Source organism: Ornithorhynchus anatinus, chromosome 3 (assembly GCF_004115215.2).
Source record: "Ornithorhynchus anatinus isolate Pmale09 chromosome 3, mOrnAna1.pri.v4, whole genome shotgun sequence".
Classification (NCBI taxonomy): domain Eukaryota; kingdom Metazoa; phylum Chordata; class Mammalia; order Monotremata; family Ornithorhynchidae; genus Ornithorhynchus; species Ornithorhynchus anatinus.
In genome coordinates this window covers 7,170,676-7,234,268 of record NC_041730.1, presented here as the reverse complement: position 1 = coordinate 7,234,268, position 63,593 = coordinate 7,170,676, and the positions used below count along the sequence as shown (strand labels likewise).

The 63,593-nt window shown below is 59.1% G+C and overlaps 1 protein-coding gene and 2 non-coding genes across 5 annotated transcripts; all 3 read right to left on the bottom strand.

The window, feature by feature from the left end:
* Window positions 1-14,045: 14,045 nt before the first annotated feature.
* On the bottom strand, window positions 14,046-14,136 carry MIR192 (microRNA mir-192). The gene has a single exon (NR_034753.1). It is a non-coding gene; the product is annotated as a microRNA mir-192 (primary transcript).
* A 154-nt stretch (window positions 14,137-14,290) lies between these two features.
* MIR194-2 (microRNA mir-194-2) lies at window positions 14,291-14,382 on the bottom strand. The gene has a single exon (NR_034754.1). It is a non-coding gene; the product is annotated as a microRNA mir-194-2 (primary transcript).
* Window positions 14,383-20,400: 6,018 nt separating this feature from the next.
* Window positions 20,401-61,938, bottom strand: ATG2A (autophagy related 2A). 3 transcript variants are annotated; one of them, XM_029060498.1, is made up of 41 exons: window positions 61,669-61,938; window positions 55,559-55,721; window positions 54,638-54,790; window positions 54,189-54,291; window positions 53,612-53,750; window positions 52,460-52,612; window positions 51,464-51,560; window positions 51,205-51,360; window positions 50,929-51,087; window positions 46,304-46,547; window positions 45,262-45,409; window positions 45,002-45,094; window positions 44,631-44,786; window positions 42,942-43,185; window positions 42,680-42,776; window positions 42,384-42,546; window positions 42,093-42,235; window positions 41,823-41,974; window positions 41,552-41,712; window positions 40,777-40,927; window positions 39,859-40,052; window positions 39,460-39,540; window positions 39,186-39,292; window positions 37,582-37,674; window positions 36,823-36,893; window positions 35,991-36,067; window positions 35,495-35,665; window positions 31,440-31,566; window positions 30,994-31,220; window positions 29,893-30,101; window positions 28,935-29,070; window positions 28,427-28,615; window positions 25,543-25,644; window positions 24,357-24,441; window positions 24,100-24,262; window positions 23,658-23,730; window positions 22,997-23,079; window positions 22,417-22,538; window positions 22,030-22,184; window positions 21,232-21,384; window positions 20,401-21,151 (listed from the first exon to the last, which is right to left on the bottom strand). In XM_029060498.1, exons 1-41 carry the CDS (start codon window positions 61,837-61,839, stop codon window positions 20,915-20,917), a joined length of 5,901 nt encoding a protein of 1,966 aa, XP_028916331.1. In that variant the 5' UTR covers window positions 61,840-61,938; the 3' UTR covers window positions 20,401-20,914. The 3 variants fall into 3 exon arrangements, with proteins under 3 accessions (XP_028916331.1, XP_039767295.1, XP_028916332.1); XM_039911361.1 differs by having other exon boundaries at window positions 24,357-24,420; XM_029060499.1 differs by having other exon boundaries at window positions 30,994-31,169.
* Window positions 61,939-63,593: the final 1,655 nt, after the last annotated feature.

Sequence of the window (63,593 nt, the reverse complement as noted above, 5' to 3'; positions counted from 1 at the left end):
AGCACTGGACTGAGCGCGTGGAATGGACAATTCAGCAACAGGCGGGGGGAGACGGACGTCAATACCATTCATTCAGTCGTATTTACTGAGCGCTTACTGTGTGCAGAGCACTGGACTAAGCGCTTGGAATGGACAATTGGGCAACAGAGAGAGACCATCCCTGCCCAACAACGGGCTCACAGTCTAAAAGGGGGAAACAGCAAAACAGAACAAGGAGTCAGGCGTCAATACCATCAAAATAGATAAATAGAATCATAGATAAAAGACACATCATTAATAAAATGGAGAAATATATACAAATAGACACAAGTGCTGTGGGGAGGGGAAGGGGGTAGAACAGAGGGAGGGAGTAGGGGGAATGGGGAGGGGAGGAGCGGAGGGAAAGGGAGGGCTCAGTCTGGGAAGGCCTCCTGGAGGAGGGGAGCTCTCAGTAGGGCTTTGAAGAGGGAAAGAGAGTTAGTTCATTGGCGTTACCAATAAACAGACATCAGTAGAAATAAATTAAATTACAGATAGATACGAAAGTGCCGTGGGGTGAGGAGAGGGGGGACTTGTACCCCATGAATCCCATCCTCACCATTATCCCTGCCCCATACAGCCGGAAAGTATCCCTTTTCTCATCAATAACTCTTCCCTGATAGTCCCTCCAGGCACTCCCATGTATCAATCAGTGGTATTTATTGAGCACTTAACTGCATGCAGAGCACTGTACTAAGCTCTCAGAAAGTACAACAGAATCGGTAGACACATTCCCTGCCCACCGGAGTTTACAGACTAGAGTCTCCTCACAAATACTCCTTTCCCATCTTCCCTAAACTCTTGAGCATCAGAAGGTGCAAGGGGGTCTCAAAAGCCTAGATGATTACCCACTCTCCCTATCTCCCCCTAATCCTTTCATTCTTTTCCTACACACTCCCTTGTCCTGGCTTTCCTCAAACACCAATCTGGGAGAATGAAGAATGGGGTGAGGAAGCAGAGGTCAAAAAAGCTAGTGGTGGAGGCAAAAATGGAGGCTAAGTAGGTGTGAAAAGAAACAAATGAGCAGAAGACAGAGGAAGAAAGCGGGCACGATGGGGGCAAGAGAGGGAAATGAAGAGAGGATAACTTCCCAGCAGCCGGGGCTAAGGATTGGTGTCTAGACGGGAAAAGCAGAGAATCCTGCCTCTGGGGGAAGGCGGCAAATTGGACAAGGTCCAATTCACAGACAGTAGGAGAAACCCATGGAGAAGTGGAGGGGGTACAGCAAAGGAAGTGGTAGGCCCAGAGTCAGCCTCTCAAGTTTTGAGGAACCGGGATTGGAAATAACCTCGCTTGGGGAAGAAGGGCAGTGATGAAATGACAAACAATCTTCTCGGGGGGAACTCTGGGACTTAGGAAATTGAAGCAACTTCTGCTTTCCCCTCAGAGTTGCCTTCTTTACTCTCAGGTCTTGCCCTTACCCATGTCTTCTTGTTCCTTCCGGCTGGTCGTCGTCCCCGCCCCGCCCAACCCTCCCCGGCCCCCCATCACCCCTGCCCTTGGGCCTTTGCGAGTAGCAGCAGTGATGTAGGAACTTTGGGAATGGTCGTTGTTAGGTAACCTGCCTTGATGTTAGACGGCAGCTTCCCTGGAAGCGGTTGATGGGGGTGGAGGGAAGAGACAGGAGTAGGGCAGTAGGGCCGGAGGGCTAGCTCTTAGATGCATCCACTCTGGAAACTGTGAAATTACAGCTTTATGGGCTTTTTTTATGGTATTTAAGGGCTTATTCTCTGCCAAGCACTGGGGTAGATAAAAGATAATTGAGTTGGACACAGTCCCTGTCTCTCACAGGGCTCACGGCCTTAATCCCCATTTTACAGATGAGGGAACTGAGACCCAGGGAAGTGAACTGACCTGCCCTAGGTCACATAGCAGACGAGTGTTCTAATTCTCCTGCTTCAGGAAGGAGTATTGCTTGGCTGATCACGGCAGGGGCCTGAAAGGAGATTCAGGGAAGGGGGTGGACTCGGGGAATAAAAACTGGGGCAGGGTGGGAGGCTGGTCTCCCGAATTCCTCGAAGGGCCTAGGGTCCAGGTTTAAGCTAGGTCTGAAGGTTAGGATTTCTACTGGTAGTAATAGTTGTTAGTAGTAGTTATAATAGTCCTCCAAGAGGCCTTGCCCAACTAAGCCCTCATTTCCTCTTCTTCCACACCCTTCTGCATCACCCTGGAACCCTTAAACTTGGATTTACAACTTTTATTAACCTCTTCCTCAGCCCTACAGCATTTCGGAGTATATATATATATATGTATCTCCGTCATTTATTTATTTATATCGATGTCTGTGTCCCCCTCTCGAATGTAAGCTCCTGGGCAGGGAATATGTATACCAATTTTGTTATATCGTACTCTCCTAAGCGCTTAGTACAGTGCTCTCCACACAATAAGCACCCAATAAATCAATCGATGGATTGATTGATAGCAGTAGTAATAGTATTCATTCAATAGTATTAATTAATGGTGGTATTTGTTAAGCGCTTACTATATGCCAAGCACTGTTCTAAGCTCTGGGATAGATACAAGGCAATCAGGGTGTCCCACGTGGGGCTCATAGTCATAAGACCCATTTTACAGATGTGGTAACTGAGGCCCAGAGAAGTTAAGTGACTTGCCCAAAGTCACACAGCTGATAAGTGGCGAAGTTGGGATTAGAACTCATGACCTCTCTCAAGCTTGGGCTCTTTCCACTAAACCACACTGCCTCTCAATTATTAATTGAGAATTGCTTATTAATGAGCGCTTACTATGTGCAGAATACTGTAGGAAATGCTTGGGAGAGCACAATACAACAATAAACGTAAATTCCCTGCCCACAACAAGCTTACACTTTAGAGGGGGAGACAGACATTAATAAAAATAAATAAATGACAGATATGGACAGAAGTGCTGCGGGGCCGGGAGCGGGGAAGAACCAAGGGAGCAAAGTCAGGGAGTGGAAAAGAAAAAGAGGAGAAAAGGGGGCTGTGTCAAGGAAGGTAGGTATTTTGCAGAGATAACGGAGACTCCGAGACTCAGAGAGCGCAAGTGACTTGCCTCTACTCACATGGCGGGGAAGAGGCAGAGACAGATTTATCAATCAATCCATCAGTCGCCGAACTGTGTTTATTGAGCGCTTACTGTGTACAGAGCAATGTACGAAGCAAACGGGAGAGTACAGTATAACAGAACTGATAGACGTCTTCCTGGCCCACGAGCTTACAGTCTAGAGGGGGAGGTGGAAATTAATTAATTAGGGAACATGCCTACCCACTCAGTCCTTAGTACAGTGTTCTGCACAAAGTAAGCATTCAGTAAATTTGATTGATTGATTGAATATAAGCAGTTGAGCTAAAGTCCCTGTCACCCCTGAGATTTGCACGCCTAGGGAAAAGGAGAACCGGAATCCTTCCCCAATTAAACCCTCTTTCTCTGCACATAGTAAGCACTCGATAAATAATAATGACAGTATTTGTTAGGCACATACTGTGTGCCAGGCACTGAGCTACACTTTGGGGTGGATACAAGAAAATCAAGTTGGACACAGTCCCTATCCCTCGTGGGGCTCACAGTCTCAATCCCCATTTTACAGACGAGGTGACTGAGGCACCGAGATGTGAAGTGACTCACCTAACGTCCACAGCAGAAAAGAAGTGGTGGAGCCGGGATTGGGACCTATGACCTTCTGACTCCCAGAAGGACACCGATTGATTGATCGATCGATCGATTGAGAAGAATTCCTTCAACCCCTCCATCTGTTTATCAAGTGCTTTGTAAATGCCGCCGACGTCACCTTCCTTTTCCCTCAGAAAGGGGAACTGAAGGCGGTGGGTGAACTTTCCTAGATTCTGCGGTAGAATCTTTCTGCCGAGTCACCAAGACTCAAGTGCCTATCTCCCGAGAGGTGATTTTTTCTTCCGGAAGCAGGGAAGGCCCCGGAGCCCTTCAAGCGGCCGTGGTTTCAGGCAGAGGCAGAAGTCCCGGATCTGCTGGCGGCAATTTCATCGACGGGGCCAAAAGACCTGTCACTTGATTTTTTCAGACATCCCCAGAGCCCTGAGTGAATGGTGGGAAAACTCAACCCTCCCAAGTTTCAAGACAAAATGTTTCTGGGTTATTTATAAAAAGCTCTTGGCCTGTAGTCACGGAGTAACTTTCTCCACTGCAGCTCATCTACCCCACAGAGGCTGAAAGAGAGAGGAGAAATAATTCTCCCCCGACCACCGCTCTGACGGATCCGGAGAAGCAGCGTGGCTTAGTGGATAGAGCCCGGGCCTGGGAGTCAGAAGGACATGGGTTCTAATTCTGGCTCTGCCATGTGTCAGCTGTGGGATCTTAGGCAAATCACTTCACTCCTCCGTGCCTCAGTGGCCTCATCTGTAAAATGGGAATTAAGAGTGCGAGCCCCATGTGGAACAGGGACTGTGTCCAACCAGCTTAACTTATATCTACTCTAGCGTTCAGAACAGTGCTTGGCACAAAGTAAGCACTTAAAAAGTACCATAATTAATCTTACTATTATTATTATCCAGAAAACTGGGAGACAGATCTCTTCCGGGTGGAATATCAATGATGGTATTTTTTAAATACTTTTACCGTGGGCTGAACAGTGTGTCCCGTGATCAGGTGGGACATGATCCCTGCCGCACTGGGACTCACAGTCTGAGAATCAGTATCTGTCATTTATTTATTTCTATTAATGTTTACCTCCCCTAGACTCTTAAGCTCACTGTGGGCAGGGAATATGTCTGTTTTATTGTTGTACTGTACTCTCTGAGGCACAGAGAATTAAGTGACTTGCCCAGCAGGCAAGTGGTAGAGCAGGGACTAGAACCCAGGTCTCCCGACTCCCAGGCCCCTATTTCGCTCTCACCGTGTTTGGTTCAAACTGTTTCAGAATGGGCATCCTAACAGCTCCTTTCCCTCTTTGAATTGGAACAGTTTCACTTTTCAAGCTGTGTTTGCCCAGGGACTAGGGCGTGGGAGGGGTAAAATAAGAAAGAGTCAAACATTTGGCCTACTGTTTTCAGACATCTTGCCCTTTTTCTTCCCAAACATTTTCTCTGAAGCCAATCCAATTAAAAAAAAAAGCAAAGCTGATCCATGCGCATAGATTAATTTACCACAGAAAAAAGAAGGTCTCGGACATTTCATTCTGAATGGTGTTCCCCCCCAAGCAGGATCGCCCTGAAAGGCTCCATTCTAGCTGAAGAGAGAAGGGATTTCCTTTCCTCTTGTTTTCTCAAAAAGCTGGTGGGGAAGTGAGACTCAGCCTCATTGTTCCGTGCCTTTGGCCAAGAGATCGGGATCCCTTAGAATTGAAGCTCGTTTCAAACCAATTAAAGCCAAGCGTCTCTCCAGGATGGAGGATGGAGATGCAGGAATGTTTCTAAGGAGATGCCAAGGGCAACCGTTCTTTCCACCGGGGAAATTTGTTACATTCATCTTGAAAGTAAAACTCGGGCGAGGCGTGCCCCGAATGGGCTGGGGATGCAGGCCCCTTCCCGGTGGCTGCCCGGGATCTCGGAAAGGGTGTGGAATCTTCGGCTCGGTAGCCAACAGGAGGCCGGCCTGGTCCAACGTGACCTCAGCGAGAGGGGTCATCAGGGTCGCCCCCCCAACCCTGCTGGGAGAAGGGGGCACCACGGAGATGAGCGTTGAGCGGAGTGTGGCCGGCTCTGAGGTGGAGCCCCTGGGCCACGGCTCCGTAACACGATAACCCCGACTGGGCTGGGGAGGAGGAAGGAGACTATAGTACATTGTGGGGAGGGGTCGGGGGTGGGCTGGGGAACGAGAAGGGAAATGAAGAGATTTTCCGAGGGAGAAAGGTCCGGAAGATGCATTCCTCGGCAAAGCAGCCAGAACTTCTCCCTCCTGCGCTGCGTCCGATTGATGTCTTTTGCTATTTGAACCCCCTGTGGGGGCAAGGAGCGGCTGGGGGCCTGGAGGATTTATTTACAGAAAGTCAGCCAGCTTGCAGGAGAACCCTTCCTCCTGCTGAGATAAAGTCACTCGGGGCTTATCTATATGTATAAAATACACACACCCACACTCTTTCTCCCTCCCTCCCTCATCCTTCTCTTCCTCTGCTTCCCTTCTACTCCTCTTTCCCTCCCCCACTCTTTCTTTCTCCTCCCTCATCCTTCCCCTCCCCCTCCTCTTCCCTTCTCCCCCCTTTCCCGCTCCCCTTCTCTCTCTGTCCCTTTCCCTCCATCCCTCCCTCATTCTTTCCGGTCTCCTCCTCTTCCCTCTCCCCTTCTTTACTCTTTCCCTCCCTCCGTCCCTCATCTTTTTCCTCCCCCCTTCTCTTCTGCCCCTCTTTTCTTCTCCCCTTCTTTTTCCCCCCACCACTCTCTCTTTCACACACAAATACACAAACACTCATGTACATACAATCTCTCTCTTTTCTGAGCCTCTCTCCCCTTCTTATTGTCCTGGATGGAGCTCAAGTAAAACAAAATTCCTCAGGATGAGAAGAAAACATTTAATCCCTTCAGTCCCCTTCCCACCATGGGATTCACAAAATGTCACATACATGGCCCTCACAACAGCTCTTGGGAGAACACAGGAATTATTCACCTCCAAAGGGGAAACTGAGGCTGAGGAAGAGGGCCCAGCTCAGGGTCGTTTACTGGGTCAGAACCAGCCTCTGTGAGTGGGGATATGCCCTGTCTCTCTGCGGCCAAGCTTTTTTACATTTCCTTTGCCTGTCATCCTATTAGCTGTTTTTTTTAATGTTATTTGTTAAGGGCGTACTATATGCCAGGCACTCTACTAAGCTCTGGGGTAGATTTGAGATCATCAGGTTGGACACCATCCATGTCCCACATTCTGAATCCCCATTTTACAGATGAGGTAACTGAGGCGCAAAGAAATTAAGGGACTCGCCCAGGGTCACACTGCAGACAAGTGGCAGAGGTGGGATTAGAACCCAGATCTTCTGGTCCCAGTAGACCACGCTGCTTCACCTCAGGTGGATTGAGGCAATCGATCCGTCATATTTCTTGAACACTTACCTCCTGCCAAGTAAGCTTCTGAGGGTGGTGGAGATGCAAGAATTAGTGGGCCTCTGCCCTCCAGGAGTTTGCAATCGAGTTGGGGAAACAGGTGCTACCATAATCTATAGTTAGGAAAAAGAAGGAGCAGATCTTCCCTCCCAAAATTCAGGTCTTCTCCCACCTCCCCATCACCAATTCTCCTTCCTGGGTTTGATCTCCTCCCCCTTTACCTCCCCCCAATCCTCCCCAGACCCTGAGGACTCCCTTCCGGGCTCAACTCCCTTGTTCTATTAACTTTTCTAGACTATGAGCCCGTTATTGGGTAGGGATCGTCCCCATCTGTTGCCGAATTGTACTTTCCAAGCGCTCAGTACAGTGTTCTGCACACAGTAAGTGCTCAATAAATACGAATGGATGGATGAACTCCCCCCATGCAAGCTTTCCTAGCCTGCTCTCTCTCACTCTGCCCTTCCCCTTCCCCCATTTCACCTCATCATCAAGAATATTTATTGAGAGCTTACCGTGTACAGAGTAATGTGCTAAGCGCTTGGGATAGTACAATACAACAGAGGTGGGAGAGACACTCCCTGCCTACAGTGAGCTCACACTCTCCCACTGCCCACAGCTTATGTTCTGGAGACCTTTCCGCATCTTATCTCCCGCCGGGCATATCCGTGCCCTGGGCCGGTGTTCTTACCAGTGGGCAAGGGGAGGTGCCCGAGGAACAGGAAGGGCAGCGGGTGGAAGCTGGGAAGTAGGCCAGGCTGGGAAAACTGAGGAAGTATGCCTGTCAACAACCTATTAGTTGACCTTATACGGTATTTATTTCGCACTGGGGCCAAGAGCAATCAATCAGTGGTATTTATTGAGCGCTTACTGCGTGCAGAGCACTGTACTTTGTGTTTGGGAGAGCACGGTATAACACAGTGGGTAGACACGCTCCCTGTCCACGGTCTAGAAGGGGAGGCAGACATTATTAGAAATAAATACCGGGATCTGCACACCGTAAGAGTTCAATAAATACGATTGAATGAAAAATAAATAAATATTGGAGACGTACGTAAGTGGCGTGGGGCTGAGGGAGGGGTGAACAGCGGGGTTTCCATCTCAGGACCGAGGTTCAGCCAGCATTCTTGACAGGAGAAGAGTCCTTCATCCCTGGCTCGAATGCAATATGCCTCTGGAATGCGCATGTATTTGAAACGTGACTCTTCTCTGTTTGTACTTTCCCAACACTTGGCCCCGTGCCCTTCTTCCAGTAGGCACTCAATAAATACAGCCGTTCCGACTAGCGCCGCCCTACTAGCCAGATTCAACGGCCAGTCGGGACCCGCCTGCCAGCTAGGTTCTGGGGTCCGGCAAGGAAGGATGCCAGGGGAGTTGAAGGATGGGGCGGCTGGTTCCCCGATCATCCGCTGGGTGGGAAACTGAAAAGGAACGGTAGAGAAGCCGCAAGGCCTAGTGTAAAGAGAATAATAATAATAATAATAATTTTGGTATTTGTTAAGCGCTTAACTATGTGCCAGGCACTATACTAAGCGCTGGGGTGGATACAAGCAGATCGGGTTGGACACAGTCCCTGTCCCACGTGGGGCTCCCAGTCTCAATCCCCATTTTACAGATGAGGTCACTGGGGCCCAGAGAAGTGAAGTGACTGGCCCAAAGTCACACAGCCGACAAGTGGCGGAGGCGGAATTAGAACCCATGACCTCTGACTCCCAAGCCCGGGCCCTTTCCACTGAGCCACGCTGCTTCTCGAGTATGGGCCTGGGAGTCAGAGGACCTGGATTCTAATCTCCGCTTGTCCATTGGGTGACCTTGGGCAAGTCACTTCATTTCTCTGGGCGTCAGTTACCTTATATGTAAAATGGGGATTAAGATGATGAGTCCTATGTGGGACAGGGACTGTGTCCAACCTGATTACCTTGCATCTATCCCAGTGCTTAGTACAGTGCCTGGCGCACAGTAAGTGCTTAATAAATACCATTTTTAAAAAAGGAGCAACCAGAGACTGGGCAGGTTGGGCTGGAAAATACATTTTAAGGGTACATGGGACCCAGTTTCAAGCAGAGGCCTGGATACAGGCTACGGAGGAAGTTCCATGGGCCACAGACTGGTGGATGGGAGCAGGGGTCGTTTTTTAATAATAATAATGGTGGTATTTGTTAACCACCGACTCTGTGCTAAGCCTTGTACTAAGCTCTGGCATGGGAAAATGCCATAAGATCAGATCGTACATAGTCCCTGTTCCACGTGGGGCTCCCAGCTCAAGGTAGAGGGAGAACAGTGCGACCTTGATCAAGTCACTTAACTTTCCTGCGCCTCAGTGTCCTCAACTGTAAAATGGGGATTAAATAGCTGTTCTCCCTCTTTCTTAGACTGTGAGCCCTTTGAGGGGCGGGGACTGTGATCACCCTGATGAACTTGTATCTGCCCCAGCACTTAGAACTGTGTTTGGCATAAAGTCAAGTGCTTAACAAGTACCATTTTAAAAAAAGGTATTGAATCCCTATTTTACATATGGGGAAACTGAGACTCAGAGAAGATGTGACTTGCCCTAAAACACACAGCAGGCAAATGGTGGAGAGAAAATTAGAACCCAGATCTTCCGATTCCCAGCCCTCCAGGCCCGAGCTCTATCCATTAGGCGACATGGCTTAGTGGAAAGAGCCCAGGCTTGGGAGTCAGTGGACGTGGGTTCTAATCCCGTCTCTGCCACTCATCTGCTGTGTGACCTTGGGCAAGTCACTTCCCTTCTCTGGGCCTCAGTTACCTCATCTGGAAAATGGGGATTAAAAGTGTGAGCCCCACATGGGACAACCTGACTGCCGTATCTGCCCCAGTGCTTAGAACAGTGCTTGGCCCACAGTAGGCACTTAACAAACACCATTATTAATATTATTATTATTATTCTCAATGCAATCAGATCATCTATGCCGTTGGATCTGTACCCTTCAGGCCACCCTCAGCCCCACGGCACTTATGTACGCATTTATAAATTCTCTTTTTATACTAATGTCTGTCTCCTCCTCTAGACTGTAAGCTCACTGTGGGCAGGGAATGTGTCGACCAACTCTGTTGTACTGTACTCATTCATTCATTCAGTCGTATTTATTGAGCACTTGTGTGCAGAGCACTGTGCTAAGAGCCTGGGGGAGTGCAATATAACAATAAGCAGACACATTCCCTGGCCACAAGGAGCTTACAGTCTAGAGGAGGGAGACAGACGTCAGTACAAACAAATAAAAGATATTTACAGAAGTGCTGTGGGGTTGGAATAGGGAAAGAACAAAGAGAACAAGTCATGGTGACGCAAAAGGGGGTGGGAGAAGAGGAAAGTGCGGGGGCTTAGTCAGGGAAGGCCTCTCAGAAGAGATGTGCCTTCAATAAGGCTTTGGAGGAGGGGCGAGTAATTATCTGGCGGATTTGAGGGCGTTCCGGGCCAGAGGCAGGATGTGGGCCAGGGTTCCGCGGTGAGACCGGCGAGAGCGAGGCACAGTGAGAAGGTTCGCGGCATCAGAGGAGCAAAGTGCGTGGGCTGGGTTGTAGAAGGAGAAATGTGAGGTGAGGTAGGAGGGGCTAAGGTGGCAAACTGGTTTAAAGCCAATGGTGGGGAGTTTTTGTTTGATGCGGAGGTGAATGGACGACCACTGGAGTTGTTTGAGGAGGGGGGTGACAAATCCCAAGCATTTAGTACAGTGCTCTGCACAGAGTAAGGGCTCAGTACATACCAGTGATAGATTGACTGATCAAAAACAGTCCCTTGTCCCCCATGGGGCTCACAGTCCAAGACGGGAAGGGAGAGAAGATATTTAACCCCCATCTTACACCTAGGGAACTAAGGTACGGGGACGTTGGGTGGCTTGCCCAAAGTCACACAGCAGGCAAGCCGGCTGAGGGAGGAGAAGCCACATTCCGTTTTCCATCTTCTAGGCCACTCCTGTCCACCTTATTAGAGATCGAGGAGTATCTTTCTTTTTTTTTTTAAAAGGTATTTGTTAAGGACTTACTATGTACCAAACACTGTACTAAATGCTGAGCAGAGTAATGAGCACTGAATTTTTGAATGAAGGCCAGCTGGCGAATGGGGCTGTCAGTGGAGTGGGTAGGAGGTTGGGGGCTTCAACCAGGGCCTCATTTGGCCCCTGCCTGGCAGGAGTGGTGGTATTTAATAATAAATATAGCAGCTTACTATGTGCCAGGCACTGTTCTAAGCGCTGTGTTAGATACAAGTTAATCAGGTCGGACACAGTCCCTGTCCCACATGGGGCTCACAGTCTTAATCCCCATTTGATAGATGGGGGAACTGAGGCCCAGAGACTAATTATGGTATTTATTAAGCCCTTACTGTGTGCCAACCACTATTCTAGGCACTGGGGTGATTACAAGGTAATCAGGTTGTCCCCCATGGGATTCACAGTCTTAATCCCCATTTTACAGATGAGGGAAGTGAGGCCCAGAGAACTGAAGTGGCTTGCCCGAGGTCACCCAACAGACATGTGGCGGGGTCGGGATTCAAACCCAGGTCCTTCTGCCTCCCAGGCCCGGGCTCTATCCACCGAGCCACAATGCTGGCGGGGGCGGGAGTCGAACCCAGTCCTTGTCCGGCTGCTGCGGGCCTTGCAGCGGGCTGGAGGATGGGTGAGCTCGGGTTGCTCCCTGTTGGAGACGGAGGAGACCCGCCTGAGAAGGGCAGACCCCCCCCGCTCCCACCGGCCCGGGCTGACGGAAGTCGCTGTCGAGGATCCATGGTAAACGCCACCAGCTTGCTGATAATAATAATAATCATAATAATTATGATACTTGTTAAGCGCCTATTATGTGCCAAGCAAACGCTGGTGTAGATGGAAGTTAATCAGGTTGGACACCATTCATTCATTTGATTGTATTTATTGAGCGCTTACTATGTGCAGAGCACTGTAGTAAGCGCTCGGAGAAGCACAACAATAAGTAGTGATGTTCCCTGCCCCTGTCCGACATCCATTCGTTCGATCGTATTTATTGTGCGCTTACTTTACGCTAAGCTCTGTCCTAAGCGCTTGGGCGAGTCCAATACGAGTCCAACAAATAGACATATCCCACATGGGACTCACAGTCTTAATCCTCATTTTACAGATGAGGTAACTGGGGCCCAAAGAAGTGAGGTGACTTGACCAAGGTCACACAGCAGACAGGTGGCAGAGCCGGAATCGGAACCCAGGACCTTCTGACTTCCAGGCCCGCGGTCTATCCACTATGCCACGTGGCTGATCAGAGAGAGCGTTGGGAAGAGCCACGCTCAGGGTGAGGGATTGGCTAAGGGGCCCGGGAATTCACTGCCCTGATAATAATAATATAATAATTATGGCATTTGACATCAATCAATCGATCGTATTTATTGAGAGCTTACTGGGTGCAAAGCACCGTACTAAGCGCTTGGGAAAGTACAATATAACAGAGTGGTAGACACATTCCCTGCCCACAGTGAGCTTACGGTCCAGAGGGGGAGACAGACATTAATATGAATAAAAATGAATTACGGGTACATAGGAGCTGTGGGGCTGAGGGAGCGGTGAATAAAGGGAGCAAATCCAAGAGCAGGGGTGATGCAGGAGGGAGTAGGAGAAGAGGAAATGGAGGCTTAGTCAGGGAAGGTCTCCTGGAAACGTGCCCTTAATAAGACCGCGAAGATGGGGAGAGTCGTCGTCTGTCGGATGTGAGGAGGGGGAGGGTGTTCCAGGCCAGAGGCAGGACTTGGGCGAGGGGTCCGTGGAAAGATAGATGAGATGGAGGTTCAGTGATTAGTTTGTCATGAAATGGGCAAAGTGTGAGGGCTAGGTTACTGTAGGAGAGCAACGAGGTAAGATGGGGGGGGGGGGTTGGAGGGGGCACAGGGTGATGGGTGCTTTAAAGCCAAGGGTGAGGAGTTTCCATTTGATTTCATTCATTCTTTCAGTGGTATTTATTGAGCACTTACTGTATACAAAGCACTGTAGGAAGCATTTGGTAGAGTAAAATATAACAACAGACACATTCCTGCCCACAGTGAACTCACGGTCGTTAAGCACTTTCTATGTCCCTTGCCCTCTAATAATAATAATAATGATAATAATGGCATTGGTTAAGAGCTTACTACGTGCAAAGCACTGTTATAAGCGCTGAAGAGGATACAAGGTGATCCGGTTGTCCCACACGGGGCTCTCAGTCTTAATGCCCGTGTGACAGATGAGGTAACTGAGGCCCAGAGAAGTGAAGTGACTTTCCCAAAGCGGCGGAGCTGGGATTTGAACCCGTGACTTCTGACTCCCCAGCCCGGGCTCTTTCGCTGGGGTGACTACAAGGTAATCGAGTCGGACACAGTCCCCGTCTTACGTGGGTCTCACGGGCTAAGGGCGGAGGGAAGCACACGGAGGGGGAAGGGGCTGGGCTGGGGGCCGGGGTTGGGCGCTTGGGACTCTGCTCTTCCCTCCTGTCAGGGCCCGGCTCCTGTGGGAACGACGTAGCGTTGCAGCGGTCCGGGCAGAACTTGGGCACAGGACCCCCTCTGAGCAGCGCTTAGCAGCACGTGGGCTCGGGATGAGGGCTCCTGCTGGCCCCTGCTGACCACTGATGGCCCTCAAATGCAGTGGCCCTGCTCTAACAAGAAGCCATAGAGCACAGACCTGGGTTCTAATCCCGGTTCTACCACCTGGCTGCTCTATGACCTTGGGCAAATCACTTAACTTCTCTGGGCCTCATTTCCCTCATCTGTAAAACAGGGATTAAGACCGTGAGCCCCATGTGGGACAGGGGCTGTGTCCAACCCGATTTACTTGCTATCTACCCCGGCCCTCAGTACAGAGTCTGGCACATAGTAAGCGTTTAACAAATACCACTATTATCATTAAGTTCTCTAGGGTAACTTGGGCCGTCCATCTTGACCCCAGGAAGCGGAGAAGGGGTGGGGATGGAGGGCGTGCCATCCTTTTGGGGGTTGGGCTTTCCCCCTTTTGGCCCGCGGCTCCTTGCCCCCCACCCGATCCTCCCTCCCCCCACGTCGCTCCGCCAGCGTCCTCGTCCTCGCTGCTGGCTTTGAGGCGAACATACCTGTGACCTATGGAATTGGCAGCCAGAGGGGTCAGAGAGAACTGGCTGTCAATTCATAGGTCAGAGCCCTGTGCGCTCTCTCTCTCCGAGGGGCAGGGCCATCCTGGCCCAAGCAGAGGTGGGGAGCGCCTTTGTACGTCGGGGGGAGGTCCCCCGCCTTCGCCGCAGTTCTCTTGGGCCTGCTCTTCCGTCCCCCGGCTCCATCAGGTCGCCCCTTCCTCTTCCTCCGAGGATCCCGGATGACCCACCCAAGATAACAGCAGCTCCACTGGAACCAGGAGACCCTTCCACATGGAGTTGCTGTTACAAGGGGTGGGCTCCACAAGTGCGCCGTCGGAGGGTCCAACTGCTCCTCCTCTTCGAGCCCCCTCTGCCCGCAGCGTCACGCCAGGGTCACTGCGGGGTGGAGAGAGCCCTCCCGGCCACCCCCCTCCGCCCCGCCCACCCGTTTTCTTCCGCCCCGGTCTCCGCCGGGCCCGAGGTCCAGAGTCTCTTTATTCCAGCTTCTTATCAACTGGCCCTCGCGCTTGGCGCCCCATCTCCGATGCCAACCCGCCAACGCTCCCTCCCGCGGGCGAAGTCCGCTGCTCCGCCCAGGTCTGCCTCATAAATCCGATTTATGACCCCCTACACTGGTCCTCCCAACCTCCCCTGCCCCATCGATCGCTTCCTGCTCTCAACCGTTGGTCCCGGGCTGGAGGGCCGGCCCCGCCCCGAGGGTCGTCGGGCTCCCGAGGGAGGAGATGGCCTCCCCCCCCGACTTCTTGCGCTCCCCGCGCCGGGCGGCGACCCCCGACCCACGGGCCCGACGGCCTCGGCTGGCGGGGCGTTCCGAACCGGGGCTGGAGGGAGAGGGGAAGCCGGGAAAGGGAAAGGGAAGGGAGCTTGAGAGGAGGGAAATGGGAGCGGGGAAGGAGAAGGAAGACCAAGAAGACGACCAGCCCCCATCTCGCCTCCAAGGACGAAGCGAGGCCACGGAAATCACGGGGCCGTAGGGCCGCCCTCGTGGGCTGACGGGACGCAAGATTTAGAGAGGGACAGTCCGGGCCCACAGCATCCCGCTCTTCTCCCCGGCAACAGGTTCGACTTCCACCCGCGGCCACCTCCACCCCCACCTTGGGGGCCATCCCAGGGCCGAGGGACCCCCGAAGCCTGGTTCTGAGGCCTGCTCGGTGAGACTAGGGTGGACCCAGAGGCTCCCCGGGACCTTCGGGAGCTTGACCCCCACGTTTCCACCGGGGGTGGTTTCAGCCAAGTCGGCCCTCATGAGGTTCCTCGAGCCTGCCCTGTTCCTCCTCCCGGGCCCGAGCCCAGAGATGGCAGGAGGGTGGTGGTTCAAGGCCCAGCAGCCGTTCCTCTTGAGTATTAGCCTTCTCTGGCCGCCTCGGGCCCAGGGCGATCCCCGACCCCTCCCCCGGAGACCCCGCCTGCCCCCAGGGGAGCGGAAGCGTGGGGGCCTGGAAAAGTGCATCCAGGTCCCGTGAACGGCTACGTGAGCTCTCGCTGCCCATCACGCACCCGCCGGTCCACCCAGAGGTGCCCGCGCACGTCCCCTCTCGCGGACTGGCCTTCCCCCGCCTGAGCTGCCGGTCCCTCTTCCACCGAGGGAGTCCGGCCCCAAATCCCTCTCCGCCCCGTAGCCCGCTGCCCTCCCGGGACCCTGCTTCCAGCCCCCATCCCCGCCGCCCGGCCCAGAGACGCGGCAGCGGGGCCGGCCAGCTGCGGGCCGGAGAGGGATGGGGGCCGAGCTCGCCAGGGGACCCGTGGGGGGCACTTACCTCGACGTCTCTCCGGGGCGTCACCCGAACTGGACGTGGGGTACGCCGGGGAGCAGCAGGAGGAAGTGAGCCCATCGGGGCGGCCCGGGCCGGCTTTTGAGCGGTCGGCCAAGCCCAGCGCTCCCAGGGTTAATGATTAGCTCGGCCGTCAATATTGGATCCCCAGTGGGGTTCGAAGGGCAAGGAAACCTGAACTGTGCCCGGGAGGCGGTTGGGGGGGATGGTTCCAGGAACCCAGGTGATCTGCCCTCCAGATCCCAGGGCCTCTCCCGGAATTCAGGGTCCTTCCTGTCAGTCACTGGACGGATGGGCCGCGCCCATCCCCCTCCGGAATGGGGGTACCTACCTTCCGGAGCCTGCCCCCTCCCCCCATCTGTCTTCGCTTCCCTCACCCCAGCTCCACTGCAAGCGCTTCGAGGGCAGGGATCGGACAGTCCAACTCTACGGCCAATCGACCGATCGAATAATCCACGGTATTTACCGAGCGCTTCCTCCGGGCAGAGAATGGTATTAAGCGCTTACCACGCGCCAGGCATCGTACTGAGCACTGGGGTGGATACGAGCCGATCGGGGTAGATACGGAATCCCTGTGCCTCATGCAGCCTTAATCCCCGTTTTACAGATGAGGGAACTGAGGCCCAGAGAAGTGAAGTGACTTGCCCGAGGTCGCTCAGCAGTCAAGTGGCTGAGCTGGGATTTGAACCGCCGTCCTTCCGACTTCCAGATAGAGCACTAGGCCAGGCGGCCAAGGTGAGCACGTAGAGTCGGTGGCCCGAGTGCTCGGCGCAGTGCTCCACCTCCAAGGGGCACCGGGAAGTACCAGCAGCTTGCTTCTCTTTCTGTGCCTCAGTTTATCAGGTCCATTGCAGCCGGAGCCTTTTGTTGCCCCGTCTGGGGGGTCTGGCAGAGCAGGGCGGGCAGCCCCCTCCGGGATCCAGGCCCCAAGGTGGGCTACACCCCAACAAGCTGAGAGGGACTTGTTAAGAGCTCACTATGTGCCGAGCACTGTTCTAAGTTCTGGGATAGATACAGGTTAATCAGCTTGGACACATGAGGCTCGCACTCTTGATAATAATAATACTAATAATAGTATTTGTTAAGCACTTACTTCGTGCCAGGCACTGTTCTAAGTGCTGGGGTGAATACCAGCAAATCGGGTTGGACACAGTCCCTGTTCCCCATGGGGCCTCACAGGCTCAATCCCCTTTTACAGACGAGGTCACTGAAGCACCGAGAAGTGAAGTGACTTGCCCAAGGTCACACAGCAGACAAGTGGGGGAGCCGGGATTAGAACCCACGACCTTCTGACTCCAAGGCCCGTGATCGAGTCACTACGCCACGCTGCTTCTCTCTTTACAGATGAGGGAACTGAAGCCTAGAGGAGCGAAGTGACTTGCCCAGGTTCACCCAGTCGACACGTGGCAGAGCCGAGATTAGAACCCAGGTCCTTCTAACTTCCAGGCCCGGGCTCTATTCCCCAAACCACACTGCTTCTCTTTAACCACACTGCTTCTCTTTAACTCTCAGAGCCTGCTGGCCTGCCTGCCCTTCCCAAGCCTCTTCCCACATACTTCCCTCTTGAAGACCACATTCCGGGACCCCCACCCTCAAACAGAAAAGCGGCGCCCCCTCTTCTCCAGTTCAGTTTTTCGATGGAGGCGGGGGACCCTGGGACCCCCACGAGGTGCTGCCTGAATTCCCGATTGGTATTTTTTTTAATGGTATTTGTTAAGCGCTTACTATGTACCAGGCACTGTACTAAGCACAAAGTAGATACAAATTAATCAGGTTAATTTGTGAGTCCCTATCCCGCACGGGGCTCAGTCACAATCTCCATTTTACAGATGAGGTAAATGAGGCACAAATAATAATAATAACGATGGCATTTGTTAAACGCTTACTACGTGCCAAGCGCTGTTCTAAGCGCTGGGGGGATACAAGGTGATCAGGTTGTCCCACATGGGGTTCACAGTCTTCATCCCCATTTTCCAGATGAGGTCACTGAGGCCCCGAGAAGTGAATAATGTTAAGCACTTACTTTGTGCCGGGCACCGTTCTAAGTGCTGGGGTGAATACCAGCAAATCGGGTTGGACACAGTCCCTGTTCCACATGGAGCTCACAGACTCAATCCCCATTTTACAGATGAGGTCACTGAAGCACAGAGGAAGTGAAGTGACTTGCCCAAGATCACACAGCAGACAAGTGGGGGATCTGGGATTAGAACCCACGACCTTCTGACTCCCAGGCCGGTGATCTAGTCTCTACGCCTTGTGAAGTGACCTGCCCACAGTCACCCAGCTGACGAGCGGCGGAGCCGGGATTAGAACCCACGACCTCCCGGGCTCTTTCCACTGAGCCACCCTGCTTCTCCATTCTCTCACTCTTTCAATGTTGACCTAATATAATCATTATTATGGTACTTGGTAACCCCTCACTATACGTATTGGGGCGGGTTCAAGATAAGGCGAGCCGACTCAAGAGAATTAGTTCGGGCCCCGTCCCACAAGGGGTTCGTAATCCACGTAGGAGGGATTACGGGTATATCATTCCTATTTTACAGATGAGGAAACTGAGGGACAGGGAAGTGACGTGACCTGCTCCAGGGTACACAGCAGGTGAGTGGCGGAGACAGGATTAGACCCCCAGATTTCTGGCACCCAGGCCCCACCCCAGGCCAGACTGGATGGCTTCTCGAGATCTGTCCCCCTGCCCAGGCACACCACTTGGGCGGGGCGGGGGGTGGTGGGTAGTGTGTGTTCAACTGGGTGTGGCTTAGGGGAGAGAGCACAGGGCCGGGTATCAGAAGGTCGTGGGTTCTAATCCCGGCTCCACCGCATAATACTAACGATGGCACGTTGCGAAAAAGCCCTGTTCTAAGCGCTGGGGTGGATACGAGGTAATCGGGTTGTCCCAGGTGGGGCTCGCGGTCCCAGAAGTGAAGCGGCTGGCCCAAGGTCACACAGCAGACAAGCGGCGGAGCCGGGATTAGAACCCACGTCCTCCGACTCCCAGGCCCGGGCTCTTCCGGCCTCGGGCAGCCTCACGTCTGCCGGGTGACCTTGGGCAAGTCACTTCACTTCTCTGGGCCCCGGTTCCCTCATCTGCAAAACGGGGATTAAGAGGGTGAGTCCGGGGTGGGAGAGGGACTCTGTCCTACCCGACCGCCTTGTCTCTACACCCGCGCTCGGAGCGGTGCTCGGCACAGAGTAAGCGCTTAAGGGGTATCAAGTACCGTAATTATTATCTGAGGTCCTCAGAGACCCACCCTGGAGTGGAGTCAAATGCTGAGTTTTCCCAGCCTGCCTAGGGCCCTCCGGACCAGCCCCGCTGACCTCGGCGGGTCCTGGTCCGCCACGGGCCACCCTGAGTCGTCACGTGGGTCGCCCGCACGGTCCCCGCCCGGGGCCGCCGGCCAGGGCGGGGCCCGGCCGCCTCGGCTCGCCTCAGCCCGTGCGCCGGGGGCCACCCGCGGCGTCTCGTCCCCACGGCCCGGGGCAAGCGGGGGGCCCGTCCGACTCTCCCGGACGCCGGCTCGGGTGGCCCGGCGAGGAGGTCTATCGCCTTCGCGCCCCTCCCTTCGAAGGGAGGCAGGCGGAGGTGGCAGACCAGGACCAGAGGGGAGGAGATGAGGGCTAAGCACACTTGGGGGGCTGCGGGGGGTGGCCAGGAGGCAGGGCCCTCCCCTCCCCAACGTTCTTCCCCTCCGCCCCACCCACCGACCTTCGCCCTTCCTGAAGCAAGCTAGCAGGGTGCCCCACCCCATCCCTGGAAGGTAGATAACCTCCAGGGGTGTGTCAGGACCAGAGCCAGGAAGCAGGCTCCCCGGATGCCAGTGGGAGAGTGGGGTCCGGGGAATGGGGCGGGTGGGGGCCCAGGGTCGCCCGGCGCAAAGCGGGTGGGGAAGGCCACCGACCGGCTTAAGGCCCCTGGCTGGAAGAATACTAATAATTATAACTGTGGTATCCGTTAAGCGTTTACTACGTGCCAGGCGCTGTACTGAGCTCTGGGGTCCGGTACGAGCAGATCGGGGTGGACGCGGTCCCCGTCCCACGGGGGACTCACAGTCTCCATCCCCATTATCCAGGTGAGGTCACTGAGGCCCAGAGAAGTAAAGCGACCGGCCCGAGTTCGCACAGCCGACAAGTGGCGGAGGCGGGATTAGAGCCCACGACCCTCTGACTTCCAGGCCCGGGCTCCTTCCACGGTGCCATGCTGCTTCTCACGGCGATGCCTCGTGACGATGCCCGAGCAGGGCAGGCACCTGCCGCCGCCCGGACGACGGGTCCGGCTTCCCCCCCGGCCGCCACGACCGGGCCGGATGGGGCCAGGAAGCGGTCCCTGTCCTTTCCCGTCCCCCGGGGGAGCGGCCTCCGGCCACGGGCCGGCGGCCAGCCGGGGCGCCTCCCGAAGGAGGCCGAAGCGGCCGCTCGGCTCCCTTTGCTGGGCTCCTCCGAGCCGGCGGTCTCTCTCGGCTCCCGTGGCGTGAGCGGGTGAGCGGGTGGGAGGATACCGGAGCAGGAGGCCCGGGGTCCGGGCGTCGGGGCGGGGAGACACGGCACAGAGGGGCAGAGGAGGCTGGGGGATTTTATTCCGCTTCATGCAGACGCCGCGGCCCACGGTGACGTGGGGCTTAAAAAAAAAAAAATACACGGGACACGCGTGTCTCGGGGCCCGGGCCCCCGTGACACAGCAAGACACTTGGCTGGAGGAGATCCCAGGGTGGGAGGAAGTCTGTCCTGGGGCAAGGCAGCGGTGCACGATGGGAGAGGGACTGGGGCCCTGCCCACATCGTGGGGCGAGGCATGAGGGAGGGGAGGCTCCTCGGGCCCCGGGCGGGCGGGGAGGCCTTCGGAGAGCTCCCCGGGGGCCAGGCCGCGGGTCCGCTTTCCGGGAGCCCCCCGGTCGGGGGGGGGCCGCACGACCCAAGTCGACGGCCGCAGGGCCGGAGTCGGACGGGTCGGAGGCCCGGAGGACGGTCCCCGGGGACCGCCGTCCCCGGAGCGGAGCCGGGGACCTCCCGCCCCGGCGGCGGGGGGGTGGGGACGGGATCCCCTCCGCGAGGGCCCCCGCCCCGGGCCTCAGTCCCGCGCCTCGTCGGAGCGCCATTTGAGGGCGTGGTCCTTGTGGGCGTCGGGCAGGATCTGGTTGCGCATCCCCCCCAGGAGGTTGGACGTGGCCTCCGTGGCCAGGATCAGCGGCTTCACCACGGTCGGGGGCAGCTGCCGGATCACGCCCCCGACGGCCCCCGTCAGCCCCTTCTGCTCGTGCCCCCGGGACGCCACGTCGCAGATGGTCTGGGCCGTGTCCAGGATGCCCTGTGGCGGGGGAGGTCGGAGGTGGGCGGGGGCCCGGGCGGGGCGGGGGGGGGCGGGGGCGGGGACGGGGGGGGCGGTACCTCTCGGACGGTGTCGTAGGCCTTGGCCACGCCCTCTCGCAGGTCGGCGGGCTGCTGGCCCCGGCGGAGCCGGCGGGCGGATCGCTTGTCCTGCAGCGAGCGGGAGACGGGCGCCGCCGGGGACAGGATGTCGTACACCGTCTCGGCCGTCGCCTGGGTGGGAGGGCCGGAGGCGGGGGGGGTCAGGGGTCGGGGGCGGCCGCCGCCCCCGCCTCCTCAAGACGGGCCCCCGACTTGGCCCAGCTCTGCTCCGAGATGCCTCCCCCGACTGAGCCCTCCTTTCCTTCTTCTAGACCGCAAGCTCGCTGTGGACGGGGAATCTGCCCGTCTACTGGCATATCGCACGGTCCCGAGCGCTCAGTATAGTGCTCTGCACAGAGTAAGCACTCAACGAATGACTCTTCTCCCGCTCCCTTCTGCATCGCCCTGACCTGCTCCCTTTATTGGTCCTCCCTCCCGGCCCCACAGCGTTTCTGTCCAGATCTATCATTTCTTTCTTCCTATTAACGTCTGCCTCCCCCTCTAGACTGTCAGCTCGTCGTGGGCAGGGAACCTGTCTGTCACACTGTACTCTCCCAAGCGCTTAGTACAGAGCCCGGCACACATTAAGCGCTCAGTAAACGTGACCGACCGACTGCTCCTCAGGCGGGATTTCTTCCTTGAGTGAGGCCCCGCCCTCAGCGCTCGCAGTCCCAGGGAAGCGGGGATGGGGGTCCGATTCCTGAGGGGCTCCCGCAGACCCCGGCCTCCTCAGGGTGGGTCCTCGAGGCCCCGCCCGACCCCGGCCCAGCCCCGGACCTGTATGGCCTGCACGAGGCGGTTGCTGAGCTCCAGGGCGGCGGAGGCGGTGGAGGAGCCGAAAGACGCAGCCCCGCGCTGCAGCCCCCTCATGATCCTCCCGTCCCGCCGGTACTGCTCGATGGGCAGCCACAGCAGGTCTCGCAGGCCGTGGTCTGGGGGCGGGCGGACGGACGCGGGGATGGAGAGACGGACCGGGGAGGCGGGGTCAGGGCCCCGCCCTGGGCCTCCCTCGCCCCTCTCCCACGGCCATCTGGCGTCGGGCCCGGACCCCTCGCCCACGATAGGCCCCCCCCCCCCCCCCCCCCCGTGCCGGGGGGACGCCCACCACACCCGGGAGCGACGGCAGTTTGCGGGTTCCCCCCCGGGGCGGTTGCGCGCACTCACAGAGCTGGACCACGGAGTGCATGGGGCCCACGCCCCCCAGCAGTCCCGGCAGCTGGTTCTTGCGGATGTCCTGCAGCCATTCGTTCAGGGCATAGCCCAGCACCTTGTCCACTCCCAAGAGCCTGTGGACCCCGGGACGACGGGGTCACGGCCCGCGGACGCCGTCCCCTCCTCCCCCACGGCCCCAGGGAGGGCCCCTGGGGGACGACGGCCTCACGGCCTGGTGGCCGGAGCCCGGGCCTGGTAGTCGGAAGGGCCTGGATTCTAATCCCCTGTCTGCCGCGTGAACCTGGGCAGGTCGCCTAACTTCTCTGTGCCTCAGTTCCCTCATCGGAAAATGGGGATGAAGACCGTGAGCCCCATGTGGGACAGGGACTGTGTCCAACCTGATGACCTCGTATCCACTCCAGCGCTTAGAACAGTAACAGAATAACAAATATCATTATTCTTCTTCCTATTATTATTACTGTGGGGGACCAGGAGGAGAGCGAGGCGGGGGGCGGTGGGGCGGGTGGGCGGGCTAGAGGACGGAAGGGACCTGCGGGAGGAAGGGGGCCCGGGCGGTGGGGGCGGGTCTCACCCGTGACGACAGCAAAGCCTCTTCAGCTTCAGTTCAGAGCAGTTGAGTTGGGCCAGGCCGATGAGGATCCCAGCAAAGGTGCCCTGTAAGGTATTTACGTACGAGCCGTGGGGACTGGGGGCGTCTGAGGGTTTGGGTGGTGCCGGAGAGCCGAGGAAGGCGGGGGAGAGGAGAGACTGCTTTGGAAGAAGCTGAGATCCCAGAAGGGGCTTGAGGACGGGGAGGGCTGCGGTCTGATGGATGCGAGGGAGGTCCGGGCCGGGGAGAGAGCCGAGCCCAGTGCCTAGGCTGGCTTCAGAGGGGTGAAGTGTGCGAGCCGGGGTGCGGTGGGACAGGAGGGGCGGGGAGCGACGGGGGAAAGCCGAAAGGGCGGGAGACACCGGGTGGCCAGCGGGGCGGGCAGACGGCCGGCCGGCCAGGAGCCCGGTAACGCCCCTCTCCGAGGGTGGTCCCTCGGACCCACACCGGCCGCTTCAAGCACCCGTCGGGGGCCCCCGGAAGAGAGGGGCCACTCCCACCGGGCAGTTCGGAGATGACCGAGGTCCCCGTGATGTCGGGCGTCCACCGTGGCCTCTCGGGTTGGGGCGCGGTCCCTCGGGGCAAGGGGTTCTGAGCTTCTCCCAGGAGCCCCCGCCCGCCGCCCCCCGGCCCCGGCACTCACCACCTGGTCCATGGTGACGTGTTTGCCATGGTAATCCAGCCAGATGGGCACCTCCGAGGTGAAACGGAACTCCCTGGGAGGGGGGCAGAGGCAGTCCATCGGGGGGTGGCGGGGGGCGCCCTGAGCTCCCCAACAGTCTGAGGGACTCCCAGCGGCCCCCCCCCCCGTACCCCCAGCCTCCTGGCTGGAGGGGGGGAAGGCATAAGCTCCTCTGGACTGTGAGCTCATTGCGGTCAGGGAACGTGTCTTATATAGTTGTAGTGTACTCTCCCCAGCACTCAGTAAGCGTTCGGGAAATACCACGGACGGATTAACGGAAGGCTCCGACCTTGGGCGTTAGTGGCTTGGGGCCGTGCCGGCGGGAGAGGGGACGAGGAGGGGGAGAGGGCCAGGGCGGCCGCGGGGAGGAGGGAGGGAGAGGCCGAGGGGGTCCGGGAGGTACCTGAAGTAGATGGGCTGATGTTCCGCGGCGGCCGAAGAGGAGGAGGAGGAGGAGGAGAAGCTGTGCTCGCTGCAGGTCGTGCCCAAGGAGCCCGCCGTCTCCGCCCCCCGGCTCTCCCCTCCCTCCTGGGGGGCGGCGACCCGGCTTCCGGGATCCGGGCGGGCTGCGGGGAGACGCCGGTTTCACCCCTCGCCTCCCAGCGGCCCCCGCTGGGGGGCTCGCCTCTCCGCGGGGGGACCCCTCCCCGGACCCCTCACCTTCCGCGGCCGTCTCCGCAGGAACCACGGGGTTAATGCCGGCCGCCAGGCTGGTGAAGAAATCCTTCAGGAAGAACAGGGCGTCCTGGGGGCGAGGCGGGGCCCACTGAGTCCCGGGGCTTCCGGCCGCGGGCCCCGGAAAGCTGGCGGGTGGGCGCCGCCTGGACCCGGGTTTGCGGGTGCGAGAGCCCACCCGTCCTCGCCCCAGTGTGCTCTGGTCCAGAGGGGCGCCCGACACCTCTGCCCCCACACAGAGAAGTTAAGTGACTTGCCCGAGGTCACACAGCAGACAGGTGCGTGATGCGTAATTAATAATTATGATATTTGTTAAGCTCTTACTGGGCGCCGAGCACTGTTCTGAGCAATGGAAGGGGCCGGAAGGGTGGGGACAAGTGTTCCTTGATTCCGCACGTGGTCAGGGGTAGGGGCAGAGATGGGGAGGGGGACGCTGGCCAGTCAGTCAATCGTATTTATCGAGCGCTTACTGTGTGCCGAGCTCTATACTAAGCGTTTGGGACGGCACAGTGCAGTGTAACAAACACATGCCCTGCCACAGTGAGCTTAGAGTCTAGTCTCCAGTTGAGGGGCGAGGAGGGTAGACGGGTCTCTGCCCCCACTGCCCATATTGAGAAGCAGCGTGGCTCAGTGGAAAGAGCCCAGGCTTGGGAGTCAGAGGTCATGGGTTCTAATCCCGGCTCCACCGCTCGTCAGCTGGGTGACCCTGGGCGAGTCACTTCACTTCTCTGGGCCTCAGTGACCTCATCTGTCAAATGGCGATGAAGACTGGGTCCCCTACGTGGGACAACCCGACTCCCTTGTATCTACCCCAATGCTTAGAACAGTGCTTGGCACAGAGTCAGCACTTAACCAATACCAACATTATTATTATTATCACAAGACTAAGCTCCCTCAGGGCAGGGAAACTGTCTCCCAGTCTACCAACTCCACTGTACTGGACTTCCCCAAGCACTTAGTCCAGTATACTCTACAGAGAGGGAGCGCTCAATAAATACCAACGTTTGCGGAGGGAGCGGAAGGGGTGGGAGGCAGGGACAGATACCCCCTCCCGCCCCCAGTCCGATGGTCAGAGTTAGGAGGGGGTGGGGGGGGGAAGCTGGTCGGCGCCGGGGGCGGACACGGGTGGGACGGCGGACGGGGGGGAAGGGAGGAGGCGGCCCCTCCCTACCTGGTCCACGTTGAGCCGCAGGGGCATCAGGGAGACGCGGAGGCAGCATTCGGGCCCCCCCAGGCCAGCCTCGGGGGCCACGTGCAGGGCTTTGATGGTCAGCTGGGAGGAGGGAGAGGGAAAAAGGGAGGAGGAAGAGGCGGAGCGATTATTCATACATTCATGCCATCGTATTAAGCGCTTACTGTGCGCAGAGAACTGTACTAGACGCTTGGGAACGTACAATACAGCAAGAAAGAGCGACAAGCCCTGCCTACAACAAGCTCACAGTCTAGAGGTTACTCGGTGGCTGAGTGAAGACAGACGGCTCCCTAGTTAATTAATTGTGGTGTTCAGCGCTTACCGTGTGCCAGGAACTGTACTAAGCGAATCGGGTTGGACAGAGACCCTATCCCACGTGGGGCTCGCTGTCTTGATCCCCATTTTACAGATGAGGTAAAGTGAAGGAAGCCCGCTGTGGGCAGGGAACGTGGCTATCGTTGCATTCTACTCTCCTAAGCGCTTACTGCAGTGCTCTGCACACAGTAAGTGCTCCGTAAATACGATTGAATGATTGAGTGTAGTGACTCGCCCAGGGTCACACAACAGACAAGTGGCGGGGCTGGAATTCGAACCCTGGTCCCTCTGACACCCAGGCCCGTGCTCCATCCATTAGGCCATGCTGCTCTCCTACGTTGTGACTCCCTCTCGCCGGGCTGTGCCCCGACAGTCAGGAAGGCAGACCGGCCGAGGGTGCGGCCGGCATTTCGCCCCCCGCCCGCTGAGGCTCTGACACAACTCCACCGAGCCCCCCGGGATTCCTTAGCCCGTGGGCGACTCCGGGTTCGAGCCGGACGAGCCCCGCCCCGCTGCTGTGACTCAGGCTGTGAGAAGTAGCGCGGCCCAGTGGAAAGAGCACGGGCCTGGGAGTCAGAAGGGCCCGGATTCTAATCCTGGCCCTGCCGGTCGCCTGCTGTGTGACCTTGGGCAAGTCATTTCACTTCCTCTGTGCTTCAGTTATCTCATCTGTCAAATGGGGATGAAGACCGTGAGCCCCACGTGGGACGGGGACTGTGTCCGACCCGATTAGCCTGTATCCACCCCGGCGTTTAGAACAGTGCCTGGCACATGGCAAGTGGGACTGTGACCCCCGAATGTGTTCAAATGTTCTCTTCCAAACGCTCAGTAGAGTGCTCTGCTCATTGTAAGGACTCAATAAATACGACTAATTAACAAATATCACTTTTTAAAAAAATTTAAAAAGGCTAAACTCCAGCATTGGCCAGCCCCTCTTCAGACCTGGAGGTTAGCGCTGGTCCACAGTCAACAGAGGACAGTGTGGCTTAGTGGAAAGAGCCCGGGCTTGGGAGTCAGAGGTCGTGGGTTCTAATCCCGGCTCTGCCACTCGTCAGCTGTGTGACTTTGGGCGAGTCACTTAGCTTCTCTGGGCCTCAGTGACCTCATCTGTAAAATGGGGATGAAGACTGTGAGCCCCACGTGGGACAAGCCGCTGACCTTGTATCTACCCCAGCGCCTAGACCAGTGCTCGGCACATAGTAAGCGCTTAACAAATACCATAATTATAATCATTACCGGGCTCTGGCCTACAAGGAATTCAGGCTGCGGGCCGGGAAGCGCCTGACAACTAATAATCCCTGGGAACAGCCCCATTTCATTCATTCATTCAACAGTATTTATTGAGCGCTTACTATGTGCAGAGCACTGTACTAAGCGCTTGGAATGTACAAATCGGCCACAGATAGAGACAGTCCCTGCCCTCTGACGGACTTACAGGCTAATCGGGGGAGACGGGCAGACAAGAACAATGGCAATAGAGTCCAGGGGAAGAACATCTCATTAAAACAATAGCAAATAAATAGAATCAGGGTGAGGTACATCTCACTACCCAAAATAAATACGGTGATGAAGATATATACAGTTGAGCGGACGAGTACGGTGCTGAGGGGAGGGGACGGGAGAGGGGACGGAGCAGAGGGAAAGCGGGGAGAAGAGGGTTTAGCTGCGGAGAGGTGGGGGGGGTAGAGGGAGCAGAGGGAAAAGAGGAGCTCAGTCTGGGAAGGCCTCTTGGAGGAGGTGAGCTCTAAGTAGGGTTTTGAAGAGGGGAAGAGAGTTTGGTGGCTGTGAGGAGGGATGGCCTTTCGGGACAGTGGGAGGGCGTGGCCCAGGGGTCGACGGCGGGACGGGCGAGAACGGGGGGCGGCGAGGAGGCGGCCGGCAGAGGAGCGGAGCGTGCGGGGTGGGCGGTGGAAAGAGAGAAGGGAGGAGAGGTAGGAAGGGGCAAGGTGACGGAGAGCCTCGAAGCCTAGAGTGAGAAGTTTCTGTTCCGTGCGGCGGTCGATAGGCAACCCCTGGAGGTTTTTAAGAAGGGGAGTGACACGCCCAGAGCGTCTCTGCAGGAAGATGAGCCGGGCAGTGGAGTGAAGAATAGACCGGAGCGGGGAGAGAGTGGAGGGAGGGAGATCGGAGAGCAGGCAGACACAGTAATCTAGCCGGGATGTAACGAGAGCCCGTAACGGTAAGGTAGCCGTTCGGGTGGAGAGGAGAGGGCGGATCTTGGCGATATTATAAAGGTGAGACCGGCAGGTCTCGGCGACGGATCGGATGCGTGGGGTGAATGAGAGAGCCGAGTCGAAGATGCCTGGGATGTTACAGTGAGGGTGGACGGGGTCGGCTGGATGGGTACTTTCCCAAGCGCTTCGTCCGGTGCTCTGCACAGGATAAGCGCTCAGTAAATGCCAGTGATCGGTCGCCTGATTGAGGGGGCACAGGGGGCAACGTGGGCTAAGGGGTCCGGGGGCCAGCTGGAATGGACTGCTCCGGTCTGACCGGAAGAGACTTTCCCAGCGGTCCGACCCGGGCGGACGGGTGGGTGGGCCCAGCCTACCATGTTGGAGTGGGCGCGGCGGGGCATCTTCTCACTGGTGTGCAGGTACAGGAACTTGTTGATCTGGGAGGAGGCCAGTCTGTCCCGGATCTCCAGCTCCTGCACGATGAACACCTGGCGGGCCAGGGGCCGCTCCCCGGAGCCCCCCGGGCCCGGCTCCTCTGGGTACGTCTCGTGCTGGAAGCTCACCTGCCGGGGGGGGCCGGGGAGAGGTGAGGAGGGGAGCAGTCGGGGGCTGGGGCGCGGGGAACATTCGCCCCCACAGCCGCGTGAGTCGGTCTCCCCCGCCCCAGCTCTCGGACGGCTCCTAACCCCAACTTCAGCGAGCGGCCTTCTGGCCCGGGTCTCCCCCAGGCTCTCCCGGCTCTAAATCCCCGTCCCCCTCCGCCCTCTCCCGAATGGCAGAGGCACCTGGGTCCAGCGCCCCCCGAAAGATCAGCTAGCCCTCCAGGCCCCTCCTCTTCGCCCAGAGGGCGGTGGCCCATCCCGGGACCGCCCCCGCCCTCACCTTGCTGAGCTGGATCTCCATGAGGACCTGGTGTTGGCGGCCGCTGCCCCCCTGGGTACGCCAGGAGTTCTGGGGCCGGTTGGGGCCGGAGCAGCGGGAGGGCGAGCCCCGGGGTCCCGACAGCCCGGGTTTCGTCCTGGCGGGGGCGGAGGGGTGGGGTTGGAGGTTGCGGGGGTGACCCCCAGCCCCGGGGGCGCTTCCCCTTCGGGAGAGGCGGCACGTGCGGCCAAGCGAGGGACGGAGCGCTCGGGAGACACCAGGGAAGCCGGGGCAAGGCCCGCTCCCCGTCCGCGAGGCGCTTCCAATCTAACGGCGGGCCCAAACCTCGGCAGCCTCTCCCCTTCTCTCTCGCTCCCCCCACGCTCTCCTGGATCCCGTCCGGCGGTTTCGAGGTGGGCAGCGGCCCCAGCCGGAGAGGGGGTGGTCCCTCTGCCCAGGAGCCGCCTGGAGGTCTCTTTCTTTTATACGGTATCTTTTAAGGGCTTGCTTTCGTTCATTCGACCGCATTTATTGTGCGCTTACTGCGCGCAGGGCACCGTACTAAGCGCTTGGGAGAGCACCGCAGAACGATAGACACGTTCCCTGCCCACAAGGAGCTCACGGTCTAGAGGGGGAGAGAGATGTGCCAGGCATTGTGCTAAGCACTGGGGTAGATACAAGCTAATCAGATCGGATACGGTTCCTATCCCACGTGGGGCTCACGGTCTTCCGCGTTACACGTGAGGGAACGGGCACAGAGAAGTCAAGTGACTTGCTCGAGGTCTCACAGCAGACAAGTAGCAGGGTCTCCCACCCTCAGGCCGGACCCGGGCCCCATTTAGCTCGGGCCAAGCTGCGAAGAGAAGCGGAGCAAACCCGCCCCGTGCCCCCCCACGGGCCTCTGACGGCGCTAACCCTGGCCTGTGCCCACCCCTCCCCCGGCCCCACGCCCATCCCCAAGCCCTCCTCCCCGCCTCACCTGTGGCTATGGTGGGAGCCGAAATCGCGCCCCCCATAGAGGTGCCAGACCAGCGAGACCTCCCGCAGCACCAGGCGGCTGGTGGGCACGGGAAAGCGGGCGGGGGCCCGCAGCAGGTCCGTGCTGCCCAGGGGACGGGAGAAGTGGCCGTCCCGCACCGTGATGGGGCCGCGCTGCAGCTGCGTCACCACCGGCTCCCCGTTCCTGGGCTGAGGGGAGAGGGGCTCCTCAGGGGGAGTGGACCGGGGAGGGCACGGGGGCTGGGTGGGGGGGCCCACTCCTCCCGCCACTCCCACTCCTCCCCACGCAAATCCCCCCTGCCGCCTCTCAGCCTCCGGAGAGGCCCGCCAAAGCCGACTCCACTATTTCTCGCTCCTGGGCCTCCGCCCCTCTTCTCCCAGAATCCTCTCCTAGGAGAGTGCCTGGACCAGTCCTAGCTGTTCCCTTGGCATTATGAGGCCGATTTATATCACTGTATTTACTCCTACTAGTAACTGTGCCATCTGTTAAGCACTCTCTATGTGCCGGGCACTGTACTAAACGCTGGGGTGGACCCAAGCAAATCGGGTTGGACGCAGTCCCTGTCTCCACGTGGGGCTCCCGCTCTCAATCCCCATTTTACAGTCGAGGGAACCGAGGCGCAGAGAAGTGAAGCGACTTGCCCCAAGTCACACCGCGGACAAGTGGCGGGGCCGGGGTAAATAGCTCACTCGGTGCCAAGCACTGTGCTCAGCGCTGGGGTAGATACGAGAGAATCACATCAGAAACAGTCCCCGGCCCCGGTAGGACTTGCTAACTAGGATAGGGGGACGGTCGGGATTCTCTTCCCATTTTTGACATGTGGAAACTGAACCCCAGAAAGATGAAGTGACTTGTCCGAGGTCACCCTGCAGACAAGTGGCAGGGCTGGGGACAGAAGCGGACTCCCAAGCGGGGGCTCTTTCCCCCTAGGCCCTCCACTTCCAGCCTTTTCCGAATCCTCGGCCCACCTTCCGCTTCCCGTCCCCCCCCCAGCCTCACCCCTGGATCTTCCCCCTCCGAGCCCGCACCGTGAACTGCTCCTGGCCTCCGCCCCCGCCCCCTCGGCCTCCCACCACCTACAGGAATGCCCAGGCCGGGGGCGTCGAGGATGCAGAAGTCATCGCTGTCCAGGGCGTCCCCGTCCCCTTCACCTTCCTGCTCCTCTTCCTCCTCCTCCTCCTCCTCCTCACTGGCCCCCATGCTGCCCTCGGGGGGACTGGCAGGGGGCGGAGGGGGCCGGGCCCCGCTCTGCTCACCTGGGAACAGGTAAACAGACACAGGAGAGGCCTGAGGAAGGGGCCCGGAGCCTGGGGGGAGAAAGAGAGAGACGGGGGTGGGGGGGGAGAACGGGAGATGCGCCGAGGGCGGGGGGGGGGGGCCGCTCAGCCCGGAGCCGGGGGGCGGGGGGTCCCCCCGCTGCCCTCCTCCCGGACGCCTCCCGTCCCGCCCCGCCAGAGTGGCACCGACCGCCCGCCCCGGCCTCCCGGGCCCGACCTCGCCCCGCGGGCTGCCGGCCTCTCGGGTACCTGGGGGCGCTGCCAGTTGGCGCAGACTCCGCTCGGTGTCGATGAGGGCGTCCGTCAGGTCCCGCTGGTTGATGAGGGCGGTCTCTGCGGGGGGGCAGGAGGGCAGGGAGGCGGGGCTCTCCGACAGCTGAAGGGGGAGAGCGCGGGAGGGTCGGGCGAGGGGAGGAGACTGGGAGGACCGGACTCCCGCCTCTCCTCCAGCCCCCGCCTCCTCCTCCCTCATCACCGGTCCCGCCCTCCGAACCCCGTCCGAACCCCTTTCCCAGGGCACCGCCCAGTGCCCGCCGCACGGGTCCGGCACCACACGGGCGCCCCGGCGAAAGGGGCACAGGTGGCCAGCTCTGCCTCGGGCCCGGGAGTTACAAGGCCATGGGTTCTAATCCCCGGTCTGCCACTTGTCTGCCGTGTGACTCCGGGCAAGTCACTCATTTCTCTGGCCTCGGTGAGCTCACCTGTAAAATGGGGCTTGAGGACGTGAGCCCCACGTGGGACAGGGACCGTGTCCAACCCGATTTGCTTGTATCCAACCCGGGGTTTAGGACGGCGCCTGGCACACACTAAGCCCCTTCACAAATACCACAATTATTATTATTAAGAAGTGAGGTGACAGCCGACATCTCTTGGCTTCAGAGCCGTCCATCCCCTGGCCCCCTCCTACCTCCCCTCCCTTCTCTCCTCCTCCATCGCAGCCCGCACACTCCGCTCCTCTGCCGCCGCTCACCTCCTCACCGGGCCTCCTTCTCGCCTCTCCCGCCACCGACCCCTGGTCCATGTCCTACCACTGTCCTGGAACGCCCTCCCTCCTCGCATCCACCAAACTAGCTCTCTTCCCCTCTTCAAAGCCCTACTGAGAGCTCACCTCCTCCAGGGCTTCCCAGACCGAACCCCCCTTTCCCTCTGCCCCTCCTCCCCTCCCCATTCTCCCTACTCCCTGTCTCTGCTCTACCCTCTTCCCCTCCCCACAGCACTTGTGTATTTTTGTATATCTTATGACTCTATTTTATTAATGACGTGTATATATCTATGATTCTATTTATCTATTTTGATGGTATTGACGCCTGACTCCTTGTTTTGTTTTGCTGTCTGTCTCCCCCGTTTAGACTGTGAGCCCATCGTTGGGCAGGGACTGTCTCTACCTGTTGCCGAACTGTACATTCCAAGCGCTTAGTCCAGTGCTCTGCACAGAGTAAGCGCTCAATAAATATGACAATGAATGAATGAATCTCTGGAGCCCTTTCAACCGTGTCCTCGGCCGGGCGGGGTCCTCCATTGTGTCTGCGCCCCCGCCTCCGGGCAGGAGCGTTCCCGAGCCAGCCCGGGTGGACGACCATCCACCTTGGGCCCCGGCAAGGTTTTTGCTGCCGACAGAAGTTTGGGGGGATGGGGGCGCGGCAGGGGACGGGCATCCTGTGGGGTCCTTAGAGGTCCTCAATTGATCACTCCATCACATTTCCTGAACGTCCTGTATTTACCCCAGGGCTTAGGACAGAGCTTGGCACATAAGCGCTCGACAAATACCACGGTCATTATTTGTGTTGAATCGACAAGAGAGTCGGTGGAGAGAAAACCAGCCAAATCAGGGGATGTATAGGACCTCTTCCAAGAGTTTGGAGTAGGGCGGTACCAAACGAGATCGAAAGAGGATCCAATCGACCCGTGGTATTTACTGAGAGTTTGCTGGGTGCAGAGAGTCTGGGAGGCTACCACAGAGTCGGTAGATTCTTGCCCTGGGCGGGGGGATGATGGTCTAGCAGAAGAGACGGACCCCAGAATAAATTACGGAGGGGAGGGAGGGAAAGGGGGCTGAATCGATGAGCTACGTGCTTACAGAGCAGTGTGGCCCAGTGGACAGCACACAGGCCCGGGAGTCAGAGGCCCTCATCATCATCAACGGTGTTTACTGAGCGCTCACTGTGTATAGAACACTGCACTAACACTTGGGAGAGTATATTTTTTTAACGGCGTCTGCAAAGCGCTTGACTACGTGCCAGGCACTGTACCTAAGATAGATCCAAGCTAATCAGGTTGGACACAGTCCCTGTCCCACGTAGGGCTCACAGTCTCAATCCCCATTTTACAGGTGAGGGAGCCGAGGCCCAGAGAAATTAAGCATCTCGCCCAAGGTCACAGAGCAGACAAGTGGCAGGGCCGGGATTAGAACCCAGGGCCTTTTGGCTTTCAGGCCATGCTGCTTCTCTAAAGTACAACAGCGTATAATACAGCAGAGTTGGTAGACATTCTCCCCGCCCACAACAACCTTACAGTCTAGAAGGGGAGACAGACGTTAATATAAATAATCTATAATAGATAGGTGCGTAAGTGCTCTCAGGCTGAGGGTCAAAGATCCGAGATCTGAGTTCTAATCCTGCCTTGCACTCTAATGGGGAAAGCAAACAGAATGATATTTTATAGGAGTAGCCAAAGTAGATAATTGTTTCCCCCTCTAGACTGTAAGCTAACTGTGGGCACGGAACACGTCTAGATTAGAACCCAGGACCTTCTGACTCCCGGGCCCATGCTCTATCCACTAGACCAGGCTGCTTCTCGAGAAGAACCTGGGTTCTAATTCTGCCTTCACCGCTTCTCCGCTGTGTGACCTTGGGCAAGTTGCTTCACTTCTCTGGGGCTCTTTCCTCATCTGTAAAATGGGGATTAAATCCTACTCCCTCCCATTAAGACTGTGATGCCCATCGGGGACTGTGTCCGACTTGATTACCTTCATATCTGTCTCAGCCCTTAGTGTACAGTGCTTGGCAGGTAGTAAGCGCTTAACAAATACCAAATAATAATAACCATGATGGTATTTGTTAAGCGCTTACTATGTGCCAAGCACTAAGCGATGGGGTAGATACAAGGTGATCAGGTTGTCCCACGAGAGGCTCACAGTCTTAATCCCCATTTTGCAGATAAGGTAACTGAGGCACGGAGAAGTACAGATCTAGGGACGATCTGTACAGACGGGCCCGTGCCGACGTTTGTGAGTTCACAGGGACAGAGTCAGTGGGGGAGCGCTGAACCGGGGACGAGGAGGGAGGGGAAGAGAAATCAGTCAGGGAAGGTCTCCCGGAGGAGACGGGCCTTCCGGAATCCAGCAGTGGTAATCGCTGAGCGCTTACTGTGTGTGGAACACTGGACTGAATGCTAGGGAGAGTAGAGTACAACAGAGTTGGCAGACACGGTCCCTGCCCTCAAGCAGCTTAAGGTCCAGAGGGGGAGACAGACACGAAAGTAATTTACTCATCGGGAAAATGGCAGAATATAAGGCTACGGACAAGAGTGGCCGTAGGCCCGAGGGCGGGGTGAATATCGAGCGCTTAAGAGGAATAGATCCAACTGCGTAGGCGAAGCAGAAGGGAGGGCGGACGGGGGAAACGAGAGCTTAGTCAGGGAAGGCCTCTTGGAGGTGAGGGGATTTTAAGAGGGCTTTGAGGGTGGAGAGAGTGGACGAGGGGGAAGGAGGTCCAGGCCAGGGGCAGGACGCGGGCGAGGGGGCGAAAGAAACGAGACGGGGTACAGCGAGGAGGCTGGCGGTAGAAGAGCAAAGTGGGCAGGCTGGGTCGGAGCGGGAGAGGAGCAAGGTCAGGTAGGAGGCGGTGAGCTGACTTGAGAGCCTTCGAGCTTACTTACTCCCCGGCTGGCTCCCCTCTGCCCGGCCCTGAAAGAGGGGACCCGTCCGCCTGGGAGTCGGGGAGGGTGGCTGAGGGGGCCATCGGCAGAGGAGCCCCCTCTGGGTACATCAGCAAAGCCCGAGGCCCTTCGGGATCCCAGGCGGGGGCGGGAACAGGGCACGGGCCTGAAGGGGCAGAGGACGGGGGATGGGGAAAGCGGGATGGGCAGGGAACGTGTCTGTTGAGCGCTCAATAAATACGACTGAATGAATGATTGAACACGCTCACAGACCCTCCCCCTCCCCCTGAACTGGGCTTGGGGCAAGCAGAGAAGGGCGGCGGGCAACCCGGGACCTCAGAGAGGGCGGCCCGTCCCGCCCCGTCCCTCCGGCTGAGAGCTGGGGTGGCCCGGGATGTCCGTCCCCTTCGCCCGATCCGTGGCCTTACCTGCACCTTCTGGCCGGCGATCTCGGTGGGGCTGGGGGGCCGGGGCGGCGGGTGCAGGTCGCCGGAGTTGACCACGTACTGCAGCAGGTTGGCAAGGAGGGCACAGGAGTCCGCGCAGCTGTGCAGGTGCACCACGTTGTTGGAGCAGCGCAGCTCAAACAGGGGCTGGCTCTGCCAGGGCGGGGATGGGAGGGGGGACAGACCGGAGGGGGTCAGCGGGGACAGACGACCAGCCCCGTCCTCCCGGACCAGCCACCTCAGGGAACCACTGGACTACATCTCCCGTCATCCCAAATTCAGGGCGGGCGGAGCTCCAGGGCCGACGGGATTTGTAGTCTTCACTCTCCCGGAGGATTTCTGAAGGGAAGCCATTCCCTCCTGGCTCCCGCCGGGCCTGGGGGAGCCAAACCCGCCACGTCCCCCTCCCTCACCCCGAACCCGGCCACCCCACCCGGGCGCTGCCCCGAACTGTTCCGGCCCCAGCGGGTGGACTCACCGGTTTGCCCTCCGTGCTGCCTTTCCAGGTCTTGATCACGAGCTCCAGGAGATCCACATCCAGGACGCAGACATAATCTGCAGCGGGGGGACCAGGGTGACTCCCTCCAGCCCCGGCCTCAAGCTGACTGGGGAGAGGGGAGGGGGCTGGCTGGGCTGAGGGCAGCCTGGCAGGGGGCCCCTGGGCGGGGAGGGTCACCCCGAAAAGAGGACGCCCGCTTGAGGCTCCACAGTCTCCCCGCAGCCAGAGCAGCCAAAGGAGAGGGCGGCTGGCTGCCCCAGAGGCTGCTGGGAGGGGCCACCTCCGCCCTCCCAAACGCTCTAAAGGAGAGACATCATCTCTCCCTCCCTCTAGACTGTAAGCTCGTCGTGGGCAAGGAATGTGTCTGTTTATTGTAACGATTATGGTATTTGTTAAGCGCTTGCTAGGTGCCGAGCACCGCTCTAAGCGCTGGGGGAGATACAAGGACAACAGGTTGTCCCACGTGGGGCTCACGGTCTTCATCCCCATTTTACAGATGAGGTCACTGAGGCCCAGAGAAGTGAAGTGACTCGCCCAGGGTTACACAGCTGACAAGTGGCGGAGCCGGGATTCGAACCCACGTCCTCCGACTCCCAAGCCCGGGCTCTTTCCACTAAGCCGCGCTGCTTCTCCCAATCGTCGTACTGTCCTCTCCCGGGCGCTCAGCACAGTGCTCTGCACACACTAAGCCCTCAATAACTACGACTGAATGAAAGAATCTTTGCTGTACCCCCAAGCCCCCCAACCCACCTGAGAGGCCCGGGGGTAAGACATCTTGGGACAAGAGCCCTGGGAAGGGGGAGGGATCTACCTTTCCGCAGATCGAGGGTCTCGACCTCACACTTGTCAGACAGGTAGATGGCGGAGTCGTCGAGGATGAACCTGAGGAGGATGAGGACGGAGGCGTTGAATGGAGAGGGGGAGGGCAGAGGGGGAAGGGCAGAGGTGACGGGGAGGGGCCACAGGTCTAGGAAGGGAGGCTCAACGATGCCAGCCCCGCGCCCACGTACCCTCTTTCTAAAAGGAATCCAGGCTGCGGGCCCAAAAGCTACGGAAAACCCTCTGCCTCTCCCTAGTGCAGTCAGTGGGTAACGGCCCGGCCGCTCCTCCCCACCGCCCCTTCACTCCCTGCAATCCCAGATCCGGGCCGCCTCTTCCGGGAAGATTTCCCGGCTTCACCCAAATCACTCATCGACCAATCTATCGGTAGTGTTATTTTGGCTTCTGTAGGCCCGAGCACTGTATTAGGTGTACGGGAGACTACGACGGGATTTGTAGACATGTCCTCTGCCCTCAAGGAGCTTCCGGTCTAGCAAGAGCACAACCTGGGACGCCCCCTCCCTTCTCCCTGCCCTGATTCCTGCCACTTTAGGCTCCGTCGGACTCTGGGTGGGCAGACCGCCTGTGGCTCTGGTCACCCTGCTTGGCTGAGGGCGGGGACCGCCGTCCCCAGAACGGGGAGGGCAAGCGCTGGCCGGCTGTTGGGTGTGTGTGTGTGTTGGGGAGGCGGGGAGATAGTTGTAGGGGGGAGGCAGGGGCAGGGCAGGGGTGAAGGGGGGCAGGGCCCTACCTGAGCAGGAAGGTGGACGTGTCCATGACGATGTTGCTGGAGAGAGTGAAGGTCTCGGCAGTGATGAGGACCCGCACCGGGAGGTAGAGAGGCCTAAGGGGTCCCGAGGGTCAGCTGGGAGGAAGGCTGGGTGCCTGGTGGGGGGGGGGGGGAGGCTGGGCTCCCGGGGAACGGCCCGGGGTCCCGGGGGAAGAGGCCGGGCTCTCGGGGGAGGCTGGATGCTCGGGGTGGGTGGGGAGGGCTGGGGGAGACTGGACTCCCAGGGAACAACCTGGGCCTCCGGAGAAGAGGCCTGGGATCCTGGGAGGAAGGCTGGGTGCCTGGGAGGGGAGGTTGGGCTCCGGGGAATAACCTGGGCCACTGGGGAAGAGGCTGGGTGTCCGCGGGGTGGGAAGGAGAGGCTGGGCTCCCAGGGGAGGCCCTGGACCCCCGGGATGGGGGTGTGGGGAGGGTTTCGGACCCAAGGGATACCAGAGCCCTGCAAGTCCGGCACCCCTCCACGACACAATCTGACATCCCCCTCCCAACTCCCCTCTGCCTCCCCAGCCTCTGATCCCTCCCATCTCCCACCCCCTCAGCTCCTGGACCCTTTCGACAACAATAATAATGATAATAACGATACTACTAATAACAATAGCAACGATAATAATTGCGTTCAGGGCTTCCAGTGTGCCAAGCACTATATTAAAGGTTGGAATAGAGACAGTTCCATCAGATCTGATTACAATACGAACTGACCCGATTAACCTGTATCTACCCCAAGGCTTGGCATAGCGCTTGGCCTAGAGTAGCTCAATACCACAATGATTATTATTATTATTGTTAATTACTAGAACGGACACTGTCCCGGTCTCACATGGGGCTCCCGGCCTCAGGGAGAGGGAGAACAGGTGTTTCAGCTCCATTTCACGGGGGAGGAAACTGAGGCCCGGAGAAGCGAAGTGACACAGAGCAGACAGGTGGCAGAGCTGGGATTAGAACCCAGGTCCTTCTGACTCCCAGGGCCGGGCTCTTTCCGCTAGGCCAGGACTCCTCCCCCCGCAGACTCCGCGAGTTGGGGGCTCCGTGGCTTAGTGGAGAGAGCAGAGGCCTGGGAGTCAGAAGGACCTGGGTTCTAATCCCAACTCTGCCACAAGTCTGCTGTGTGACCCTGGGCAAGTCACCTCACTTCTCTGGGCCTCAGTGACCTCAACTGGAAATGGAGATTAAGAGTGTGAGCCCCATGTGGGACAGACCTGATTAACTCGTATCTACCCCAGCCCTTAGAACAGTGCTCGGCACATAGTAAGCACTTAACAAGTACCACGATCTAGGCCGTAAACTGGTTGTGGCTTGGGGATGTGTCTGTTTATGGCTACATTGTACTCTCCCAAGAGCTCAATACAGTGCTCTGCACACAGTAAGCGCCCAGTAAATACGATTGAATGAATGATGATGATTCCCTGGGCCTCGGTTACCTCAACCATAAAGCGGGGATTAAGAGCGTGAGCCCCGAGTAGGATCGGGTCTATGTCCAACCCGTTTAACCTGTATCTACCCTAGTCCTCAGAACAGCGCCTGGCCCAGAATAAGCCCTTAATAAGTACCATAATAATTATTATTACCTGTAGTCAACGGCACAGGAGAAGAGGTGCGTGTGCAGGACTGTGATAACAGTGGGTGGCAGGAAGCCCAAGATGGGCTCGTCCAGAACATCCAGGAACTCCAACAGCTGCAGGCCGGAGGAAGCCGCAGAGAGAGCGTCAGGGGATGGAGGGACGGGGAAATGATCCTCCGCCCTTAGGGCCACCTCGCGCAGGCGCCAGATCACCCCCGCCCCCGCCCCCGAGCAGTCCTCCTGCCCGGACTTCCCGCCTCCCAGGCCGGGGCCGCTCACACCTGGGAGTACCAGCTCTGGTTGGGCAGGGCCATGTGGTGGCGAAGGGTGGCTCCGTGCAGCCGCAAGGTCACCAGGAACTCCTGGGGGGTACGGAGGGAGGACGGAGGGTGGAGGGAGGGCGGAGGGAGGGCGGAGGGGGCACGGAGGGAAGGAGGAGGGCAGATCCCACCCCACGGGGCCTCAGGCAGCCCGAGCTGGCGAAATCGGGGGCCAGAGGTCGGGAGGATGGACGACGCCCGAGAGACACGGGGGCGCCGGGATGCGACAGACTCGCTCCGGCCGCCCGCCCGGGCGGCCGCCCGGACCCTCCCCCGGGCCCCTCCCGAGCGCCCGGGACGACGGGCCGCCCTCAGCCGGAGCCCGGTAAAATCCGCCGGGCCCGGAGCCGCGACCGGTACCTTGATGTTCTTGCAGGGATCGAGGTGGATGCGCACGGCGGAGGAGAGCATGCGGGGCCCTCGGCCCTTGCGCCCCGGGGTCTCCCTGCCCGCCACCCCCTCCTCGGAGGGGTAGATGGTGGGGGCCAGCTGGGCCGGGGGGGTGAAGCTGGGTAGCTGCAGGCGGCCCGGCAGCAGGTAGTCCTCCACCACCGCTGGGACGGAGAGGGGCCGGGTCAGCAGCAGAGCCCACCGACCCGCCGCCGCGACCGTCCCCCTCCGCAACCCCCTCTCCGGAGCACTGGGCTGGACTCCAGCTAATCGGGACGGACACGGTCCACGTCCCACGTGGAGCTCACGGTCTTAATCCTCATCTCATAGATGAGGGAACCGAGGCACAGAGAAGTGAGGTGACTCGTCCGAGGTCACAGAGAAGACAGGCGGCAGGGCTGGGCTTATTCATTCATTCATTCAATCGTATTTACTGAGCGCTTACTGTGTGCAGAGGACTGCACTAAGCGCTTGTAAAGTACAATTCGGCAATAGAGAGAGATAATCCCCGCCCACACCGGGCTTACAGTCTAGAAGGGGGGAGACGGACATCAAAGCAAGTAAACAGGCATCGCTATAAATGAGTAGAATTATAGATATATACACATCAAAAGAAGTAAACAGGATTAGAACGCAAGTCCTTGGACTCCCAGGCCCGCGCTCTCTCCGCTAGGCCAGGCTTACTACAGTGCTCTGCACAGAGTAAGCGCTTAATCAATACGATCGACCGACCGATGCCATTTCTCATGCCCCCCTCGAATCGATCCATCGATCTCACCCACGACCGGACCTCCCACCCAAGAGGCGGGGGTCCCGCGGCCCGCCCCCCAACTTCCCGACCCCCTCCCCAGAGCGCAGGGTCCGTTCCCTCTCCCGGCCCGCCTCTACCTCGGTGGTAGAGCGCCGCCTTGTCCGCCTCCAGGCAGAGGTAGCCGAGGCCCGGCTGGCCCCGGTACTGGGTGACGCTGAAGATGGTGCCCTGCTCCACGTCCAGCACCAGCTCCCCGTGCGAGTCCTCCAGCTTCCGCCCGCTCTCCCCCTGGGAGAGACAGAGACACCCACCCAGACGCGCGCGGAGACACAGACACACAAAGACAACAGGGTTTGAAGCTGCGTCCGAGCCCGCTGGGCCGCCCCCCCGCCCCGCCCGCCCGCCGGCTCCAGCTGCCCTCCAGAGGACCCTCAGGAGGAGCCAGAACCCAGGCCCCGTTTTCTTCCTCCGCCGCCCTCAGTCCCTCCGGGGTCTGCCTCCGTACCCCTCCGGCGGGAAGTACTTTTCGGCGGGTCCCCGCCCCCGTTCGACCGCAAGGTCCCGGTGGGCGGGGATCGTGTCGGTGGGCTTTTGTTGCTTCCAAAGGGCTAATGCGGTGTCCCCGTCCCGGGTGCCACTCCTGCCTCCAGCCCCCGCGCTCTCCCGGCAGCCCAGCCCGGGGCCCCTGCCAGCGGATATCGGGCCCCCGCGCCCCGGCTCTTGCCTTCCTCCACACCCCGCGCGTTCCCCAAGGGATCGCGGGTCCTTCCCCGGCCCTTGCTCGGCCCCGGCGGCCCCGGCGGACGCGTCGGTTTCGGGGTGGGGGCCGGGCCCCCACAGCCGGGTCCGGCGGCCCCGGCGAGCGGGCAGGGCCCCGAGCGGGCGGCCCGGCAGCCGGCCCTCCTCCCTCACCTTGGCCTCGCACAGCGCGGTGATGCGGCCCCGCAGCACCGTGACCAGGGTGGAGCAGCTGCTCTGGGCGCGGGGGCTCCGGGGCTTGGCTGGGGCCGGCCGGGGGCCCCCCGGCTCCTCCACCGAGAAGAAGTGGACGTCTTCTTCCTCCGAGTCGGAATCTGGGGCGGGCGGAGCCGGGGCTGAGCCGGATCGGGCCGGGGCGGCCCCTTCCCTCCCCGGACAGGCGGGCCTACCCCCCCGCCCGCCCCCCGGCCCCGCCGGCCCCTACCCAGTTTGAAGGCCGACTTGCACATCTTGAAGTGGTCGTGCCACAGGTTGGGGGGCGTGGGGAAGCCCGCGGGGCCGGGCTGAGGGCCGGACGGGGGGCCGGGCTCGGGGAGCAGGTCTCCCGGCTCCCACATGAGCAGGTTGTTGTTGATCCTGGGGCCCGGGGAAAGGAGAAGAGGAGAGGGTTGCGGCCCCGAGAGCTCCCAGCCTTCCGTCCAGGGCGGCGGCGTGTGCGCCGGGGCCCGCGCGGCCTCTCCCGCCCCAGCCCCACCTGTTGTAGAGGCTCTCGTAGACCTCCTTGCTGGGCAGGAAGATGTGGGCCGCGGGCAGGGTCAGCTCCAGGCCGCAGCGGGACAGGGCCAGGGTCCGGCTCTGGAACTCGGCCATCTCCTCCGGGTCCCCGGGGATCACCATCTGGAGGGGCCCGCCCCGTCAGGCCGGGAGGGGAGGCCGGTCCCGCGGCTCCCCCCTCCCCGGCCTCTCGCCCGGCCCGGGACCGGCGGCAGGCCCAGGTGGCCGGGGGCTGGCGGGCAGAGCGGAGGACGGCAGGGCGGGGGCTCACCTCCTCCGTCTCGTACATGGTCCTCTTGGAGGAGAAGGGAGACGGCGAGGGCTCCCGCAGCTCGCACGGACTCTCGGCCGACGACAGCTCCAGGTCCTCCCCCTTCTCCGGCACCAGGTCCCACTGGGAGCTGCCGTACTGGGGGTTTAGGGTCACCACTACCCTGCCGGGGACCAGGGCCGTCACCGGGGGCCGGGCGGCCGGGGGCCGGCCTCCTCTCCCCTTCCCCGCGGGCGGCGGCCCCCCCCCCCCGCTCGGCCCGGCCCCCACACCCGCCTCGGACCCGCCCGGCTTACTTGGGCAGGATGTATTTGCGCCCGGGGCCCTTGGGGTCGGGGGCCTTGGAGACGCGCAGGCAGGGCACGGCCGGCTTCTCGCCATCCTCGTACGTCCCTGCAGGTGGGAGGTGCGGTCGGGGCCGGCCCGCCCCGCCCCGCCCCGCTCCCCTCCCTCCCGGGGACGGGGTCACCGGGCCCAGGCTCGCGGCGGGAGCGGAGCTTCCGGCGCGGGGGGGCCGAGGAAACGGGGCCGGGGGGAGGGGCCCCGGGGTCCCCGTACCGTGCAGGTCGCTGCAGGTGAGCTCCAGGCAGGTGGGGTGCGGCGGGCCGGGGCCGTGGCTCAGCTCCGTCCGGAACTCGGGCTCGCTCAGAAGCAGCAGCAGCCGCTCCCCGCGCACCGCCCCGCCCCGCCACGGGGCCCGCTCCGCCCGCAGGTCCGGGATGGGGAAACGGAGCCGCACGGTGGCCTTGGGGGCGGCCACCCTCACCGCCGTCTGCCGCTCCGCCACGGGGGGCTGCTCTGCCTGGGGACAGGTGGGCTCAGGCCCCAGCCCCGTGGAGGGCCTCCTCCCCTCCCCCGCCCCTCGGCCCGCCTCCGGAGAGAACCCGGGGCCGGGGCGGGGGGCGGCGGGGACGACCACCGGGAGCAGCATTAGAGAAGCGGCACGGCGTAGTGGAGGGGGCACGGGCCCGGCAGTCAGAAGGTCATGACGAAGACGATGATGGCGTTTGTTAAGCGCTCGCTATGTGCCAAGAACTGTTTTAAGCACTGGGGGAGCTACGCGATTATCGGGTTGTCCCACGTGGGGCTCACGATCCTAATCCCCATTTTACAGATGAGGCAACTGAGGCCCAGAGAAGTGAAGGGACTTGCCCCAAGACACACAGCTGACAAGTGGCGGGGCCGGGATTAGAACCCACGACCTCTGACTCCCCAGCCCGGGCTCTTTCCACTAAGCTGGGTTGCTTCTCTGGTCATGGGTTCTAATCCCGGCTCTTCCGACTCGTCTGACGTGTGACCTTGCGCAAGTCACTTTACTTCTCTGCGCCTCAGTTACCTCATCTGGAAAATGGGGATCGAGAACGTGTCCAACCCGATTTGCTCGGATCCACCCCAGGGTTTGGTACGCTGCCTGGCACCCGGGCAGCGTTTAAACGAATACCATAATGATAATAATAAGGAGCATGGCTGGAACCACGACAGGGAGGCCCTTCACTCCCGCCACCCCAGTCAATCGGTCGTATTTACTGAGCGCTTACTGTGTGGAGAGTAAAGATAATAATGATAATCACGGTACCTGTTAAGCGCTTACTATGCGTCAAGCACTGCTCTTGGGGTAGATGCAAGGTAATCACGGTGGACACATTCCCTGTCCTACTGGGGGTTCACAGTCTCAATCCCCATTTTATGGACGAGGTGACTGAGGCAACTGAGTTGAGTGACTCGCTCAAGGTCACACAGCAGGCATGCGGCGGAGCCGGCGTTAGAACCCAGGACCTCTGACTTCCAGGCCGTGCTCTTTCCTCTAGGCCACGCACCGTGACAGTGTGACCGATATATTCCCCGCTAGAACCCAGCTCGGCGGGATCTGACCGTCTTGCCGCTCCCAGTGGCCACCCAGGAGGAAGGGCAGAGGCCGAGCGGGTGAGGGCGAAGGGGGAAGGGGAAGAGGTGCCCGGGGTGGGCGGGTGTGTGGAGGGGGGGCCCGGGCAGGCTGCCCCCGCAGGAGGCAGCCCCCGATCCGTCCCCTCCAGAGGCGCAGCCCTGTCGGCATCAGGAGAGAGGGGGCAGACGGGGGCGGAGGAAGGGGAAGGGAAGTATCGTATCCCACATTTGGATGGCCAAGTGACCCCGGCCCGGCCCTGCTCCCAGCTGCTCCCGGCCACAGTTCTCGGGGACGCAGAAGACCCTTCCCCCCGCACGCCCTGGCTCCCCTCGGTCCCCCACCCAGCCCTCCCCCCGGCTCACCAGCAGTCCCGGCTCGCGGTCCTGGGGTGTGGTGGCCAGGTGCAGCAAGGCCACGAACCGGTCCAGGCTGCCCAGTTCCACTTCCGTCTGGAAGTCAGCCAGCTCCAGGGTCATCTCTGCACCGTGCTGGATGGAGGCGGACCGCCGGGGGTGGCTCTGCCGAGGGGAGGGAACCCGGGCCGGGCTGAGAGAGACTCGGGGAGCCGGGGCGCGGGGGACAGTAGGACGGCTCCACCACAGGGGAGACGCGGGCTGCGGACCGGGGGGGGGGGAGCGGGGAGGGAGGAGAGGAGGACGGTGAGGGGGGCGGACAGGAGGGTGAAGAAGCGGGCCGACGGGAGGACGGAGAGGAGGGTGGGCAATCCCGATACCTTGGGGACCCGGCGCTGGGTCTGGGTGTAGCGGAGGTGGGCGCAGGGCCGGGCCGAGGCCTCGTAGCCAGAGCTGCCGGGGAAGCTCAGGATCTGGACGGCGAAGAGGGAGACGGAGGGGAGGGGTTCTGTGACGGCCGGGCTTCCCGCTTCACCCCTCCAAGTGCTTCCTAGAACCCCGCGCTTCCCACTCCTTCCCGCCCCAGTGCTCGGGTCGTCCGCCCCAACTCCCCCCCGGGGGCTCCGCCCGGCCCCCTCACCTCGGTGTACTCGGGGTCGGCGGCCCCCTCGGGCCACAGACACTCCAGCACTTCCAGCTGGCCGAACCGCAGGTCCGAGCTCACAGTCCGGCTGCCCCTGCTCCCGGCGCGCTGTTCCCAGTTCAGCTGCACCGCCGCGCCCGTTAGCCTGCGGCGGGGGGACGGAACACACAGACACAAGCACGCTCGGTGCCCAGGGGTGGTTCTGGGCCCCTAGGCCTCCCACAGCGAGCCCCGGGCTCTCGTCTCCCGCTGGACTGTGAGCTCACTGTGGGGAGGGAAGGTGTCTGCTACAGTGCCGCTCTGTCCTCTCCCAAGGGCTCAGTACAGCGTCCTGCACGCGGTGAGTGCTCGATAAATATGGAGGGTTTACTAAGGGCAGGGCACCGTACTAAAAACTCGGGAGAGGGCAACGCGAAAGAGTTGGTAGACACGTTCCCCGCCCCCACAAGGAACAATCCTCAACGAGAGGCCTTCCCCGACTAAACGGTCTTTCCCTCCGCTCCCTCTACCTTTTCCGTCGCCTATGTACTCGGGCGGGTCTCCTTTTACACCTGATGTTCACCCCACCCTCCGCCCCGCAGTTCTTATTTGTCTGTCTTCCGGTATTTGCTAAATGCTTACTATTTGTCAAACATTGTTCCGAGCGCTGGGGTAGGTATAAATCAATTAGGTCTGACAGGGTCCCCGCCCCGCACGAGGTTCATCGTCTTCAGTGGGAGGGAGAACGGATATTAAGTCCCCATTTTACGGTTGAGGAGACCGAGGCACGGCGAAGTTAAATGACTCGTCCGAGGTCACGCGGCTAGCAACCGGCAGGGCAATCGGCAGAGCCGGAAGTATAATCCAGGTCCTCGGATTCCCGGGCCGGTGCTCTTTCCACTAGGCCCCGCCGTCTATCGTTCTACCGTACTGAGCGTTCGGGACAGCGCGCTGCACTCCCTCAGCGCTCAATAAGTACCAGTGATGATTGACTCGGCGCCCCACCCCCAAGGCCCAGCTCTCCCCCCGCAGGATCCGGGGGTCCGGGGCCCCCCCGTACCGGACGTGGCTGCGGGGACAGGCTTTGAGGAAGCGGGGCCGGAGGTGGCGGAAATCCCGGGAAGCGAAGGGGCCGTCTTTGGCGGCGTCCAACTCGGCGAAGAAGCGGGCGGAGAGGTCAGGGGGGCAGCCGGGCGGGACCCCCGGGGGTTGCTGCAGGGCCGTCAGGGTCACTCCCCCCAGGGTCACCTTCATCAGAGACTCGGGGCGCAGGTTTTCCAGGGGGGGCGCGGGAGCTGCCTTCCCTGCAGGGGCAGGAGAGAGGGACAGAGGAGTGACGGGAGCAGGGCCGATCCCGCTGCATCCGACCGGCGGTTGCCCACCCGCCTCCTCACCTCCACAGCCACCAGAAACTCCTCTCCCTTGGCTTTCAAGCACCCAATTACCTAGCATCTACTACGGCGCTTAGAACAGTGCCCGGCACACAGTAAGGGCTTCTGTTGCCGACTTGTTCATCCCAAGCGCTGAGTACAGTGCTCTGCACGTAGTAAGCGCTCAATAAATACTATTGAATGAACGAACGAACACATTATCATGAAAGCACTCAATCACCTTGACCCCTTCTATCAATCGTATGCGACGACTCGTTTACTGCGTTCAGGGCACTGTACTAAGCGCTTGGGAGAATACGATATAACAGCGTAGGTAAACATTCATTCATTCAGTGGAAAGAGCCCGGGCTTGGGAGTCAGAGGTCGTGGGTTCTAATCTCGGCTCCGCCACTTGTCAGCTGTGTGACCTTAGGCAAGTCACCTAACTTCTCTGTGCCTCAGTGAGCTCATTTGAAAAATGGGGATGAAGACTGTGAGCCCCACATGGCGCAATCTGATTACCTTGTAGCTATCCCAGTGCTTAGAACAGTGCTTGGCATATCGTAAGTGCTTAACAAACACCGTTGTTATTATTATTATTACTATTCATTGATTCGATCGTATTTATTGAGCGCTTACTGTGGGCAGAGCACTCTACCGCGCGCTTGGAAAGTACAATACGGCAACAGATAGAGACGATCCCTACCCAACAGCGGGCTCACAGTCTAGAAGGGGGGAGACAGACAGCGAAACGAAACAAGTAGACAGGCATCCTATAGCATCGATATAAATAAGTAGAATTACAGATATAGACACATCATTAATGAAATAGGTAATAAATATGTAAAAATATACACAAGTGCCGTGGAGCGGGGAAGGGGGTAGAGCAGAGGGAGGGAGTCGGGATGATGGGGAGGGGAGGAGAAGCAGAGGAAAAGGGGGGCTCAGTCTGGGAAGGCCTCCGGGAGGAGGGGAGCTTTCAGTAGGGCTTTAAACATGGTTCCTGCCCACAGCGAGCTTACAGATTAGAGGGGGAGACGGACGTTAAATGAATGATGGATATGGACATAAGGGTCGTGGGGCTGAGGGAGGGGTGAATAAAGGCAGAAAAGGTGTCGCAGAAGGGAGTGGGAGAAGAGGAAATGAGGGCTTGGTCGGGGAAGGCCTCGCGGAGGAGGTGTAATTTTAATAAGGCTTGGAAGCGGGGAGAGTGATCGTCTGCCGGATATGAAGAGAGAGGGCACTCCAGGCCAGAGGCAGGAGGACGCGGGCGAGGGGGTCGGCCGCCAGAGACGAGATCGAGGTTCAGTGAGTAGGTTGGCATTAGAGGAGCGAAGCGTGTGGGCTGCATTGTAGGAGGAGATCAGGGAGGTAAATTAGTGAGAATAATGACCGTGGTATCTGTTAAGGGCTTAATACGGGCTAAGGACTGGACTAAGCACTGGGGCGGACACAAGATAATCAGGTCCCACAAGGGCCTCACAGTCTAAGTAGGAGGGAGAACGGGTATTGAATCCCCATTTTGCAGAGGAGGGAACTGAGGCGCAGAGAAGTGACTTGCCCAAGGTTACAGAGCAGGTACGCGGTGGAGCCGGGATTAAAACCCAGGACCTCCGCCCCCCCCCCCGGGGCCGGGGTCTTTCCACTACGCTGATAGGTGGGACAAGGTGACGGAGGGCTTTAAAGCTGATTCTTCAAAGCGTTTCCGTTTGATTTTCCGTATGAGAGGCAGTGGGGCTCAGCGGAAAGAGCCCGGGCTTGGGAGTCCGAGGTCGTGGGTTCTAATCCCGCCTCTCCCCCTTGTCAGCTGTGTGACTTCGGGCAGGTCACATCACTGGGCCTCAATTACCTCATCTGTAAAATGGGGATGAAGTCTGTGAGCCCCACGTGGGGCAACCTGAACCTGATTGCCTTGTATCTACCCCAGCGCTCAGAAGAGTGCTTGGCACATAGTAAGCGCTTAACAAATACCATCGTTATAATGTGGAGGTGGACGGACAACCACTGGAGGTTCTTGAGGAGCGGGGAAACATGGCTTGAATGTTTCTGTAGAAAAATGATCCGGGCAGCAGAGTGGAATATGGACAAGAGTGGGGAGAGACAGGAGGCAGGGAGGTCGGTGAGGAGGCTGAAGCTTATCGCTCCTGATTTCCTAGTATAGTACTCTGCGCACAGTAAGCGCTCAATAAATATAATAATAACAATAATAATAATGTTGGTATTTGTTAAGCACTTACTATGTGCAGAGCACCGTTCTAAGCGCTGGGGTAGATACAGGGTAATCAGGTCGTCCCACGTGAGGCTCACAGTCTTAATCCCCGTTTTCCAGATGAGGGACCTGAGGCCCAGAGAAGTTAAGTGACTTGCCCAAAGTCAGAGAGCTGACAGGTGGCAAGGCCAGGATTAGAACCCATGACCTCTGACTCCTAAGCCCGGGCTCTTTCCACTGAGCCCCGCAGCTTCTCATAATAATAATAACGTTGGTATTTGTTAAGCGCTTACTATGTGCAGAGCACTGTTCTAAGCGCTGGGGGAGACACAGGGGAATCAGGTTGTCTTACGTGGGGCTCACAGTCTTAATCCCCATTTTACAGATGAGGTAACTGAGGCCCAGAGAAGTGAAGTGACTTGCCCATAGTCCCACAGCTAAGTGGCAGATCCGGGATTTGAACCCATGACCTCTGACTCCAAAGCCCGTGCTCTTTCCACTGAGCCACGCTGCTTCTCATGAAGCGTGACGACCGAATGAACCCAGCCCGCACACTTCGCTCCTCTATCCTTGCTCTTGTCTGTCTTGCCACTGACCTCTTGCCCACCCCCTTCCTCTGGCCGGCCTAGAACTCCCTCCCCCTTCGTCTCCCACAGCCCTCCACTCTCCCCACTATCGAAGCCTTATTAAAATCCCACCTCCTCCAAGAAGCCTTCCCTAAGCCCTCGCTGGTCCTCCCTGCTCTCCTTTCCGCGTCACCCACGCCGTGGATCCGGACCCCTTAAGCACTTTGATATTCACCCCAACCTTAGTCCCACAGCCCGTTCCTACCCATCTTTATCCCCTGCCGTTTCCCCTTTCTGGAATTAGGTCCCCGTCTAGACCATAAGCTCCCTGCGGGCCGGGATCGAATCTCTCAACCCAGACGCTCGGTACAGTGCCCCGCCCCCAGTAAGCGCTCCGTACTACTGCTTGATTGGTTCCTCCTCCCCGAGGAACCACAACTCCTAGCAGGCCCTGGGGTAAGGGGAGGGGAGCCGTTGACCCCGCTACGGGAGGTTGCGATCCTGGCCGGGGAAACCGTTCGCCAACTTCGCCACAGGTGACGTTCCCTGTCGGCTGATGTACACAGCACGGGTCTGGGAGCCGGAAGGACCCGGGTTCTAATCCTGGCTCCACCATGTGTCTGCTGCGTGTGACCTTAGGCAAGTCACTTAACTTCTCTGTGCCTGTTTCCTCGTCTGTAACATGGGGGTAAGAGTGGGAGCCCCATCTGGGGCAGGGATTGTGTCCGACCTGATTAACCGGCATCTACCCCAGTGTTTAGAACAGTGCTTGGCTCATAGTAACCGCTTAACAAATACCATAATGATAATTATCGAGACGCAGCACGGCTCAGCGGAAAGAGCCCGGGCTTGGGAGTCAGAGGTCGTGGGTTCTAATTCCGGCTCTGCCCCACCTGTCAGCTGGGTGACTTTGGGCAAGTCGCTTAACTTCTCTGGGCCTCAGTGACCTCATCTGTAAACTGGGGATGAAGACTGGGAGCCCCACGTGGGACAACCTGATCACCTTGTATCCACCCCACTGCCTAGAACAGTGCTTGGCACATAGTAAGCACTTAGCAAATACCATCATCATCATTATTAATGATAATTATTATTCATCATTTTTATTATATTGTACTCTCCCAAGTGCTTAGTCCTATGCTCTGCACACAGTAGGTGCTCAATAAATAAAACTGACCCCCCTCCCAGCCCCACAGTACTTATGTACATATCTGTAATTTTATTGGTTGGTATTGATGCTTGTCTCCCCCACTCTAGACTGTGAACCTGTTGTGGGCAGGGAATTCGACTGTTTATTGCCGTACTGTACGCTCCCAACTGCTTAATACAGTGCTCTGCACTCACTAAGTGCTCAATAAATACGATGGAATAATGAATGAATGACTGATTGTTTGACTGAGTGGGGCAGAGGGAAAAGACTGGCCGGATCACCGGCCACGGCTGCTGCCGCTGGGAACTCTTGTCCACTCATTCCCAGGGATGGGGGAAGAGGAGATGGGGCGGAAAAGCGAGCGGGAGGAGGCGGCTCCCCGTAACTCACCAGGCAGGCGGCCGAGGCCGTGCAGGGCGGGGTGGGGCCGGCGAGGGGGACCCTCGCTGTGCAGGGAGGACCCCAGGTCCACGTCCGAGAGCGAGAGCTCGGAAACGGAGCGGGCGGACGCCACGCTGCTGGTCAGAGCCGCCATGGAGAAGAACAGATCTGGGGCGGCAAGGAAGGGCTTCGTCAGCGTGGACCCGTCCCCAGACTCCCCCGTCTCTGTCCTCCCCCGGCCCCGCCACGGTCCGCTCTGCCCGCCCGCCCGGGGAGCCGGGGTACCTGCGCTGTCCATGCCCGTGAAGGGGTCGGCGTCGGGGAGCAGGGCACCCGCCGCGCCCCCGTGCAGCTGCTGGCTCAAGTCCTGCTCGATCAGCCGGAGGTCCTCGGCCCCCAGCGGGCGGCTGGCGCTCGGCTTCTCGGGCGGCCCCTTCGGCTCTGGTGAGGTCAGGCGGGGAAGGAGGGCTCGGTCTTCCTCCCCGACCGGCCGGCGGGCTCCGCCTCCCTCCCGCCCGCTCCCCGGCTTAGGGTTCGGACTCACCTGCCAGGCTGAGGGTATTCAACAGGTCCTGGAGCTGCAGGATCTGCTGAGGAGCCAGGAGCAGGTGCAGGGACCCGAGCTGCCCGGACACCTCCAGCTGGGCCCGCGGGCGACGTGGACGGTGGGGACGGGGCGGCGGGAGGGAGAGGGGAGGAGGGAGGACCGAAGGCAAGGTCACTATGGAGACCGCGTGGGGTCCCTGTCCCTCTGTCTGCCTTCCGACTGCTACGATTCCCTGCCCGTGTCACCGGGCCGGACCCCCCGCAACAGGCGAGGCGATCGCATTCTGGCGGAGGGGGGAGGTCCCACCTAAAATGCCAAGGTAAAAGAAGGCAGGGACCCCCCCGCCCCACAGCCACCGGCAGCCGGTCAGGGAGAACGAGGATGAGGAAACAGGTCGCTTCCTTCTCCTCCTTCACCAGGGCAGGAGCCACCTTACGACCTCCGCCGTCAACGCCTCAGCTAAGTCGTGGCCAAATGGCAGTTTCCGGAGGCCGGACCTACCGGTGGGTCCCGTTTCCCTGCGGCCCAGAAACGGCTGGCCGGGCCGGGCCGGGCCTCCACTGCCCCCGCTGCCCATTGATGCCCTGGTTCAAATGCCCTGTCCTGGGCTGGCCACGCACAGGCAGGAGCCATAATCAAAGTAGATGCCCTCTCCCCAGTCTCATCTTCCTTTACGTTATCTCTTTCCCTCTCTCCCCTTCTTCTCCCTCTTTCTCTCCCTCACTCTCCCCCTTCCTCTCCCTCCGTTCTTCTCTCTCCCTCCCGCTCTCTTCCCTTCTGCATCTGGCCTCCTCCCCTTTAAGACTCCCTTTAAATCATCTGAAAGGGGGCCTCCCCTCTTCCCCTCCATTTCCCAACTCAACCCGAGTCTCTTCCCGGACTATTTTTCCTCCTCCAGCCCAACACACTTCTCTACAGCCCCTTCCAGTTTCCCCCCGACCCCAGCCCTTTCCCCGTGTAGCTCCATCCCACTCCCCCAGCCCCCTTCCACACCTTGGGTCCTGGGAAGGCTTCATTCTGTTTGAGTTTCACAGTCAGTTCCATGTACCCGGAGCAGCTACCAATCTGTAAAGGGGGGCTGGGGGATCTAAGGTGGCTGGGGTCGCTGGGGTCACTGGGGTCGCTCGGGGGGGCGGGCGGTTCCTCCTGGAAAGAAAGGTCAGCAAGCAGAAACCCCTGTTGGCGCTGTGGCTCTCCGTCGGCTTTCCGCCCATACCTATCCACTCTCCTGTCACACTACACCCCAGCTCACCCTGTTTCTCCCAAGTTCACCTTCTCACTGGGACTCACTCCCGACTCTCCTACCTGGAACTTCCTTGGCCTCGAAATCTTCCAGGCCTCAGTTCTCTTATCTTCAAAGTCCCTCTGACATTTCTCCTCTCCTGGGAGGCTTCCCCGGCCTCATTTTTCTTCTCTCCAGGGGACATCACCTCAGCCCTCGTGCTTTTTTTTTTAATGGTATTTGTTAAGTGCTGACTATATGCCAAGCACTCTTCTAAGCACTGGGGCAAACACAAGGTAATCAGGTTGGACACAGACCCTGTGACACAGAGGGCTCAGAGTCTTAATTCCCATTTTACAGATGAGGAAACTGAGGCCCAGTGAAGTGACTCACCCAGGGTAGCACAACAGACAAGAGGCGGGGCCGGGACTCTCTCCACTAGGTCACGCCGTTCCCCAACCTCGAGACCTCCCGCGCTTACACTACCGTCGAAGCGCCTCTTTATTCGTTCGCTCATTCGATTGTATTTACTGAGCGCTGGCTGTGTGCAAAGCACTGACCTAAGCGCTTGGGAGAGTACAATATAAAAACAGACAGACACATTCGCTGCCCACAAGGAGCTCAGAACGTATGGCTTCCCATCTGCGGACGATTTCCTGCCCGTCTCCCCCGCTGGACTGTCAGCCCCTTCAGGTCCGAGACCCACGTTCTCTACCTCCCTTGTACTCTCCCAAGCGCTCAGTCCGGAGCCCTGTAGGCGTTCGGAAGATAGTCTTGACGGAATGGACGATGGAGGTTTTGAACCAACTGACAGGGACCGGGTTGGGGCAGGCCGGACAGGGGTCCCCCGTCGTCGTCGTTCCCCCCCGGCCCCCAACCCGCCCCCTGGCCCGGTGGTCCCCACGGCTCCCGCCCCCGGGTACCTGTGCGGTGAACTCCTCGTAGTGCAGCCGGACCCCGGACAGCTGCAGCAGCTTATGCACGAAAGCCGGGGGCTGGTGCACGTCCACCGGGGCGGCCGCCTGGGCCGGGTCCCGCACCGCCTCGTCACAGTATTCCAGTCTGGGGATGTTGGGGGGCGAAGGGGGGGAGCGGGTCAGGGGGGCACCGGGCTCCATCCTCACCTTCCGGACTGTTCTCGGGCCCCCCCGCCACCCCCAGCCTCCTCCTTCTCCTCTGTGATGCTACCAGGCGCTGTCCCGCTAATAGTAATGATAATAATAATAATAATTGTGGCATTCGTTAAGCGCTTACTAGGTGTCAGGCTCTGTATTTAGCGTTGGGGTGGATACAAGCAAATTGGGTCAGATACAGGCCCCGTCCCACGTGGGGCTCACAGTCTTCATCCCCATTTTACAGATGAGGGGACTGAGGCCCAGAGAAGTGAAGTGACTGGGCCTCTTGCCCGCTTCCCTGCCACTCCCGCCCCCCGCCAATCCCCGCCCCCGCAGCCTCGACCCGTGCCTCCCACCCTCAGCCGGTGCCCCGCGCCCCCCACACCTCTGGATGTGGATCTCCACGGCCAGGCCGCTCTGGCCGCTTCCCGGCGCGTGCTCCACTCGCACAATCGTGTCCAGGAACGTCGCCTTGATCCTCCGCAGGACTGGGGCCGGGGAACGAGGGAGGGGCAAGGGGTGCTGGGCGGGGGTGGGCCGCTATCCCACCCCTCCGCCCCGGTGACGCCCACGGACAGGCCATCCCAGAACCTCCCAGAACCCGCCTCGGGGCGGTGGCGGGAAAAGGCTGCTGGGAGAGGACCGGGCCCCCCTCCCCGGCGCCGGAGCCTGCAGGCCCGGCCGGGGGTGGGGGACGCCGGGCCGGCCGGGGACAGGGGAGGGGACCTGCTTCGGGGCAGAAGAGCCGGAGGCCCGGGACCGGCCCCGGGGGGGCGGGCAGAGGGAAAGGAGGGCCCGGGGGCTACCGGGCCGCGCGGGGGACGTCCGGCTCACCCGTCTCGATGGTCTGAGCGAACATCTCCAACCCCTCGAGGGGCTGCGGGGGTTCAGCCGGCTCGGGGGGCCCTTCCCGCAGGCACTCCTGGGCCAGCTGGAGGCTGGTGGTCATACAAGAGGCCCAGCCCTGGGACTCCGATCCCCCGGAGGCTACGGACCGACACAGACACACAGACGGGCCGTCGGGGGCGGGGCGGAAGGGAGGAGCCGGCCGAGACTCCCAGGCAATACAGATGATTCCGCCTCCCGTGTGCTGGCCGCTGGGCGGGATACGGCCAACGGGATGGGACGGGGGCCCTGCCCCACCCCGGCGGGAAACCCCGGCCCACAGAGGTTCGGAGACTTGTCTCGGGTCTCCCGGCAGGCCCGGGGGGACAGAGCCGAGACCAGAACCCAGTTCTCCCGCACTCTTTCCGCTCCGAGACAATCATCTGACAATCACTCTCAAAGCCTTAAGGCAAATCTCCTCCAAAAGGCCTTCCCGACTAAGCCCTCCTTTCCTCTTCTCCCACTCCCTCCTGAGTTGCCCCGACCTGCTCCCTTCATTCATCCCCCGTCCCAGGCCCCGCTACATTTATGTCCAGATCTGGCATTTATTTACTTCTATTAATGTCTGTTTCCCCTCTGGACTGCAAGCTCGTTGCAGGCGGAGGATGTGTCTATTTATTGTTGCATTGGACTCTCCCAAGCGTTTAGTAGAATGCTCTGCACACAGTGAGCGCTCAATAAATACGACTGACCGACTAGGCCGCACTGCCTCTCCTTCCAGAGACGCGAGTTCCGGGCAGACCCCGCCCGGGGCATTCCCGAAGGCCCAGGTGTCCCGGCTCCCGGCCGGTTCTCCCTCCGCCCCCCACCCCTCTGCGGGTCTCCCCGTCTCTCACGGGAGCAGGGTGGGGGGCGGAGAGGGTCCCTGACCTTCGCTGCTCCGGGGTCGCAGGGTGAGCTGGAGGCCGGTCACGTGCATGGTGCAGTGGTCGGTGAGCAGGGCGGCCCAGGGCACCGCCACCTCGATGGAGCCCACGAAGCCGTCCACCAGCTCCAGCGGCGAATCCACCGACTCCAGCAACTCGTTCACCGACTGCGAGGGAAGAGAGCCGCGGTGCTCGCCAAGGGACTCGGACCCCCCCCCCCCCGACCTCCGCATCGGACAGAAACGCCTCACCGTGGGCTTTAAAGCCCTCCGCCGCCTCGCCCCCTCCTACCACACCTCCCTCCTCTCCTCCTATAACCCGGCCCGCACGCTTCGCTCCTGTAATGCCAACCTTCTCACCGTGCCCCCGTCTCGTCTATCCCGCCACCGGCCTCTCACCCAGGTCCTGCCTCTAATAATAATAATAATGTTGGTATTTGTTAAGCGCTTACTATGTGCCGAGCACTGTTCTAAGCGCTGGGGGAGACATAGGGGAATCAGGTTGTCCCACGTGGGGCTCACAGTCTTCATCCCCATTTTACAGATGAGGGAACTGAGGCCCAGAGAAGTTAAGTGACTTGCCCACAGTCACACAGCCGACAAGTGGCAGAGCTGGGATTCGAACTCATGAGCCCTGACTCCAAAGCCCGTGCTCTTTCCACTGAGCCACTCTCCCCCCTCAAATCCAAAAGACGATGACTCTTTCCCCCTTCGAAGCCTTATCGAAGGCCCATCTCCTCCAAGAGGCCTTCCCATTCGTTCACTAGTATTCATCGAGCGCTTCCTATGCGCAGAGCACTGTACTAAGCGCTTGGAATGTTCAATTGGGCAACAGATGGAGACAATCCCTGCCCATTGACGGGCTCACAGTCTAATCCCAGATCAAGCCCCACTTTTCCTCATCTCCCCGCTCCCTTCTGCATCCCCCTGACTTGCTCCCTCCGTTCTTCCCCCCAACCCAGCCCCGCGGCACTTATGTCCATATCTGTCATTTATTTGGATTGATGCCTGTCTCCCCGCTCTACACTGTAAGCTCACTGTGGGCAGGGAACGTGTCTGTTTACTGTACTCTCCCAAGTGTTTAGTCCAGTGCTCTGCGCACAGTAAGCGCTCAATGAATATGACAGTGAATGAATTGCTTAATAATAATAACTGGGGTATTTGTTGAGCACTTACTATGTGCCAGGCACTGGGGTTGGACACCATCTCTGTCCTACACGGGGCTCACAGTCTTAATCTCCATTTCTCAGAAGAGGTCACTGAGGCCCAGAGAAGTGAAGTGACTTGCCCAAGGTCACACAGCAGACAAGTGGTGGAGCCGGGATTGGAACCCAGGTCCTTCTGACTCCCAGGCCCAGGCTTTAGGCCACGGACCGCCGGCCCGCTCTATGTCCCCGGCCAAGTCACTTCACTACCAGGCCTCCCTCTCCTCATCTGTAAAATGGGGATGAAATACCCTCCCCCTTGGCTTGGGAGCCCTTTGTGGGACGGGGACGGTGTCTGACCTGATTATCGTCTTGTCTCTACCCCAGCGCTTAGAACAGTGCCGGGCACGTAGTAAGCGCATAATATTTGCTGCAATTAATAATAATTATAATAATAATAATGATTATTACCCCCAACACTCTGGTCCTCTAGGCCCAGTACCCTACATTTTTTTTTATTATGCTTTTGCTATTTATCCCCATCCTTGTCTATTTACGACGCTCTTGCGTTTCTCTTGTTTCAACCTTCTTTTCGTGTCTGTCACCCGTCCCCTTTCCCCGTCTGGACTAAGAATGCGAACCCCTGAAGATCTGCGGGCCCTGCCTATTTCTAACCCGGGGTCGATCGTAATACTGATGGCATCTGATAAGCGCTTGCTAGGTGCCAAGCACTGTTCTAGGCGCTGGGGTGGAGACAAGGTAATGAGGTTGTCCCCCGTGGGGCTCCCAGTCTTCACCCCCATTTTCCAGGTGAGGTCACTGAGGCCCAGGGAAGTGAAGCGACCGGCCCAAAGTTACACAGCAGGCAGGCGGCGGAGCCGAGATTAGAACCCGCAGCACTCGGAAGGGAGCTCTGAGCGCAAAAAGCACAGTAGGTATTTACTGGAAAAAATAAAACAAAACGCACTTGGACTTTCGACCTTTGGGCATCTGACATTCAGCCCACTCTCAACCCCAGGGCATTTATGAACATCTCTCGAGATTCCATATCATAAATTATTTATATTAATGTCCGGCTCCCCCTCTAGACTGTAAGCTCATTGTGGGCAAGACCCCAACTCTGTGGTGGTGTACTCTCCTGAGGGCTCAATAAACGTCACTGATGATGACATTCACTGTGCGCTTACTGTGCGCAGAGCACTGCGATAAGCGTCTGGGAGAGGAGAGGAAGGAGCGGAGCCGGGGGCGGAGGGGGGAGGGACCTCCCCTCCAGCAGCCCCAGAAAAATCTTCCTCTCCGTCCCCTTCCCCGTGACTACAGGCAGCGGGCGGGAGAAGGCTGGCTGACCCCCACACGCAGCACCGTGGTCTAGTGGGTAGAGCCCTCGAGGGCATTTCATCCCCATTTTACAGAGGAGAAGACGGAGGCCCGGGTGGTGAAGTGACCTGGCCGGGGTCACAGAGTGGGTTTAGAGTACGAGCCGGGAGGTCAGAAGGTCTGGGTTCTACCCCCAGCTCTGCCGCTTTCACTCAATCTTAATTACCGGGCATATAATAATAATGGTACTTGTTAAGCGCTTACTATGGGCCAGGCACTGTGCTAAGCCTTGGGGTGGATACAAGGAAATCGGGTTGGACACAGTCCCTGTTCCGGATGGGGCTCACAGTTTTAATCCTCATTTCACAGATAAGGGAACTGAAGCGCAGGGAAGTGAAGTGACTTGTCCACGGTCACACAGCAGACAAGTGGCAGAGCCGGGATTAAAACCCAGGCCCGCGCTCCCACTCGGCCGTGCTCCTCGGAACAGTGCCACGCACCCAGGAGGCGCTCCGTAGACACCCCCGACTGATAAACACTGTCCTAAAGGCTGAGATTATCGGGTCAAACCCAATCCCTCTCCTACCGGGGGCTCACAGTCTAAAGCGGAGGGAGAATGGATATCGCAAATAATAATCATAATGACGGTATTTGTTAAGCGCTTACTAGGTGCAGAGCGCTTTTCTAAGCGCTGGGGGGGGGGGATACAGGATGATCAGGTTGTCCCCCGTGGGGCTCACAGTCTTCATCCCCATTTTCCAGGTGAGGGAACTGAGGCACAGAGAAGCGACTTGCCCAAAGTCACCCAGCTGACCAGCGGCGGAGCGCTGAGAAGTTAAGTGACTCGACCAAGGCCACACAACAGGCAAGTGGCACGGGCGGCATTAGAACCCAGGCCTCCAGCCTAGGCCACGCTCTTCTCGAAGCCCCTCCTTAAAGGCCATCCCCGGGGGGCCGGTCGGGGGTTCCTCCGCTCCTCTCCAGAGCTGGGTGCATTTCTGCCCTCTGGAAAAATCCCGAGTGGCCAGGGGAGAAAAGGTCTTGTTTTCCCAGACTGGGCGGCGGGGGGGAAGAGGAGGAGCCGCTCGCCGTGGGCCGGGCCGGTCCCCCGGCCCCGATCGATCGGAGAGGTGGTTCAGAAATAAGCACCGGCTGCCAGGGTCGGAGGTCAGGGATACCGGTCCCCTCTCTGACTTCTGCCAGTACAACTGGCGGTCTCCGATTCCTCTGCGTGGCTCAGTGGAAAGAGCCCGGGCTTAGGAGTCGGGGATCGTGGGTTCAAATCCCGGTCCCGCCGCTTGTCAGCTGGGAGGCCCTGGGCAAGCCACTTCGCTTCTCTGGGCCTCAGTGACCTCACCTGTAAAATGGGGATGAAGACCGGGAGCCCCACGAGGGACAAACTGATGACCTCGTATCGACCCCAGCGCTTAGAACAGTGCTTGGCACATAGTAAGCGCTTAACAAATACCAACATTATCATTACCTGACGTGGTCCTTGGGGCTTCGGCCTCCGTCCCTCGTCCCCCATACCTTCCCGCCCCTAGCATCCCTGAGCTCTCGCCCCCGCTCTTCCCCATCCCTGGGGTCCCCCCACCTTCTCATCGGCTCGGGCCTTGCCTACCCTGACCTCTCCCTCCAAACTAACTCTCTTCACAGCCCTACCGAGAGCTCACCTCCTCCAGGAGGCCTTCCCAGATTGAGCTCCCCCGTCTCCCTCTGCTCCCCCTCTCCCCTCAGCTGAGCCCCCTTCTTCCCCTCCCCTCTCCTCAGCAGTGCCCTCATTTGTATGTTATTCATTACCCTATTTATTCTGTTAACGAGGTGTACCTCCCCTCGATTCTATTTATCGTGACACTGTCGTCTTGTTTTCGTTCCGTTCTGTCCCGCTCCGCCGTCCGTCTCCCCCGATTAGGCCGTGAGCCCGTCACTGGGCAGGGATGGTCTCTCTCTGTTGCCCAGCTGTCCATCCCAAGCCCTCGGTCGGGGGCTCTGCGCATAGTGAGCGCTCAATAAATGCTATCGAATGAATGCATGAAGACCTTTCGGGATGACCTGCTCGAGCCCCGTTGGCCTGACTCAAAAAAATGGGGTCGGGCGCGGCTGACTCGAGGTGGAGGCTCGTTAAGTGATGGGCGGAGGAGCCGTGATTCACTCCCTGGGGACACCAGTGACTCGCTCCCCACCCCGGCTCTTTCCCCCCTCCCGAATTTACTCCGCTCTCTGATCCCGGGGGGGTCCTGCTCCCACCCTCCTCTATCCCCCTTCCGAGCCCTTCCCCCTCGCTCCCCAACCGGGACCCTCAGAGCCTCGGGGACCCCGCTCTCCTAAATCTCCACTCCCTGGGTCTCCCCCCTTCCCCCACTTGGAGAAGCAGCGGGGCTCCGTGGCAAGATCCCGGGCTTGGGAGTCCGAGGTCATGGGTTCCGATCCCGCCCCTGCCACTTGTCGGCTGGGTGACCGTGGGCGAGTCGCTTCGCTTCTCTGGGCCTCAGTTCCCTCATCTGGAAAATGGGGATGAAGATGGGGAGCCTCACGTGGGACGCCCCGATGACCCTGTAGCCACCCCGGTGCTTAGAATAGTGCTCGGCACATAGTAAGCGCTTAACAAATACCAACGTTATTTTCAAAGCTGCCCCCTTCCCCCACCCCCCACGGCCCCTCACCATCCAGAAGCAGCGTGGCCCAGTGGCAAGAGCCCGGGCTTGGGAGTCAGAGGTCATGGGTTCGAATCCCGACTCTGCCACTTAGCTGGGTGACCGTGGGCAAGTCACTTGGCTTCTCTGGGCCCCAGTTCCCTCATCTGTAAAATGTGGATTAATAATCATAATGGTATTTGTTAAGCGTTTACGAGGTGCCCAGCACCGTTCTAAGCGCTGGGGGAGGTACAGAGAAGATACAGAGAAGCAGCGTGGCTCGGTGGAAAGAGCCCGGGCTTGGGAGTCAGAGGTCATGGGTTCGAATCCCGGCTCTGTGTGACTGTGGGCGAGTCACTTCACCTCTCTGGGCCTCAGCGACCTCATCTGTCAAATGGGGATGAAGACTGGGAGCCTCACTCGGGACCACCCGATGACCCTGAGAAGCGGCGTGGCTCAGTGCAAAGAGCCCGGGCTTGGGAGTCGGAGGTCGTGGGTTCGAATCCCGGCTCCGCCACTTGTCAGCTGGGTGACTGTGGGCGAGTCACTTCACTACTCTGGGCCTCAGTCACCTCATCTGGAAAATGGGGATGAAGACTGTGAGCCCCACGTGGGACATCCTGATTCCCCTGTGTCTACCCCAGCGCTTAGAACAGTGCTCGGCACACAGTAAGCGCTTAACAAACACCAACATTATTATTATTATTATGAGGGACAACCTGATCACCTTGTATCCCCTCCCAGCGCTTAGGACGGTGCTTGGCACAGGGTAAGCGCTTAATAAATACCAACGCTACTAACAGGATGACCCTGGATCTCCCCCAGCGCTTAGAACAGTGCTCTGCACATAGGAAGCGCTTAACAGACAGCAACATCAGTAGCCGACATCAGGATTACGATGATCCTCCCGGCCAGCCGCAAGGGCCCGGTGTCAGGCAGTCCCAGGAGGGGATGCACAACCACGGGGGGGGACCGGACTGTCGCCGTCGAAGCCCCCCGCCCCGTCGTCTGCCCCCTCACCCATATCTCCAGGTGAATGTCCCGCAGGGCCCCGCTGCCCTGGTAGAGGTCGAGGCTGAGCTGGTCGAGGCTGAGCCTCTCTTGGAGGAAGTGGCCCAGGTAGTGCTGGAGGAGGTAGCGACAGGCCCGTTTCTTCATACAGCTCGACCACGGCCACAGCCAGCGCGACATGGCGGGGACGGTCCTCGTCGTCGTGGCCGCCCCCCGCCGCCCGGGCAGCGCCGCTCACTCGAGCCCCCGGCTCCTCCGGCCGCTTCTCCCCGCGCTAGGCCGCGCCCCCCCCCCCACCTCCTCCTCCACTCCCATTGGTCGGCTCGGAGGGACGGGGCCCGCCGATTGGCTGCCGGGGGGCGGGACGCCGGGCCCGCCCCGCCCTCGCAGCGTGACATAAGTCCTCCGGGGGCGGCCTGCGCCTGCGTCCGCTCCTCACCCCGCCCGCTCTCCCCGAGAGACATCATGACCATAATAACGACGGTGGCTTTTCTTGAGCCCTCACGGGGGGGGGGGGGGGCCAGGCACCGGGGGCCGGGATCAGGGTGGAGAGGGTGTGAAATAAGTCGCGGGTCGCACTGCGCATGTGCCAACGAGAAGAGGGAGGGGATTTGTTCAGAATGATAATAATGTTATTTCTTGAGGGGGTGAAATAAATCGCGGCTCGCACTGCGCATGTGCCAATGAGGAGAGGGAGGGGATTTGTTCAGAATGATAATAACAATGTTATTTCTTGAGGGGGTGAAATAAGTCGCGGGTCGCACTGCGCATGTGCCAACGAGAAGAGGGAGGGGATTTGTTCAGAATGATAATAACAATGTTATTTCTTGAGGGGGTGAAATAAGTCGCGGCTCGCACTGCGCATGTGCCAACGAGAAGAGGGAGGGGATTTGTTCAGAATGATAATAACAATGTTATTTCTTGAGGGGGTGAAATAAGTCGCGGGTCGCACCGCGCATGTGCCAATGAGGAGAGGGAGGGGATTTGTCAATAATAATAACAATGTTATTTCTTGAGAGTGTGAAATAAGTCCTCGGCCAGACTGCGCATGTGCCAATGAGAAGGAGGAGGGTATTTGTTAATAATGATAACAACAATGTTATTTCTTAAGGGTGGCGAGCGTGTGAAATAAGTCGTCGGCCAGACTGCGCATGTGCCAATGAGAAGAGGGCGGGTATTTGTTAATAATGATAATAACAATGTTATTTCTTGAGGGTGTGAAATAAGTCCTCGGCCAGACTGCGCATGTGCCAATGAGAAGGCGGAGGGTATTTGTAAATAATGATAACAACAATGTTATTTCTTAAGGGTGGCGAGGGTGCAAAATAAGTCGTCAGCCAGGCTGCGCCTGTGCCAATGAGAAGCAGGATGGTATTTGATCATAATAATGTTATTTCATAAGCGCTTACTAGGTGCCAAGCCCTATTCTAAGCGCGGGCGAGGGGGAGGGGATCAGGGTGGCGGGGGTGTGACCGTGGGTCAGAGTGCACATGTGCCAATGAGAAGGATGGTATTTGTTAATAATAATAATAACGATGTTATTTCTTAAGGGTGGCGAGGGTGCGAAATAAGTCGTCGGCCAGACTGCGCGTGTGCCAATGAGAAGAAGGAGGGGATTTGTTAATAATAATGACAGTGTTATTTCTTAAGCGCTTACTAGGTGCCAAGCACTATTCTAAACACGGGGGGTGGTCAGAGTGGCGAGGGGGTGAAATAGGCCATCGGTCAGACCGAGCATGTGGCAGTGAGAAGAAGGATGGTATTTGTTATCATTCCTAATAATAATGGTATTTCTTAAGGGCTTACTATGTGCCAAGCACTGTTCTAAGCGCTAGGATGGATACAGGGTGATCAGGTTGTCCCCCATGGGGCTCCCAGTCTTCATCCCCATTTTCCAGATGAGGGAACTGAGGCGCCGTGAAGTGCCCAAAGTC

Coding starts and splice junctions, on each gene's coding strand:
- ATG2A (XM_029060498.1), bottom strand. CDS start 61,839: ATGTCGCGCTGGCTGTGGCCGTGGTCGAGCTGTATGAAGAAACGGGCC. Junction 42,236..42,383: donor CCATGTACGAGACGGAGGAG/GTGAGCCCCCGC, acceptor GGGCCCCTCCAG/ATGGTGATCCCCGGGGACCC. Junction 21,152..21,231: donor CCTACGACACCGTCCGAGAG/GTACCGCCCCCC, acceptor CCCCCGCCACAG/GGCATCCTGGACACGGCCCA.